Source organism: Zingiber officinale, chromosome 9B (genome assembly GCF_018446385.1).
Source record: "Zingiber officinale cultivar Zhangliang chromosome 9B, Zo_v1.1, whole genome shotgun sequence".
NCBI classification, from domain to species: Eukaryota; Viridiplantae; Streptophyta; class Magnoliopsida; order Zingiberales; family Zingiberaceae; genus Zingiber; species Zingiber officinale.
This window is the reverse complement of record NC_056003.1, coordinates 88469020-88541108: the sequence shown is the minus strand read 5'-3', so window position 1 is coordinate 88541108 and position 72089 is coordinate 88469020. Positions and strand designations below refer to the sequence as shown.

At 39.5% G+C, this 72089-nt stretch overlaps 2 protein-coding genes, 2 long non-coding RNA genes, 1 other non-coding gene and 1 pseudogene across 9 annotated transcripts; 5 read left to right on the top strand and 1 right to left on the bottom strand.

The window, feature by feature from the left end:
- Window positions 1–5274: 5274 nt before the first annotated feature.
- LOC122025953 lies at window positions 5275–5380 on the bottom strand. The gene has a single exon (XR_006123952.1). It is a non-coding gene; the product is annotated as a small nucleolar RNA R71 (small nucleolar RNA).
- Window positions 5381–43274: 37894 nt separating this feature from the next.
- LOC122025003 lies at window positions 43275–45390 on the top strand. Its single transcript, XR_006123571.1, has 4 exons — window positions 43275–43341; window positions 43533–43793; window positions 44353–44668; window positions 45299–45390. It is a non-coding gene; the product is annotated as an uncharacterized LOC122025003 (long non-coding RNA).
- A 291-nt stretch (window positions 45391–45681) lies between these two features.
- LOC122024543 lies at window positions 45682–48014 on the top strand. 5 transcript variants are annotated; one of them, XM_042583197.1, is made up of 7 exons: window positions 45682–45784; window positions 45879–45986; window positions 46383–46440; window positions 46522–46632; window positions 46922–47059; window positions 47386–47474; window positions 47593–48014. In XM_042583197.1, exons 2-6 carry the CDS (start codon window positions 45952–45954, stop codon window positions 47437–47439), a joined length of 396 nt encoding a protein of 131 aa, XP_042439131.1. In that variant the 5' UTR covers window positions 45682–45784; window positions 45879–45951; the 3' UTR covers window positions 47440–47474; window positions 47593–48014. The 5 variants fall into 5 exon arrangements, 3 of the variants coding, with proteins under 3 accessions (XP_042439131.1, XP_042439132.1, XP_042439130.1); XR_006123457.1 differs by lacking the exon at window positions 47386–47474 and having other exon boundaries at window positions 46903–47059; XM_042583198.1 differs by lacking the exon at window positions 47386–47474 and having other exon boundaries at window positions 47764–48014.
- Window positions 48015–49384: 1370 nt separating this feature from the next.
- LOC122024900 (serine racemase-like) lies at window positions 49385–50444 on the top strand. The gene is made up of 4 exons (XM_042583633.1): window positions 49385–49394; window positions 49693–49873; window positions 49968–50054; window positions 50162–50444. Exons 2-4 carry the CDS (start codon window positions 49698–49700, stop codon window positions 50409–50411), a joined length of 513 nt encoding a protein of 170 aa, XP_042439567.1. The 5' UTR covers window positions 49385–49394; window positions 49693–49697; the 3' UTR covers window positions 50412–50444.
- Window positions 50445–52174: 1730 nt separating this feature from the next.
- LOC122024846 lies at window positions 52175–53867 on the top strand. The gene is made up of 4 exons (XR_006123513.1): window positions 52175–52208; window positions 52324–52735; window positions 52866–52921; window positions 53812–53867. It is a non-coding gene; the product is annotated as an uncharacterized LOC122024846 (long non-coding RNA).
- A 4817-nt stretch (window positions 53868–58684) lies between these two features.
- On the top strand, window positions 58685–60191 carry LOC122022553 (annotated as a pseudogene).
- The last annotated feature ends 11898 nt before the right edge of the window (window positions 60192–72089 follow it).

Here is a 72089-nt window from a genome sequence, read left to right as displayed (position 1 = left end):
ATAAATAAATAAATAAGGGATATAAAAAATATTTTTTCAAATAGAAACTAGTAAGTTATCCTTTTGAGACTGAGTTAGGTTACTAAGAAAATAAATGCCATGTTTCTCATGATTTTGAGCACACCTTTGAGACCTTGGACAAACTAAGAAATATTAACCAAGTGTGTGGTAGAAAAAGTGTCTATCACCAAGAATGAAAAAAAATTCATTTGGATAACGACTTGACTATAATTAGGGATTGAAACTTAAAGAGTTTAGGTCATTTATTGTGCTATGCACAAGAACTTATGTTTAGGCCACACTTAGGTTTCTCTATGATCATGCTAACCAATGAAACTAGTTGATAGAGTTGGTTTAATTCAATAAAGATTATGATGCATTATATGAGCATATGAATCTAGATTATGACATTTTACTTGAGGACAAACAAAGGTTTAAGTCTGGGGGTGTGATGTACGTAGATTATATATACTTTATGCATGCTTTAATGTACATTCACTTGCTTTCTTTGTGTATGTTCTATGTAATTTCACCCCTCTTTATCATATTTTTAGCATAATTATTTCCTTTATCGAAGATATGCTCTTTGTTCATTTTTATGTTGATATGATGTATTTTTGGAGTGAAAATGATGTTATGTTTAGGAGAGATCAAAGAAGAAGAGCAGAGTCTGGTTCTATGTTTCCACACGATTGTGGCTCCACGCCCATGGGCAAGCAGCACATGACTGTGCCAAAAGGAACGACAGTGCCACTCCACTAGAGTGAAACCAAGCTTGGGCCGTGTGATTTCACATGGTTGTGCCAAATTTTCAGAGTCGAAGCAGAGTCAGGCCATGCCAAAAGGCACAACCATACTAAGTATCGAGAGCGTATTTAAGGGTTGGCTGTGCTAATTGTCACAACCTTGCCATTCCACCCGAGTGACTTCATACCATGGTCGTGCTAAAATGCCTGACCATGCCATTCCAGCAGAGCCATTTCAAGCCCTAGCCATGCCAAAAGGCACGACTGTGACATGAGTCGTGCCTAGGTGATGTGCGTAGATTATATACACTTACTTAGCATGTTTTGATATACATTCACATATTTTATGCATGCTTTTTCTATATACTTTCATACTCTTTATCTTACTTTCAGAATAATTACTCTCCTTTGTTCGGAGATCTGCTCTTGTGTATTTTCTATTTATAGGAGTCAAATTTGGAGAGGAAATGATGTTCGTGGTCGATCAAGGCAACAAGAGAAGGAAGACAACACTGGCCATGTGAGCCACACGACCATACCAAAGAAGTAAGGACGAAAATGACTTTGGTCGTGTGGTGCAGACAACCCGTGTATCTTCACCAGAGGAGGAGCATGACATGGTCGTGTGGATCCACACGGCTGTGTCACTCCAGCAGCATATCCAGAACATGGCCATGTAGATCTACATGGCCCAAGTAACACTTCCAGAGAGAAAGCAAGTCCAGGCCGTGTGTGCCACACGGCCGTGCAATATTTCCAGAGGCCAAGATTGGCTAGGCTGCGTGAGCCATACGACCATGTAAGCCATTCAGAGACAAAGCATGACATGGTCGTGTGAAGGCCACACGACCATGCAACCCTGGCTGAGAGCAAAACGGGTGAGGCCGTGTGAAGGCCACATGGCCGTGGCACGGGCCGTGTGGTGCTTGTACCCTGCTCTATATAAGGGGGTTTCTTCTTCTTTCAAAGCAAGGAAGGCTCTCCCCTTGGGGAGATCAAATTTGGGGTTGTTCTTCATCTTCTCCAGCCTTTATGCGATGATCCAAAGCCATCTCCATCTCCGTATCGACTCCAAAAGCTAAGGATTGGTCTTGAAGATCACTCATTGTCTCTAGATAAGTATTTCTATTCTCTTTTCTCGATTTGTATTGAAATGTTTGTCATCTCTTTATCTTTGTATTATAGAGTAGATTCATTGTTCTAGGACTAAGGGAGTATTTGTGATGTGATTCGATGTTAGATCTCATGGATATGTCAATTTCCTATCTAAATGATGTCGGTGTATTTTGTATCTATATGATCTTGTGTGGATTCTTGTGTTTGGACCTAATTATCATGTTTGATTGAATGTTTGTGATGCTTATGGATCTCATAGAGGAATACCCTAGATCGTATGACCGAGGGACGTCAGTGATAGACTGCCCTGCTAATGGACGTCTAGGGGGTTACCTTGAAAGGTGAAGCTAGTCTCTACAAGGAGGTGGGATAGTTAAATACGCTTAGTTCCTACACCTTTATTTGGATTGAATGGTGATGTGTTTCTATGTTGTATGACCGAGGGATGTTGGTGACAGGCTGTCCCGCAATGGACTTTATAGGGATCATAACTATTTAATCGCTAGAGGTGTAGATCAAAGTCCCTTGCCGGTTGTCTTCTGCAGGAGAAAGCCGACAACTTCCTACAAATGCATGTCAATTGAGGATATGAATTGGAGAACCATGATACATCAATGAATATCACAAAGAAACTGAATTACTAGAACACTCACAAAACCAAATACTTCATTTACCTTCTTATTTCTATTTCTAGTTGCTTACTTAGTATATTCCCTACTTCGTTAATTGTTTAGCTAATTCTACATAAGACGTCTCTTATGCTTATAACCATTCCCTGTAGGATCAATAATCTTTTATTCCTGACAATGAAATAGTGCACTTACGATTGCGTAATAAGTTTTTGGTGTCATTGTCGGGTACTGCGTCTATAACAATAGAGATAATCATTTGAGTTAGATTAAAATTTTCTTTTCTTTTCTATTACATAGTTGTAACTAGTTTTAAAAATTCTATTTTTGAAATATTACCTTGCATTTCTTATTAATTTTTTTTGTAGTTTTCCTTATTGTAATTCAAATTCTGCATTTTATATTTTCAGTATTTCAGTTTAGTTTATCTTTCAAGTAAAGAGAAAATTTTGAAGAAAAAAAAACTTGTGATCTTGTTCTTTGTATGTGAAGATCTAATTTTGCAGGAGATTTGTTACCTTTTGATCCAAAAATTGATAGAACCTTTTGTTCGGATGTATACTATAAGCCAAGCTTTTGTATGAACATCTGTTTTTGAGATATTTTGAAATGAGAATCACTTTAATCAAATGTTTGTATTTTATATTTATATATATGTTGATACAGTTGTCCATTTAATTTATATTGTAGATAACATGATATGTGGTGCCACACAGAAGATCATGTTATCGATTCCTTATAAATTATAAATAGTAGCTCACAACCAAGATGGGTTGGGACAAACCATTGGAACGGTTGTAGTATAATTTGGTATTAGTCTGTCTTGGCTATAAAATTACACTAGTACACTATATGTGTATTGAGCATGACCATTTAAGGCTATTCGATTTATACTTACTGCATAAAAGAACAGAATCTCTATTATTATGGATGTGCGTACTCTTAATCCCGATATAATAACACACCTATATACTTAGTATTTATTTCTTTAATTAATCAATGGGTAAGATTTATTCGTTAAATTAATAGGCCTGATAAGTTGGAAGATAATACCATTTATATGGTGTGTTGGTTATAAAAGGAAACTATGTCCTATTTATTTAGGTTAATGATGTCCCCTTGAGGAGCTCATAAGGATTATCATGTAAACCATGCAGGTGGACTTAGTCCGACATGATAATAAAGTTGAATGGTATTACTCTTGGAGTCAGATGTTAATTAAGTGAGTTGTCAGTAACTCATTTAATTAACTGACATACGATATCTTAAACACAGGGAGATTAACGTACTCATGATAAGTAGGAGCTCATATTATAATATGGGATTGGTGAGGTAGTTCAACAATGACCCTTTAGTGGTATGGGTTATTATTGATGAACTTGAGTTTGGTGTTCGAGTCAAAAACAGGAAGCTTAAGTCCATCAAGAGGCCAAAACCAATTCCTCCTCTCGGTCCCTATTGTAGCCTCTATAAAGCCTCACATCCACCCATCCATAACTTAGTTTGGTTTAACTTAACTTGATTTGGTTTAACTTAACTTGGTTTAGTTTAACTTAACTTAGTTTGGTTTAACATAGTTTGTTAAGATTTTTTCTAAACAAAATTTTGTTAATTTTTCTTTCCTTATAACCGATGGCAAGTCTATAAAAAGGAGTAGGATATGGCCCCTAAAATCTAACTTTCTATTTTCTCCACAACTCCCTTCTCTCCTTGTGGTTGTCGCTCCCTCTCTTCTCTAGCTAGGGTCGGCAGCACAAACTCTTTCTCCTCCTCCTAGGGTTGGCTCCCTTCCTAAAGCCTCCAAGGCCGACGACACTCTCCTCCTTGGTGGTCGGCACCCCACCTCCTCCTTGGTGGCCGGTGTCCCCTCATTCATTGGTGGTCGGCGGCTTGAAGAAGAAGAGGAAGAGAAGAAGAAGAGGAAGAGAAGGAAGAAGATTAGAAGGTGCATCATCCTAGAGACTCCTTTTGTGGCCGGCGGTTTGGAAGAGAAGAAAAGAAGGGTGGTGTTGTCTTGGTAGATTGTTGCCCACACGACATCCAAGAAGAGGAGAGGAATACGGCAGAAGATCAAAAGGTCTTTAGCTACGAAGAAAAGTACAACTAATTCTTTAATTCCTCTATGTAATTGGTTTTGTTTTCTTCGTATCGATTTTGGATATCAATTTTGAATACCAACACAAGAGGCCAATGATCTTGTACTTCGATCAAGGTGTGCTTTGATCATTCAAGAACTTGCTTGATTGATCAAACACATGTCTGATTGAACGTGCAGGTTGCTAGGAATAGTTCTGTACTTGTATAATTTTTGTACAAAAAATTTAAACAGAATGAAATTCCTATCGCCTTCACCTTTCCTAGAAGAAAAACCTCACAAAGATATCTAGAAGAACAAGAACACTCAAATATAACAAATAAACCACTGAAAGATTATGCAACACCGTATGTAAGAGGACTTCGTTCTAGCATCACAAAGCCATCTATTGAAGCCAATAATTTTGAAATAAAGCCTGCGATAATCACTATGGTACAATAGAATTAGTTTGGAGTCGGACCACATGAAGATCCTAACCAACATCTTGAACTTTTCTATGAAATTTGTGGTACAATGAAAATGAATGGTGTTCCAGAAGAAGAAACGGTGCTATTATTATTATTTGAATTTTCTTTGAGTGACAGAGCCAAAAAGTGGTTGAATTCTTTATATGCAAATAGTATATCCACTTGGGAATAATGTGAGCAACAATTTCTGGACAAATTCTATCCTCCAAGCAAAACTTCTCATATGAGAAATTTGATAGCAAGCTTCAGACAGTCAAACTCTGAATCATTATTTGAAGCATGAGATAGATACAACAATATGCTTAGACAATGCCCACAACATAGTCTGGAAAAATGGTTAGTTCTACATACGTTTTATAACGACATCAACTATCATACAAAGGTGTCTCTAGATTCTGTAGCCGGAGGGACACTTATGAACAAAAGCCTAGATGAAGCTGAGAACATTATTGAAAGTGTAGCAAAAAACCATCATCAATGGGCAACAGAAATGAGTGGAGGCTATTCATATACAAACCCAATTAAATCATCATGAAAATTTAATATAGATGCAATTACTTTGATATCTGCAAAACTGGATGCTCTTACAAAAATGTTGGAAAATATGGGAATAAATTCTAGCACGGTTAATGCCATAGTGTGTATTTATAAAACATGTGGAAGCACAGATCATGCTCAAGATTCATGCCCATTATGAGCCATCTTAGCACAAATTAATCAACTTGAGCAGTGTGATGTTATCATGAGCCACAATCAGAGACAGAATAATCCATATTCCAACATATACAACCCTGGTTGGAAGAATCATCCAAACTCCTCTTATTGTAATACTCAAGAACAAGGATCATCCACGAGGGCTAGACTAAGCTACCATCCTGGGCAAGAAAACATTCAACAATAACAACCTTCTCAAGGCTATCAATTTTCTAAATTGGAGAAAATGCTTGAAGAAGTCATTTCCAGTCAAAATGAATTGAAGCAAGAAATCAAGCTGTTAAATCATAGAATGGATAATTCAGAGAAACACCAAAAAATGCAAGATAGTCAAATTACCTAGATAGCTTCTTCATCTTCAAGAGTATCAGGACAATTTCTTAAAAAACCTGATGTCAATCTAATAGAACACTGCAATAGAATTAAGCTTAGGAGTGGATGGACCTTGGGAGATCCTCAAGTGACTGCTCCAAAAGGGATGAAAATTCAAGAAGAGCTCTCTCCTCTAACACTTAAACCAGTTCAAATTCAAGATGATGAGGAGAATAGTAATAAGGTTGAAGAGACTCTTCCACTTTACCCTGAAAGACAAGCAATCTCTTTTCCTCAAAGATTAGTCATGTTGAAGAAGGATGAAGAATTTGACAGATTTCTTGACAAGGTTAAAGATATTTGTGTTGAGGTCCCTCTAATTGATGTCATTCAACAACTGCTAAAGTTTGCTAAATTTCTGAAGGATATTATGTCCAACAAAAGAATTAAAGGAGAGATTGAGACTATAGCTCTAACTAGAGAATGTAGCGCTTTATTTGAAAAGAACACTTCCCCGAAACTCCATGACCCAGGAAGCTTTTATATTCCTTGCACTATAGGATCTGAATTTATAAAAAAAATTTTTGTGATTTGGGAGCAAGTGCTAGCCTCATTCCATACTCAATTTATAATAAGTTAGGTCTCAAAAACTTTAAATTTACTACTATGGCATTGCAATTAGCTTATCATACTTGCAGGTACCCTATGGGTATTGCTGAAGATGTACTAGTAGAAGTGGGTGGGAGCATAATTCCCATAGATTTCGTTGTGCTTGACATGGAAGAAGACCCAAAAATTTCAATAATACTGGGAAGACCTTTTCTTGCAACAGTTGGAGCTATAATCGACATGAAAAACCATAAATTTTCATTGGTAATCGATAAGGAAAGGTTGGAGTATGATCTATCTAATTCTTCTAACCATGTCTCTTCTTTCTTAGTGAGCATTTGCAGTGGGGCAGATGCTTATAAATTGGAGGATTGGGACTTCCATCCTCATGGGAGGCCGCCAGATGAGGAACATGATCCGACAAGTGTTGGGAGAAGGCCCCTAATAAAAAATGAGAAATACATCTACCCTCCGAGGGCAAGAATGAGGGAAGAAGAAGTACACTCAACCCTATGAGGGAAATCTATGTCTCCTTGGGTATAGCCGTGAAAACGGAGATGAGGTCGAGCTAATGACCTTAAACAAGCACTTCTTGGGAGGTAACCCAAGGGTTCCTTTAGTTAGATTCAATTTTAGCTTTAGTTTTCAATAGTTAATATTTTTAAATTGTTGTTGTTTTTGTTTTCAGGTTGTACATTGCTTCCATGAGATGGCCATGCTTATTTCATGGGCATGGAGGCATTGGAGAAGTTGGAAAGGAGGAAATTTAGTAATTCTGGACCTAACAGAGCCCGGCCGTGTACCATAAACGATCGTGTACCATACATGGCCGTGTGACACTTACAGTGGGAGAGAAGTAGTTGACCGTGTGACTCACTAACCGTGTGAGCTCACCCGAGAAGAAGAGGGTCAAGGCCATGTGATTTCACACGACCATGTGAAAATTCTAGAGAAGAAGAAAGAGGTCGTGTGACACACACGGCCGTGTGAGGCCATCAGAGGAGAAAATGAACTCGGCCGTGTGACACACACTGGCCGTGTGAACCTAACCGAGAAGGAGACACCACTACCCGTGTCTTTTAGCACAGCCATGTGGAGCATCTTGACTTGACCTCGTCTATAAGACATGGTCATGCCAAGGCCGTGTCGACCACACCCCCAAGCCGAATTTCTTCTCCAACCCTTTCTCATCTTCAACCATTCTTCTTAACCTCTCAGATCTAGATCTCTTACTCATTTTTCTCTATAAACCACATCTAGATTTAGATCTCAACTGTAATTCTCCTCTCTTACCTTCAAGATCTACAACTTCCTCTCCTAAGATCTTACTTCTCAATATCTATTTTCTCAAGATCTCACCTCTCCAATTAAACAACACTTTTCCCTCTCTGAACTTGACATCATGTCTAATTTTTTGAAGAAACTTTGAAAGGGAAGTGGTGGATCATGCCGAGAAATGGAACCATCAAGGGAAAAGGGCAAGGAGAAGGTCACAAAGGGCAAGGGAAAACGGAGGAAACACGACGAAGGTAATGATAATGAATTCAATATCATTTTTAGAAATGATGATCATAAAGCTAGATTTGATATTCTTGTCACAAGAAAGATTGTGTGTACACGATACATTAACCCAAATGTTTTGAATGTTTTATGAATTAGAGATGATATGGATTGGATGATTAGTTCTCTAGATTGGAATGATATTATGTATACACATCTTCCTACATATCCTCGAATTGTACTTGAATTCTTGAGCTCATTAGATGTCCACTATTCAAATGAAGATGATTATATAGGTAAAATTACCTTTAGATTAATGAATCAAGAATTTTAGTGGATATTTAGTGACTTCAACAGTTGTTTTGGTTTGTCTATTGGTGGCTCTCGCAGGTTTGCCCTTAAATTTAGTTAGAATAATTTTTGGAATTAAATTACTGGATTGAACCAACCTTATGAGCCCTCTAGAGCTAAAGCTTCCCAAATGCAAAACCCCATCTTTAGGTACTTACACCAAGTCATGAGTAAAACTATTTTTGGTAGAGGGGAAAGCGATGGGGTTGTTAGGAAAGTGGAACTTTATACTCTTTGGGCTATGTTACATAAGGTTGACTTGTTGGAGCAATCCCAATGGTCCGCGGGACCATGTGTTTTGGTGTTTGGGCAAAGGGTTTAAGTTAGGTTTACCCTTGTTATTTAATATGTGTACTTGAGTTGTGCAGGACTGCAGGTGACACATGTGACTCAGGTTGACGGCTTCGGGTCCGGTGAAGGATGGAGCATCCGACGGACCGTGGACAAGGCAGCAAGGACAAGGGCCGAGGGAAGCGACTTCGAGGCATACGCGAAGGATGGCATTGGGACGAGCCGCGGGCTTGGATGCATCCGAGGGACGAGAGCCAAAGGAAGTAGGCTTGAAGGCAAGAGGTCAAGGCTGCAAAGAAGAGTCAAGTGAGTCGTGAGGGTCCGAGTGCGAGTGAAATGTACTCGGGATGGGAAACCCTAAGTTTAGGGTTGTACCAGTCGACTGGTACTGGAGCTAGTCGACTGGTGGTGAGCACAGAAGCTTTCTGTGCCCGAAATGGCTGGGATCAGTCGACTGGTCATGGGACCAGTCGACTGGTAGATAACCGTTGGAGTGCCGTTGGACTGGCACCAGTCGACTGGTGCAAGGACCAGTCGACTGGTAACGGGCAAATCAGCAAGGCTGATTTCCCCAAGCTCTATAAGGAGGAGCTTGGTATGGCCGGTGAAGGCGAAAAAATTAGACTTGGTTAAAGCCTAATTAGTAGTCACAAGAGTTCGCAAGTGTTTGTGGAATCCAAGAGGTCTTGGTGTGTTGTGGTGAGGTTTCTCCACCCACAAGGAGCGACTTGAGATAGCCGGAGTTTCCGGGGGCTAATCCACCGAAGGATCGGGATCGTCCACCTTACGGACAGCCGTGGAGTAGGAGCATCATCTCCGAACCACGTTACATCGAACGTGTTAGCGGTTTGGTTTGCATTTCCTTTCTTTGTCTTGTATTTAGTTTAGTTTGTTAGTTTTTATTTGTATTCCGCTGCGCAAACTAACGTATTGTAGAGAATAAATCGATTTGGGGGTGCTGTCTATCCAACCCCCCTTCAAGTCGGCCACCGATCCCCCAACAAGTGGTATCAGAGTGAGGACGCTCTCCGTTGGACTAACCGCCGAGAAGAGCAAATACAAGAAGATGACCGGCTTGATTGAACCTCCAAAGTTTGAAAGAGGAAGCCTTGGGGACATCACCTATTGGATGATGAAGATGGAGATCTTCTTCGACACGGATTGGGACACCATGATGGTGGTAAATGAACCGTTCGAAGTCCCTAAAGACAAGAAAAGGAAGAAGCTCCGACCACGACATTGGACGGAGGAGCAAACCACACGATCGGAGGCAAATTCAAAGGTAATATCAATATTGATTGAAAATTTGCCTTCTAACGTGATAAGTTGTGTAGGTGAATACAAGAACGCCCACGAGTTGTGGAGCAAGGTAAAGAAAGTTCTAGGAGAAGAACTTTTGCCTACACATGATGAGATAGAGCCCAAGGAGTTGGATTTAATTGCTCAAGTTGAGGAGGAGCAAACGGAAGTTGAGCCATGCTCAACATCCGAGTTGGAGAAGGAAGATGAGGCATCATCTACATCCTCAAGAATTGAAGAAAACTCCAAGGCAAGTGAAGAAGAAGAAGAGGTCTTGGAAGTGGTCAATCTAGCAAGCACCTCCACCAAAGCAAAGTCAAAGGACCACATCATTTGCTTCGGGTGCAATGAGAAGGGACACTACAAGAGTAGGTGTTCAATGGGTAAAAAGAAGGTAAATCCTAAACTCATTCAAGTAAATTTAAACACTAACAAGGGTTGTAGGAATGAAGAAGCTCAAAGGAGGAGATTGCGCATTGTGTGCTTTATGTGTGGGGAGAAGGGACACTACCACACCAAATGCCCCAAGAAGGGGGAAATCAAGAAGCTTGCACATTTAAAGAAATGGGAGAAGAAGAGAAGCAAGAGTCAAGGGGGAGCTTCAAGGGTAAGGGAGGTATATCCTAATTTGAATTGTAATTCAAATTTTCATTCTTCCAAGCATGCTAGGAAAAATAATGATTATCATTATGTAGCAATGAAAAATTTTGGATTTAAATATCATGATAAGAATAGGGTTAATGTAGATCATAACCCTAGGAGACCTATACATGATAGACCTAGACACGTTAAATTCTCATTACCTAAGGAGAAGTAGGTAATGGAGACCCAAGGCATTAATCCCAAGAAGGGGAGACATATTCCTAGAAAGGGTAGGTCTAGGAATGTCCATGGTGGACATGTTGACTCTAGGGTTAGGAACCTAGAAAGGGAAAATCAAGCTTTGAAGTCAAAGCTTGATAATTTGGAGAAATTCCTTAAGAGATTCACTATTGGATCTAAGGGATTAAATATGGTGTTGGGTAGACAAAAATCCAACAATGATAGATCGGGCTTGGGATACCGATCTAGTCCCTCCAAGGTCAAAAGGAGACCATGTGCTAGGGTGGCACATGATAAGGGCAAGGGAGAGTCATCCAAGGCCAATAAAAAGAAATATGCTAGGGTTGCATATGATTATGGCAAGGATGATGTGTCCAAGGTCAAGAAGATAAGGAGATCTTCTAAGGGAAATCATTGTGGTTTGGTCACAATAGATGAGTCACCTAGGGAGGTGACTAAGGTAAAGAGCTCTAGGGGGAGCTCCAAGTGTCAATTTGGGACCCATAGCCAATGGATCTCAGGTGGGTTCTACTTGGGGGTCTAGAGGGGTCATGGAATGTGCCAAGTGGTTTGGAGACGGTCTTGAGTCTCAAACCTAGGGAATTGGCACACATGGGTTGTGTTCATGCTTGAAAATATGACATTAGGGTCATATTGCATGATAATTGGTTTTAGATGTATAGATGCCATATAAACCAATGCTAGGGATGCATTGTGGGTTGGTATGGGCAAATACATCAAGAGGAAGTCAAAACTAGGACTTTAGGTCAAGGTTCAATTGAACCATTTAGCTAGTTTTGGATTTTATGTCAATATTGGGATTGGTGATAGATACATTTTGTAATGTATTTTTCCCAAGTAGACAATGGTACAATAGACCTCTCCACAAAATTTAGGGATTTTTGGAGTTCTAGGGAATTTCTGGTGCATTTCTGAAGTTGGCTTGAAAAGGTTGATTTTTTCAGAAATAGGGTACCAGTCGACTGGTGCAGATACCAGTCGACTGGTAACAATGGTTTTGAGCACAGAATGGTTCTGTAAGCTCATTTTAACGAGGGCAGTCGACTGGCACTTGGGGCAGTCGACTGATACCAGTCTGAAACTGTTTTCAGTATTGGTTTGTGACCATGTCAACTCACTTAGATGTATGGGATCCAAGGGGGATTAATACATGAGTTTAGGGTCAGTTTGGATGATAAGTTTTCAACAATTGGGATATTGTTGGAGAACTTTTTGGATGTTAGGCAAAGGGGGAGAAGTAAGGTTTAAATTGGGAAAACCTTTAGTGCCTTTGCGTAGGGGGAGCCTTGGGATAGGTTCTTAAAAAGCCCTGTGATAAAATCCTAGCTCAATGGGGAGCGTATGTGTAGGGGGAGCCTTGTGATAGGTTCCAATGCATGTTTGCATGTTCATTCGGTGGTTGCTAAGTGTGTAGCCTTGGCAACGTAAGTCTATTCGGCGGTGTAAGTCCAAGTGTGTAGCCTTGGCATCGTAAGTCCATTGTTTTTAGCATGTTTATTTGCTATCTGTTTTCCCTAACTTAAACGTGTTGCCAAACACCAAAAAGGGGGAGATTGTTGGAGCAATCCCAATGGTCCGTGGGACCATGTGTTTTGGTGTTTGGGCAAAGGGTTTAAGTTAGGTTTACCCTTGTTATTTAATATGTGTACTTGAGTTGTGCAGGACTGCAGGTGACACATGTGACTCAGGTTGACGACTTCGGGTCCGGTGAAGGATGGAGCATCCGACGGACCGTGGACAAGGCAGCAAGGACAAGGGCCGAGGGAAGCGACTTCGAGGCATACGCGAAGGATGGCATTGGGACGAGCCGCGGGCTTGGATGCATCCGAGGGACGAGAGCCAAAGGAAGTAGGCTTGAAGGCAAGAGGTCAAGGCTGCAAAGAAGAGTCAAGTGAGTCGTGAGGGTCCGAGTGTGAGTGAAATGTACTCGGGATGAGAAACCCTAAGTTTAGGGTTGTACCAGTCGACTGGTGGTGAGCACAGAAGCTTTCTGTGCCCGAAATGGCTGGGATCAGTCTACTGGTCATGGGACCAGTCGACTGGTAGATAGCCGTTGGAGTGTCGTTGGACTGGCACCAGTCGACTGGTGCAAGGACTAGTCGACTGGTAACGGGCAAATCAGCAAGGCTGATTTCCCCAAGCTCTATAAGGAGGAGCTTGGTATGGCCAGCCAAGGCGACGAAATTAGACTTGGTTAAAGCCTAATTAGTAGTCACAAGAGTTCGCAAGTGTTTGTGGAATCCAAGAGGTCTTGGTGTGTTGTGGTGAGGTTTCTCCACCCACAAGGAGCGACTTGAGATAGCCGGAGTTTCCGGGGGCTAATCCACCGAAGGATCGGGATCGTCCACCTTACGGACAGCCGTGGAGTAGGAGCATCATCTCCGAACCACGTTACATCGAACGTGTTAGCGGTTTGGTTTGCATTTCCTTTCTTTGTCTTGTATTTAGTTTAGCTTGTTAGTTTTTATTTGTATTCCGCTGCGCAAACTAACGTATTGTAGAGAAGAAATCGATTTGGGGGTGCCGTCTATCCAACCCCCCTTCAAGTCGGCCACCGATCCCCCAACATGACTTTGATTCCATTTTTCATTTTTTGCAAAACCTAATGAGAGCCAGGAAGGCATTCTCAGGATTGATTGTCTTTGGTGGTTTGATTACCCAAATAGCTATAAATCTAGATTGTGATCTAGATGAGTTAGAAATCATCCATGGCAATAACATGATCGATATCGATGCATGTCTTGCCATGAAGATGATTTGCTGGGATGAGAATGGCTTTGCCTTTCCTAGGAAGGATGGTTTTCCATTACCCCTTCCTTGTCCCGAGCGGACCTCTGTTAGCAACCCCACTAATTGGGTGATCACTGATTTAGATCTCGAGAATGTCCCTTCCTTGTCTAGAGACACCGAGCCCCACCTTGATCCCTCATCATTTGGATACCCACAACCATCTGGACATCTAGAACCTGCTAGGCACTCTTTTGCCTATGGTATGGGTCACTCCAGATTTGATTTTTATGATTTCTGCACCTCTCCAGACTCTCTTCATGAGAAACAAGAGGCCCAATGAGTAATGTTGGAGGGCCGCTTCACTTTGTCAGATAACCAGTATAGAGAGTGTTTGTTAGAGCCCTAGAGCCAATCATTTGATGATTGTTGTATGGACTCGTTGTATCATATTCTAGTATATATATAAAGATATTTTTTATGGTTATTATACTTACTTGTATTGGTGCCAAATAACTAAGTATAATAGCATCCCTGAGTAGAAGATTCTTATCTATATCAATCGATTAGTTGAATCAATAGTGAGATGATATAGAGAACACTACTCTTAATCATTCCTAGTCAAGTATTAACATTCAGGGACAATGTTAATACGACGAGACTAGCATGTAGGTCAACTCGATGATTTGATCTCACAAGTCATGGATAAAGAGATATCAAGTTGACACATGAGTATGCATTGGAGAATGTATACTGAATGACCCGCCATGAGAAAATATCATGGATCGTTATATGAGTGTCATATACTTTCTCATGTGGCTATTAGTATGACTACTAGTCCTTGGACCTGAAGTCACCATAGTTCCCTATATAAGGAGTTACATACTTTGGCTTCGTCAAATGTCACCCGCAACTGGTGGACTATAAAGGCGATTATTGGATATGTAACAAATTATGCGGAGGGATGTGAGTGATGTAGATGGGATCTATCCCTCCTATATAACGGGAGTGACATTGTTATTCTTGATAGAGTGAGACCACTAAGTGCATGGTCATGACCAAATGAGTCAATATGAGATATTGAGTTTATTTGATTAGAGTGAGTCTACTTGGAGTTCAAGATTTAGATTGATTAGAGGATGACACAATCTATGCCTCAAATTGATCAATCTAGATGTCAAGGATAGAAAGATATTATCATATATTGTGAAGGGTCACAATTAGTAGTCACAAGGTGACGTTGGATCTCAACATTCTTGTAACTTGGGTAGTAATGATTCATTGCTAGATACCGCTCATTACTTATGCTTCTAAATGGGTTTAGGAGCACTGCCAACGTTACAAGAATCTATATGTTGGTGCAATTTCCAGTAGGTCAAGGTTGACCTAGTTGACCAAGCGTAAACCTTGGTCATGGTTTCGATGTTTGACAATACAGAAAGACATGTAGACATGGACAATGCAGGTGCAGTTGTCCATGCGGAGAGATACTGATCAGGGTCTGATCAGGTTGAATGAAGAAGAGTCAAGTAGGTCAAGGTTGACCGGATACTTGACTGGAAAGTCCTGGTGAGTGAAGCCAGGCAGACAGAAAAGTCCTGGTGAGTGAAGCCAGGCAGATTGGAAATCCTGGTGAGTGAAGCCAGGTGAAAACCCTAGTGAGTGAAGCTAGGTGAAAGTGAAAGTCCCGGTGAGTGAAGCCAGGCAGTGGGAAAGTCCTGGTGAGTGAAGCCAGGCAGTTGGTGAAAGTCCTGGTGAGTGAAGCCAGGCAGTTGGAAAGTCCTGGTGAGTGAAACCAGGCAAGGGAAATCCAGATGGGTCAAGGTTGACCAGACATCTGGTGAAAAGTCCAAGCAGAGAGCTTGGCACGGGAAAAGTCCAAGTATGGAGACTTGGCACGGAGAAGTCCAAGTATGGAAACTTGGCATGGGAAGTCGGAGAGGGCTCGGTAGCTCGTTCTCCGGACTAGGTCAGAGAGGGCTCGGTAGCTCGTTCTCTGGATCGGACGTGGAAGTCGGAGAGGGCTCGGTAGCTCGTTCTCCGGACTAGGTCAGAGAGGGCTCGGTAGCTCGTTCTCTAGACAGGCGTTAGGGTTTAGAGCTGGGAAGCTCTAACCTAGCCATTGGATCGGTCGGCAGACCGATCCAGTGATACTGTGGTTTCCTGATCGGTCTGGAGACCGATCAGAAAGCGATCAGTGTGCCTCTGTGAGCTTATTGATCGGTCTAGGGACCGATCAGCATGAAGCCTGATTGGTCCCCGGGACCGATCAGGGTACGCACAGAGAGTTCGGCAACTCTCTGTGAAGCATTCTGATCGGTCTAGGGACCGATCAGCATAGAGTCTGATCGGTCCCCATGACCGATCAGCAGCACCCTGGACCGATCAGGGTGGAGCCTGATCGGTCCAGGCCTAGCCGTTGTGACTCAACGGCTAGGCTATTTCGGGCTTCTGTGTTCTGGCCTTTTTGCCTTGCAGGTTCGCAGGTTGGCTCAGGATATCAGAGGTTATAAAAGGATTGAGAGGCACTACAGAACATCTTCTACTTCTTCCTCTTCTTCCTACTGACTGCTGAAGTATTTTCTGCTTGAGCTTTATTGAGCTCTTCTTCGCTGAAGCTTCGCGTGAGCTTCCCTCGGCTGGGACTTCAACTGGACAGTTGGTGCTGTGGTTGGATTCCCGTGAAGTTGCTGCTTCATCCAGTCGACAAGAAGGCAAGCTAGGGTTATTACATTTTTGTATTGTACTTAGTTTCCTGCTGTATTCTTGTACTCCTGTTTATCTTGCTGTTGCAAGACATTGTGGCGAGGTTTCTCCACCCAGAAGGAGTGATTATTAGCCGGGTTTCCGGGGTCTCATCCACCGACGGATTGATAGGCTTCGTCCACCTTACGGACACGCCGAGGAGTAGGAGTATATCTCCGAACCTCGTTACATCGACGCGTGTTGAGGTTTGATTTCTCCGCTTTCGTTTCTATTATTTTTATTTCCGCTGCGCTAACCTTGATTTGTAGAAAGAAACGCGAATTTGGGGGCGGCTATTCACACCCCCCCTCTCTAGCCTCAATCCATCGATCCTAACAAGTGGTATCAGAGCGAGGTCGCTCTTCGTTGGATCAACACCCGGGGGAGCACGAGCTAGAGAATGGAGTTATTTGGAGAAGACGTCACAATTCCACCTTTCTACGATCGCGACGACTTCACGTTTTGGAAGGTAAGAATGAAGTACTTTCTTATGACTAACCTTGAAAATTGGAGTTGTGTTCAATTAGGTTTCAAGCCTCCGATGGACAAGAAAGGAGAAACCCTAGAGAAGAAGGAGTGGACCAAGGAACAAGTCCACCAATCCCTAGTCAACGATGAGGTATTGAAAATTTTTGAATTTTCTTTACCTAATGATGTTTTGTGTAGGATAGGTGGATATAACGATGCCAAGGAGTTGTGGAACAACTTGGCAAAGTTCCATGAGGAGAACTCCACTTCAAGTCATGAAGAGGAGTCAAGTGAGCCAAGTAGCTCACTTCATGGAGGAATGGATTTAGAAGTTGAGGGCCACTCAACATCTAAAGAAGAAGAGGAGGAGAGTTCTTCTTCAAGTTCGGAGCAAGAAGAAGAAGCTTCTACCTCCGGAAGGGATGAAGGAGAGAGCGTTCATCCATCCTCAACTCTAGGTAACTCAAGCCATTTAGTTTCTAGCAAATTACACATAATGTGCTTTGAGTGTAGGGAATTTGGACATTACAAGAGTAAATGTCCAAAGAGGGTTAGAAAGACTCCACCGGCGCCAAAGGTCAAGGAAGCCGAAGTCCCAACACGCAAGGGCAAGGAGCACGTGGTGTGCTTCCAATGCAAGCGAAGGGGACACTATAGGAGTCAATGTCCGAGGGGGAGGCAACCTCACAAGGACAAGAGACCGAGCACGTCAATAGGGGGAGCGAAGGCAAACCCTAAGGTAACATTTAAGTCTCACTCTTGCAATAAGACACATGCTAGTAGTTTTGTTGCAATTGTTAATAATGATAAGCATGTTAACTTTAGGAACCAATATATGTGCTTAGGTGCTAAACATGTTAGCCTAGGTAAGGACAACACTAGAAATGTCAATCCTAGGATTAACTCATCTAAGGTTAGGGAGAACCTAGGTAGAAATCCCAAATCAACTAGACACATGCCTAGGAATACCTCAAAGAAAAATGATAAATTAAAGCTTGAGGTATTAGAGAAAGAAAATCAAGTCTTGAGGTCAAGACTTGACTCTCTAGAAAAGGCTCTTAAGGATTTGACTCTAGGGTCTAGGGGTCAAAAACCCAAGTCCAAGGACAAGAAAGGTTTGGGTCACAAACCTAAGTCCCAAGTAGTCAAGCCCAATTATCATAATGTTCCATTCGATTATGGAACAAAACCTAGGGTTAGGAAGAACAACACCAAAGTCACAAGGGGAGTCACCCCTAGAGTTGATCTTGATGAGTCCCAAATGACCAAGGCTTCAAAGCCTAGGAGGGTCATTAGGAGGGTTGCTAGGGAAGTCATCCCTAGTGAATATTTAGTGAACCCAATGAGCTCCAATAGGTATTGGGTTCCTAGGAGCGTGATTTCATCACGCTAGATTAGTTAGGGTGTGCCAACCTTACTTGAATAGGTAGTTAACCTAATCATGGCAAAAGGTGGCACTTTAGGATTTTTCAAGGTATAATCAAGCCTTGAAAATGAAATTAAGAATTATTCCTAAGGTGATTAGAATGTGCCAATCAAATTTGAGGAGTTGTCTAGAGTCAATCTAATTGGCACATAGTGATCTAAAAATCTTTGGTATAAGATGCTAGGTCTATTACACTTAGGAATATAGAATTTATGGAAAAATGATCGAAATTATCAAAAATGGCAACTAAGGCTAGAATTAGGTATTTTCTATACCTTTACATGTTATTTGCCATATATTGTTTGCCATATGCCATGTCATGACATCATATTTATTTTATGATCATTTAAAATGTCATGATAATGCTTAGGTTAGTTTAAATGTCATGCTTTATTTAAGTTTCACACTTTATGCCATGACATCATGACATTGGAACATGTTTCATTTATGATATCATTATATGCCATGTCATCATCTCTTCTCTTGCATTTAGGATCAATTAAATTGACTTAAGGATAAACCACACAATTTGATATGGAGATCAAGTTGTTGTTTTAGAAAATGCATGAGAACTTAACCTAAGATGACCTAAACCCATATCTCACATCAAAATTGACTTGAATGTGTTTGATACACCTTAGATGTGTGTGAGATATTAGGATGATGAGTTAGGATCAAGGTGCATGGTTCTTGTACCTAGATGAACCTAATTCTAAATGGGGGATCATAGGGAAAGCTTGTGTACAAGTCATGTACATTTAGTTCTAAGATTGTGATCCCAAATTAAAGGGTTTAAAATCATTTCAAAATTGATTTGAAAAACCTTGATGAAGCTTTTCTAGTAATAGCCTTCATCATTGAACAAGTTGGTACAAAGATGACTTAACTTTGAGCTATTTCAAAGTCTTTTGAACTTTGTATCAAGATTGAAAAATGGATAATATTTTCATAGAAAACTATTTTTCCATGATAGTATGTGGTATGAGGAATGTATCCTCAAAATTTCATAATTTTTTGAATTTTCTGTGATTTTCTAGAGATTTCTGAATTTTGGGAAGGAAAAATTCAGAAATCTATCCATCAGTGTCTGGATCGGTCACTGGACCAATCCAGGGCTTTCCTGATCGGTCACTGGACCGATCCAGAGGAAGCCTGATCGGTCCGGTGACCGATCAGGGCGTGCCAACTTGCTGAAATTCGACTGGTTGTCTGAAATTTCAGCTCGGGAAGTGGTGTTTTAGGTTTCTAAAGGTTTGGAACTCTCCAAGACATTGTTGGTGCAATGGTCAAGGGGGAGTTGACCTTTAGGGGGAGTTTTTACTCGTCGAAATTTTTGAGGATGAGTGATATGGGATTATCACTAAGTTGATTGTTGAATTTAGTTTCAAGGGGGAAATAGGGTTTCAATGAAAGGTATGGGACTTTCATTAGGAAGAAACTCTTGACCTTGATTTACTCCTTTTGATGTGTATCAAAAAGGGGGAGAGAATGTCTAGAGAATGTTCAAGGAAGAACATTGGAGTTAGTGGGAGAGTTTGTTGATCACAACAAATGAAGTTGTGAACAACGATAACTTACTCTTCAAGGGGAGAGTTTGTTGATGTGTGCCAATAGGGGGAGAATGAAGGGTTTAAGTTAGGCCTTCATTATCTAAGAAGGAGGTTGCCTTCTTAGAAGGAGAATGTAAAGTTGTAACTTATGCTTCATTACCTAGTGGCATGAAGAAAGTTGAGGCTATTGGATTAGCCTAACTTAAAGGTATTGTCAAACATCAAAAAGGGGGAGATTGTTGGAGCAATTTCCAGTAGGTCAAGGTTGACCTAGTTGACCAAGCGTAAACCTTGGTCATGGTTTCGATGTTTCACAATACAGAAAGACATGTAGACATGGACAATGCAGGTGCAGTTGTCCATGCGGAGAGATACTGATCAGGGTCTGATCAGGTTGAATAAAGAAGAGTCAAGTAGGTCAAGGTTGACCGGATACTTGACTAGAAAGTCCTGGTGAGTGAAGCCAGGCAGACGGAAAAGTCCTGGTGAGAGAAGCCAGGCAGATTGGAAATCCTGGTGAGTGAAGCCAGGTGAAAACCCTAGTGAGTGAAGCTAGGTGAAAGTGAAAGTCCCGGTGAGTGAAGCCAGGCAGTGGGAAAGTACTGGTGAGTGAAGCCAGGCAGTTGGTGAAAGTACTGGTGAGTGAAGCCAGGCAGTGGGAAAGTCCTGGTGAGTGAAGCCAGGCAGTTGTGAAAGTCCTGGTGAGTGAAGCCAGGCAGTTGGAAAGTCCTGGTGAGTGAAACCAGACAAGGGAAATCTAGATGGGTCAAGATTGACCAGACATCTGGTGAAAAGTCCAAGCAGAGAGCTTGGCACGGGAAAAGTCCAAGTATGGAGACTTGGCACGGAGAAGTCCAAGTATGGAAACTTGGCATGGGAAGTCGGAGAGGGCTCGGTAGCTCATTCACCGGACTACGTCAGAGAGGGCTCGGTAGCTCGTTCTCTGGACCGGACGTGGAAGTCGGAGAGGGCTCGGTAGCTCGTTCTCCGGACTAGGTCAGAGAGGGCTCGGTAGCTCGTTCTCTAGACTAGGCGTAAGGGTTTAGAGCTGGGAAGCTCTAACCTAGCCATTGGATCAGTCGGCAGACCGATCCAGTGATACTGTGGTTTCCTGATCGGTCTGGAGACCGATCAGAAAGCGATCAGTGTGCCTCTGTGAGCTTACTGATCGGTCTGGGGACCGATCAGCATGAAGCCTGATCGGTCCCCGGGACCGATCAGGGTACGCACAGAAAGTTGGGCAACTCTCTGTGAAGCATTCTGATCGGTCTAGGGACCGATCAGCATAGAGTCTGATCGGTCCCCATGACCGATCAGCAACACCCTGGACCGATCAGGGTGGAGCCTGATCGGTCCAGGCCTAGCCGTTGTGACTCAACGGCTAGGCTATTTCGGGCTTCTGTGTTCTGGCCTTTTTGCCTTGCAGGTTCGCAGGTTGGCTCAGGATATCAGAGGTTATAAAAGGATCGAGAGGCACTACAGAACATCTTCTACTTCTTCCTCTTCTTCCTACTGACTGCTGAAGTATTTTCTGCTTGAGCTTTATTGAGCTCTTCTTCGCTGAAGCTTCGCGTGAGCTTCCCTCGGCTGGGACTTCAACTGGACAGTTGGTGCTGTGGTTGGATTCCCGTGAAGTTGCTGCTTCATCCAGTCGACAAGAAGGCAAGCTAGGGTTATTACATTTTTATATTGTACTTAGTTTCCTGCTGTATTCTTGTACTCCTGTTTATCTTGCTGTTGCAAGACATTGTGGCGAGGTTTCTCCACCCAGAAGGAGTGATTATTAGCCGGGTTTCCGGGGTCTCATCCACCGACGGATTGATAGGCTTCGTCCACCTTACGGACACGCCGAGGAGTAGGAGTATATCTCCGAACCTCGTTACATCGACGCGTGTTGAGGTTTGATTTCTCCGCTTTCGTTTCTATTATTTTTATTTCCGCTGCGCTAACCTTGATTTGTAGAAAGAAACGCGAATTTGGGGGCAGCTATTCACACCCCCCCTCTCTAGCCGCAATCCATCGATCCTAACACTATAGGGTCACACACAAAGGGCAATTAGATGGAGATTAGGTTCATTTGATGAACCAAGAGGATTAGGTTCATGTGATGAACCAAATTGGATTAAGAGTAATCCAAATTAAACTAATTGAGTTAGACTCAATTTGATTCATGTGTTAAATGAGTCTAATTTAGACTTTGACTCATTGAACCAATTTAATTCAATGAATATAGATTCATTAAATTAAGTTGGCTTGAATCAAATGGTTAGATTTGATCAACCATGGGAGAATTTAAGTTAAATTTGACTTGACTTGAGAGGGAAGATGAAGAGTTAAGTTTGACTTGACCTTGACTTGACCAAATGCCATGTCATTGTGACTTGGCATAGGGTCGGCCAATGATGATGTGCCACATCATCAAAGGTTACATGAGTGTGTGCCACCTCATGAGGGAGACCAAGAGTTGTGACCCTTGGTATACCATGGAGATAAAAACTCCTCCAGTAAGTGGCCGGCCACTTAAGTGTGCATTTGGTGTGCTTGTGTAACTTCATCTTCTTCCTCCTCTCTTCTTGCTCTCCCTCTCATCCTCCTTGGCCGAAACCTCCTTGAGTGCTAGCACACTTAAGAGGTTTTTCTCCACCTAATTGTTCGTGTGGATACACATAGAGGGGTGTTCACTTGACACCCTTGAGATCCGACATCTTCTTGGACAAGCGGGATAAGCGAAGGGCTTCGCATCAAAGGTATAAACCTCTACCATGTAGATCTAGAGTAGATCTAGGTTAGAAAACATGTACATGAAATTTTATCTTCGCACGGATCCGGTGACATGGGACATCGGGGTTTCCGCAACGCAAAAAGCGGTTTTTGCGACTCGAAAGTCCCAACAGTGGTATCAGAGCCACGTGCGAAGCGTGTACGTGTTTTATTTTAGTTTTTATGAAAAACTACAGATCTGTAAGTTTCTATATATTTACTATTTTTATGTATTTTAAGGGTATTTTTCTCGTAGAAGTGAAGCAACAAGTGTTTGCTCACTTGTAGGCTTCGACTACCGAGAAACACCTTTCGAAACGGCAAGGTTTCACCCAAAATGTTTTGGGACAGCGGCTTAGGGAGCTGTAAGATCGTAGTAGGACACTTGTGAGACTCATTTAATGAGTAGGGGCGCTGCCCCTTACCCCGCAAGGGGAGTTGTCCCGCGATCGCGCCCAAAAATTGCTAAACGGGACCTCCGGGAACAAATGTTGTTATGTGTCTGCTCTTACTAAGAACATAATTTCAGTTTCTTGTTTGGACAAGAAAGGTTTTTCTTTTATAATAAAGAACAAATGTTGTTCAGTTTATTTAAATGATATGTTCTATTGTAGTGCACCTCTGATGAACGGACTCTACATTCTAGACTTAGAGAACCCCATCTATAACATAAATATCAAAAGGTTCAAATCAAATGAAATGAACCAAACCTATCTCTGGCACTGTCGCTTAGGTCATATAAATGACAAACGCTTATCCTAGCTTCATAAAGATGGTTTGCTGGGCTCATTTGATTTTGAATCATATGAGACATGCGAGTCATGCCTACTGGGCAAGATGACCAAGACTCCCTTTAGTGGACACAGTGAAAGAGCGACTGACTTGTTAGGACTTATACATAGTGATGTATGTGGCCCTTTCAATGTCGCTGCCAGGGGTGGTTATAGGTACTTCATTACATTTAATGATGACTTCAGTAGATATGGTTATGTGTATCTGATGACACATAAGTCAGAATCCTTTGAAAAGTTCAAAGCATTCAAGAATGAAGTACAAACCCAGCTTGGCAAGAGTATTAAGATACTTCGATCAGATCGAGGTGGTGAATACCTTAGCCATGAGTTTCATGACTATCTAGCTGAGTGTGAGATTCTATCTCAACTCACTCCTCCTGGAACACCACAGTGGAATGGTGTATCCGAAAGGGAGAATCGTACCCTATTAGATATGGTACGGTCTATGATGAGTTACACAGATCTTCCTACATCTCTTTCAGGCTATGCTCTGGACACAGCAGCCTTCATACTCAACCGTATTCTATCCAAGGCTGTGATAAAGACACCATATAGGATATGGACAAGGAGAGTTGCCCAGGTGTCTTTTATGAGGATTTGGGGTTGTGAGGCTTACGTTCGACATCAAGTGTTGGACAAACTGGGACCCAAATCCGATAAGTGCTATTTTATTGGATATCCCAAGGAAACAAAGGGATATTACTTCTACATTCCTAGTCAACACAAAGTAGTTGTGGCTAAGACTGGGGTTTTTCTAGAAAGGGACTTTGTTTCTAGAAAAACTAGTGGGAGTACGTTCAATCTTGAAGAAGTTCAGGATATGGACCATAGCACTGAAGCCTTGATGGAAGTTGAACTGGAACCACAGAGTGTTGTGGATGATGAGATTGTTCCACAAGGAGTTAAGGAACAACAACCAGTTCAAGTAGACATACCTCTTCGCAGGTCTGATAGGGTACGTCATCAACTTGAGAGATACTCATTTCTCTTGTCTGACCATGATGACACTATGCTCATTGAGAATAAGCCTACCTCCTATCAGGAGGCTGTGATGAGACCAGATTCTGAGAAATGGCTAGAGGCCATGAGATCTGAAATGGAATCCATGTACACAAACCAAGTATGGACTTTGGTTGATCCACCTGAAGGGGTAAAACCCATTGGGTGTAAGTGGTTCTTTAAGAGAAAGACTGACATGGATGTGTTAGTTAGAGCCCTAGAGCCAATCATTTGATGATTGTATTATAGACTCATTGTATCATATTCTTATATAAATAAAGGCAGTTTTGTTTTGGTTATTATAATTACTTGTATTGGTGCCAAATAAACTAAGTATAATAACATCCTTGAGTAGAGGGTTCTCACCTATATCAGTCGGTTAGTTGAATCGATAGTGAGATGATATAGGGAACACTACTCTAAATCATTCCTAGTCGAGTATTAACATTCAGGGACAATGTTAATGCAATAAGACTAGCATGTAGGTCAACTCGATGACTTGATCTCACAAGTCATGGATATAGAGATATCAAGTTGACACATGGGTATGCATTGGAGAATGTATACTAAATGACCCACCATGAGAAAGTATCATGGATCGTTATATGAGTGTCATATACTTTCTCATGTGGCTATTAGTATGACTACTAGTCCTTGGACCTGAAGTCACCATGTATCCCTACATAAGGAGTTATGTACTTTGGTTTCGTCAAACGTCACCTGTAACTGGGTGGACTATAAAGGCGATTACTGGGTATGTAACGAATTATGCAGAGGGATGTGAGTAATGTAGATGAGATCTATCCCTCCTATATGATGGGAGCGACATTGATATTCTTGATAGAGTGAGATCACGAAGTGCATGACCATGCCCAAATGAGTCAATATGAGATATTGAGCTCATTTGATTTAGTGAGTCTACTTGGAGTTCAAGATTTAGATTGGTCAGAGGATGACACGGTCTATGCCTCACATTGATCAATCTAGATGTCTAGGATAGAAGGACACTTGTCATATATTGTGAGGAGTCACAATTAGTAGTCACAAGGTGATGTTGGATCTCAACATTCTTGTAACTTGGGTAGTAATGATGTGTTGCTATATACCGCTCATTACTTATGCTCCTAAATGGTTTTAGGGGCATTGCTAATGTTACAAGAACCTATAGGGTCACACACCAAGGATAATTAGGTAGAGATTAGGTTCATATGATGAACCAAGAGGATTAGATTCATTTGATGAATCAAATTGGATTAAGAGTAATCTTAATTGGGCTAATTGAGTTGGACTCAAGTTGATTCATGTGTTCAATGAGTCTAATTTAGATTATGACTCATTGAATCAATTTAATTCGACCACCACCACCACAATAGAAAAGAGAGCAAAGGGAGAAGAGAGGGAGAGAGGGGCCGGCCACCAAGAGAGTCTCCAAGCCGAAAAATAAGAGTTGTATCCCATGAAGCCCCCTCACCCCTTCTTTTATATTACTTGCCCAAGGCAAATAAGGAAAAACTTTTTACAAAAAATAAAATCATCCAAGAGTTTTTCCTTTTTCCTTTTTATTTTTCCTTTTCTTTCCTCTTGATTGAATCAGTCACCAATTTTAATTTTGTGATGATTTTAATTAATTTTAATATGGCCGGCCACTTGCTTGGGCACCAAGCAAGGTGGCCGGCCACCTCATCAAGGGGAAAAAGGAAATATATTTTTTTATAAAATTTACAAGAAAACTCTTATAAAATTTTACAAGCTCTCTTTCCTAAAGTAGGAGTTAAAAAAGGAAAGTTCTAAAAATTAAAACCATATTTTAAAATTTAAAACTTCTCTTACAAAATTTCCTTTTTTAATATGATGATAGAAAATTTTAATTTTAAAACTTTTCTCCCTTTTTTCCTAAACCATGAGGATGGTTAAAAAAAGGAAAGTATTAAAAAAATTTTAAAACTCTCTATTAAAACATGTGGCCAAATTCAAATAATAAAAGTTTTTAAAATTAAAATCTCTCTTTTAAAACTTATAGTTTTCTACAAAGAGAAGATTTTAAAAATTTAAAAACAACCCTCCTTGTTTGAACATTGTGGCCGGCCCCTTCATGCTTGGTCACCAAGCAAAGGGTCAGCCCCTTTAAAGAGGATGTGGCCGGCCCTTGCTTGGTCACCAAGCATTGGACCGGCCCACTTCTTGGACACCAAGAAGAGCCTTACATTTGGATGGACTTGAGGCTATAATGAGGCTACAACAGGGACCTAGAGGAGAAATTGGTTTTGGCCTTCCGATGAGCTTGAGTATCCCGTGCTCGCCCCAAACACACAACTCAAGTTCATCGATAATAACTCATTCCACTAGAGAGTTATTACCGCACTACCGCACCAATCCCAAATTACATTATGAGCTCTTCTTATCATGAGTGTGTTAGTCTCCCTGTGTTTAAGATTATGAATGCTCACTAATTAAGTAAGTTACTGACAACTCACTTAGTTAATACCTAACTCCAAGAGTAGTACCACTCAACTTCATTGTCATATCGGACTAAGTCCATCTGCAGGGTTTAACATGACAATCCTTATGAGCTCCTCTTGGGGACATTCTCAACCTAGATAACTAGGACACAGATTCCTTCTATAATCAACAACACACACTATAAGTAATATCATTTCCCAACTTATCAGGCATATTGATTTATCGAGCTAAACCTCACCCTTTGATAAGTCAAAGAAATAAATATTAAATATATGTGCTTGTTTTTATATTAGTATTTAGAGCACACACTTCCATAATAACCAAGGTTTAGTTCTTTTACTAAGTCAGTACAAAAAGAACTTAACTAAATGGTCCTACTCAATACACTTAAAGTATATCAGTGTAATATATTAGTCAAGATAAACTAATACTTAATTACACTACGACTATTCTGATAGTTTGTTCCTTTCTATCTTAGTCACGAGCAACTGTTTATAATTTATAGAGAACCGACAACATGATCTTCTGAGTGTGACACCACACTCCATGTTATCTACTATATAAATTAATTGATCAATTACATTTAACAAATAAATGCAGATATTGACCAATGTGATTCTTTTATTAAATGTTTACAAAAGCTAGGCTTTTAGTATACACTCCAACAATCTCCCACTTATACAAAAAGTCTAAGCTGCCATATCTGTTGTCATACATCTGATTCCCATCCCCTCCACATACCGATCAAAAGCTCGCCGGAAGGGCCTTAGTGAAAGGATCTGCCAAGTAATCCGTTGATGCAATCATGGTGACGACAACTTCTCCTCGCTTGACGATGTCTCGTATCAGGTGGTACTTGCGCTCTATATGTTTACTTGCCTTATGGGCTCGTGGTTCCTTCAAGTTTGCAACTGCACCGCTATTATCACAATAAATTGTGATGATCTTGGGCAAACTAGGAATCACATCTAAGTCCATTAGAAAGTTCTTGAGCCATACAACTTCTTTGGCTGCCTCAGGAGCTGCCACATACTCTGTTTCCATGGTTGAATCCGAGACGCATTTCTGCTTAACACTCCTCCATGCAATGGCTCCACCTCCCAGAGTAAACACATAGTCTGATGTAGACTACCTATTATCCCTATCTGATTGGAAGTCTGAATCCGTGTAACTCACAGGGAGCAAATCGTCTGCTTGGTAGACTAGCACATAATCTCTAGTCCTTCTCAGGTACTTTAATATATGCTTCACAGCAGTCCAATGTCCTTGTCCAGGGTTACTCTGATATCTGCTAATCATGCCCACGGCAAAACAGATATCAGGTCTCGTACATAGCATTGCATACATAAGGCTTCCTACAACCGAAGCATAAGGAACTGCCTTCATGTCCTCTATCTCCTTTGATGTCTTAGGAGGCATCTCTTTAGATAAGGCTACTCCATGCCTAAAAGGTAAGAAACCTTTCTTGGAGTTCTGCATGTTAAAATGAGCAAAGATTGTATCTATATATAAAGCTTGGGATAACATTCTTTTCTTGCGATCCCTTATAACTTTGATCCCAAGAATGTGTGTACATTCTCCTAAGTCCTTCATATCAAATTGTTTGGACAATCATACCCTTACGTCTGATAATACCTTGACATTGTTGCCAATTAACAAAATATCATCTACGTATAGTACAAGAAATACCACCACGTTTTCGTTACACTTCTTGTATACACAAGACTCATCCGGACACTGAATAAATTCATATGACTGGATTACTTCGTTAAACCGGATGTTCCAAGATCTTGAAGCTTGCTTCAGTCCATAAATGGACCGATTAAGCTTGCACACTAGATGCTCTTTGCCCTTTTCAATGAACCCTTCTGGTTGCTTCATATGGATGTTTTCTTCAAGACTTCCATTAAGGAAAGTTGTCTTGACATTCATTTGCCAAATCTCATAATCCATATGAGCGGCAATGGATAAGAGTATCCGGATAGACTTAAGCATGACTACCGGTGAAAAAGTCTCCTCATAATCGATTCCCTCTTTCTGAGTATACCCTTTCGCAACAAGCTTTACTTTGAAGGTTTCTACCTTCCCATCTATCCCCCTTTTCCTTTTGTAGATCCACTTGCATCCAATGGTTTTTACACCATCAGGTGGTTCTACTAGCTCCCAAACCTTATTAGAGTACATAGACTCTATTTCAGAATTCATTGCCTTTTGCCAAGATACTACATCTATATCTTGGAGTACTTCATCATATGTCCGGGGATCAGGTTCATGTTTACCCGGGATCAAGTCCGAAGACTCTCCCAAAAACATGAATATCTCAGGTTGCCTTACAACTCTCCCACTACGATGAGGTACCGTCTGTGATTGTGTATCATGTGTGATACGTGTTGTAGTCTCTTGTGGTACTTCATCTTGTACTGTTGGTACTGAAGTAGACGTGTCCTCTCTATGTTCTTCTAGAACAATTTTGCTACTGGGCTTGTGATCCATTATATAGTTTTCTTCTAAAAACTGGACATTGGTGCTAACAATAACCTTCTGGTCTTTAGGACTATAAAATAAACCACCTTTCGTTCCTTTGGGATAACCCACAAACACACGAACTTCTGTACGAGATTCTAACTTATCAGCATCTGGTTTCAGCACATGTGTTGGACTACCCCAAATCCGAATATGTCTTAGACTAGGCTTTCGCCCATTCCACAATTCTGTGGGAGTAGAAGATACTGATTTAGAAGGTACTAAGTTCAGAATATGTGCTGCCGTTTCCAGAGCATATCTCCAAAACGAATTTGGTAATTCTGAATAACTCATCATCGATATAACCATCTCCATAAGAGTCCTATTCCTTCATTCTGCCACACCATTCTGTTGGGGTGTACCAGGTGCGGACAATTGGGATTGAATCCCGACCTCTGATAAGTAATTCCTAAACTCTCCTAAGAGGTATTCGCCACCACGATCAGACCGTAGTGTCTTGATACTTTTACCTAGACGTTTCTCCATATCTGTCTTGTACTCTTTGAACTTATCAAAGTACTCAGACTTGTGGCGCATCAGGTAAATGTATCCATATCTTGAATAATCGTCTATAAAAGAGACAAAATATTCAAAACCACCTCTATCCTGGATAGACATAGGACCACACAAATCAGAATGAACCAATTCTAACGCTTCTTTGGCTCTATACCCCTTGGCCTTAAAAGGTCTCTTGGTTATTTTACCTTCCAAGCAAGATTCACATGTTGGAAAGTTTTCCAACTCTAATGGACCCAAGAGTCCATCGGCTACAAGCCTTTGAATCCTACTTAAGTTAACATGACCAAGCCTTAGATGGCAAAGATGCGTTTGGTTCATTTCCGAAGGTTTTTTCTCTTATTAGAGTTAGAAGATGTGTTATTAATTTCTATATTTTGCTTTATGGGAGAGATTGGATTTAAAGTATATAAATTGTCAACCAATGCACCAAAACAGATAATCACTTTATTTCTCTTTATAACTACATTGTTACTAAAGGAAACTAAATATCCATCCAAATACAGTTTAGAAACTGAAATTAAATTCTTTCTAAAACTGGGTACATAAAGACAATTTCTTAAAACCAATTTTCTATTCCTATCAAATGATAAGTAGACATCTCCCACTGCAACAGCCGCCACCTTAGTAGCATTGCCCATGTAGACAGTTATCTCTCCTTCAGATAGTCGTCGGGTTTCTTGGAACCCCTACAAGGAATTGCAGACATGATCAGTGGCTCCCGTATCTACACACCAGGTGCTGGTAGATAACACCGCTAAGCATGTTTCAACAACTAGAGCATGAGATATACCTTTATTGTTCTGATTCCTACGAGGACAGTCCACCTTCCAATGTCCTGTCTGCTTGTAGATGAAGCACTTGCCCTTCGGCTTCTTCATTCTAGCTTTTTGTCCCTGAGGTTTATTCACTCTCTTTGCTGAAAAGACTTGTTTCTTCCTCTTCTTGTCTTTCGGTTTAGAAGTAGAACCATTTTCAGCATAGTGAATCTGAGAACTTTGACAAAATGTTCCTTCTGCTGCCTGTAGTTCTGTCAGAAGTTCCGCCAACGTATACTCTCTTTTGTTCATGTTATAGTTCAGGCGGAACTGCTCAAAACTTCTGGGTAGCGTTTGGAGAATTATATCGACCTGGGTTTCCCCATCGATTTCTCCTCCAAGGACTTGTATTTCATTCAGATAAGCCATCATTTTGAGGATATGATCCCTTACGGATGTCCCCTCAGACATGGTGGTTGTCATTAATTTTCTCATTGGCTCTTGCCTAGCGGTCCGACTCTGGTGCCCAAAGAGTTTGTTGAGATTGTTTATTATATCATAAGCTGTTGGTAAATCTTGATGCTGATGTTGCAATACATTCGACATTGATGCCAAAATGTAATACCGCTCCATCTCATCAGCTTTTACCCATTTCTTATGATACTCAATCTCCTCTGGGGTAGAGTCACCGTCAGGTGCATCAGGGCAAGCCTCAGTCAATACAAACTTATAGCTTTCAGCAATAAAGACAATGTCCAGGTTTCTTTTCCAATCTATGTAGTTGGATCCAGTAAGTTTGTTCTCTTTCAGTATAATGGCCAGTGGGTTGAAAGTCATCCTAAGAATCACAAAAATAACTTTGGTCAGGACTCTAAATTTAGAATAATATTGATTCCTCAAACAATACTATTTTAAATTAACCAACACCTCAAAACACCATGAATTTTGTATGCCGCGATTGTGTAAACGTATACAAATTTAACATTTGTAAAAGGAGGGTGTAACCCATTAATTTTATTATCTTGTCAACCTAACTTTTTGACAAATAAAATTAATAGTTGGTTTCTTTCGGTCACACAAATAATAGTAGTGACTCCGATGGGGAGGATACTATTAGACGTGCCTAAGTGTATACCATTACTTGACACTACGTCCATTAATAAGATTGTGTCCCTTCCGATGGGGAAGATAACACGCTCTTAATTAATTTCCTATAGTCATCCAAAATGGAAGTTTGATCTATTGATCCGCAAACAAAATCATCCGATATGGAGGAAGGCACTCAGAGCCAACGCACAAATTTGTTTGTATCACTTACAAACCAATAATGGAGACCGTGGAATTTACTAAAATAAATCCCTCTCCCACTTAGTTATTTAAAGTGAGGAATTTTAAACTATCCTAGCATACATCAAATGCATACACACACATCACAGTAAATAAAAGCAATAAATATGGAAATTATTTTTCAACTATTATGGCCTTTTTTTGTTACTGTCCTCCATGTGCTCCAACCCTAGCTGCTGCCATCTTTAGCCACCGCCATCAGGTCGAGTCTTCACATTCATCTTGCTTCTTATTCCGCTGCGCCTCTGGTGCTCCAAAAGTACCACGCCTCGCAAGAATCTGATCTGTGACAAAAATAGTATTTTACATATATCGATCCTATATTCCACGAGGGAATGTACATGTATTCTAGATTGAACAAAAAATAAAATTCTAAAAATAATACAGCTCCTGCTGTATTTGATACATACAATCATGCACACAAATAATGCCCTTGACATGTCCAAGGGTCCAATCACACACAACATCAATAAGCCATAATAGTTGGAGCCTGCAACCAAAGAGTTAGCACATCCTACTATTATCCTGCCTAAATTATGTATGACATGTGCATAACCTATTTGAATCCTAAAACACACAGAGGCAAACCCTAGCTCTGATACCAATTGTTGGTTAATCCTAGGAAAATGTATTGGTTCCACTGTATAAAATTTTTTGTACAAGTGTCGAACCTTTCCTTAAATAACCTATTGTGTTCTTTAGAAGTTAAATTAGGAATCGCAGACGGAACTTAACATCATTCATTCCAAATTTAACTTATCTGTTCTTAATGGTTTAGATTTGAATCACAAGCGGAACTTAACACTATTGATTCAAATCTACCTAAGTTATTAATTTCATTAAATATTAATTTTATTAAATATTAATTTTCAAAATTGGCTTCCAGGACTGCATGGCGAGGCACATGGCCTTCTTAGATATGGGAGCAACCACCACCGCCTAGGCAAAGCCTTTTAAGGAAAGCTAATATTTAATTTCCTTAAATAACTCTAGGTTAACCAAAAAGAACAATCAAATCACAAATTTGAAAAAGAAGAAAACACAATCTCGAAAAATAAATTCGATAAACTAGATCTAATTGCCTCTTGTATTTAGAATTCTTACAAAGAAAATAACTAGTATGATGTGGAAGAAAATTACTAGTTATGCCTTCTCTTTGTAAGATAATGATCTCAAGATCTTCTGCCGTATTCCTCGCCTCGCCTTGGACGTCATGTGGGCGACGATCCTCCAAGATGAACACCACCTAAAAGAGCTTCTCCTCCTTGCAATATTCAGCCACCACCACCACAATAGAAAAGAGAGCAAAGGGAGAAGAGAGGGAGAGAGGGGCCGGCCACCAAGAGAGTCTCCAAGTCAAAGAATAAGAGTTGTATCCCATGAAGCCCCCTCACCCCTTCTTTCATATTACTTGTCCAAGGCAAATAAGGAAAAACTTTTTACAAAAAATAAAATCATCCAAGAGTTTTTCCTTTTCCCTTTTTATTTTTTCCTTTTCTTTTATCTTGATTGAATCAATCACCAATTTTAATTTTGTGATGATTTTAATTAATTTTAATATGGCCGGCCACTTGCTTGGGCACCAAGCAAGGTGGTCGGCCACCTCATCAAGTGGAAAAAGGAAATATATTTTTTTTATAAAATTTTACAAGAAAACTCTTATAAAATTTTACAAGCTCTCTTTCCTAAAGTAGAAGTTAAAAAAGAAAAGTTCTAAAAATTAAAACCATGTTTTAAAATTTAAAACTTCTCTTATAAAATTTCCTTTTTTTAACATGATGATAGAAAATTTTAATTTTAAAACTTTTCTCCCTTTTTTCCTAAACCATGAGGATGGTTAAAAAAAGGAAAGTTTTAAAAATTTTTAAAACTCTCTATTAAAACATGTGACCAAATTCAAATAAGGAAAGTTTTTAAGGGTTTAGGGTTTAGGGTTTAGGGCCAAATTCAAACAGTCTCGTAGGGAAAATAGCAGATACTAAAGTGATATCATAGTAAATGTCCATACCTGAAACCATATCCTAGGCTAGTAAGGTCAGAAATAGTACAAACCTGCTACGGTACTGCTCATAACTACAAGAGCAGCATGTGAGGTATATACAAATCAACAGTAAGTAAGCCAATGTCTAAATACATACCTCAGGTAAACATCTCAACCTATGTGAGTATATTAGCATAAGTAAGCAACAGTAACATAAGTAAACCATAGCAACAAAAATAAACAACAACGGTATAAACTAGCAATAATAGTATAAGTAAGCAACAGCATTAGCAAATATAATAATAACAGCGTATGCACGGATGGTCACCCCACCCACCTCTCTGCACCACGACCCCTGTATGGCCGGGAGGCTGGATCGATGACAACTGTACCACCCAAAGACCGCCACTACTCTCGAGTGACCGGATGGACAGGTGCTGAATAGTTATCTAGCTACAAAGCGAAAGGGGGGGTCCCTGCTGCTCGAAACTCCAACTACCACTACCCATGAGTGGGCGAGTGCGGCATGACAAGACAAGTGGCATCTCCTCCAGCTACCACTACCCATGAGTGGCCGAGTGTGCGGCGCGGCCCGACGACACAGTCCCCCACAAGGAAGACGTGGTCGCCTGCATGCATGCAATAACATGATGCGAAAAATGCAACAGTCATCATTTATATATATATATATATATATATAAAACAGAAATCAGGTATGCTACATGAAGCCAGCATGCTCAATAAGAAACATGAATAGATAGCAGTCAAAGCAAGTAAACATGGTATCTGGTATCTATCTATCCATTATCTAATATCTAGTATCTGGTATCCAGTATCTACTAAATATCATGGATAGCAATGAGAGATTGTATAGATACAGAAACGAGTAGCTCAAAGATTGAGTGGAAGTATCAAACGCAGGAAAAATAAGAGTGGAGTCAAGATAGATACAGCAACTATCTGAACATAAAGCTCATTCACTAGGATCAAAATACTAAAGAGATAAAGCAAGAAGTACCCGCTTTTATCTGTCGGTCGTGACAAACTAATCCCACATCGAGACGGACATCTCAAATCCAAGTCCTGCAACAAATCATAGGATCACAACCCAAATCCCTCCATACAACAATTAGCTAACTCAAATCCAAATCCAATTAGGTACCCTTAATTGGATCCATCTTAAATCCTTCAAAATTCACTAATCACTAATTAGCTCACAACATCAATTTAATTATTCTGATAATACTCATGAACTCATCTAACTCAATCAATCAACTATCCAAACTACAACCAAAAATGAAATCAAATCTCATCATGTATCAACTGATTCCAAATCTGATATAAATCCAAATCAATCGATAATTAACCTAATAAACCAATCTCCTAACTGGAAATTCCGAATTCAATTAAGCTTACACCTAAACCTTACCTCTACATCGGCGTCAGAACAGTGGTGACCCCTCTGGTGAACGGACCGTAGTGGATCACAGCAGCTGAAGAGGGTGTCGGCTCCCATAATAATCAACAATGTCACCCCTCTCGATAGCCTTGGCTGCAACATCGTCGAGCTGACCTCAACCCAAGGGCGGCAACATCAAGCTGGAATCACTCTGTAAAAGGACCACCGCAACTCAATCAAGCTAGGGCTCGGCTAGGGTGGAGCCTACAATCAGCCAGCACCTCTGTCGACCTCCGGTCAGGACCACCGTCGAAGGAGGAGTGGCCAATGGCGATGAATGAAGGGTGATGCATAAAAGGAAACTCAACACTCTCACTCTAGGCTGGAAAAGAATCCTCTGCGATCAGATCTACGCTGGTGATGGATCCAAAGTGGCGATGAGATATGGCGATCGAGGAAGAGAAAGGAAATCGGCTCAAGGAGGGCTCGCGGCATCTGTCAGTAGCTGGAGAATTAACATCAAGCAGTGCATCGCGGCGACGCTCGGCGGTGGAATAGGGATCTAGGGCATGACACGAAGGGGTAACCGACGATGCTAATGCTTCGGCGTCAACCCACACCAGCCAATGGTGGCTCCTACCAGTGAGCGGCGGTGGATTTGTGTCGGCGATGGAAAGAAATCGAGTGGAAAGGGAAAACTCGGCGCCGAATTGGGAGAGGAAGGAGGAACGGGAAGTGAGGTGGTCGACGTGAGATTAGGGCATGGATGAGAATAGGTGAGGTTTTAAACTTAGGTTCAATCAATTAAACCCTAAGTTGGTTTCCTCAATCAACTCCCACTTTTGGGTATTTTAAACAGGCTTCCACTTAGCTTATAAATGATTCCCTTAACTACGCCAAACAGCCTCCGAAAAATTCTCAAAAAATTCCTAAAATTCCTAGAAAATCCAATAAGATTATTTATCAAATAACCTTATTATTATTTGGGTGCCATATTTTACATTCTCCCCCACTAATAAAAATTTGGTCCCCAAATTTACTGCTTAACACAGGGATCCTCATCCAAGTGTAACAACCAAACAACATACTCATATACCACTCCATTAAAGTATCCTAACAAATCTCCAACTATAAAAGGTGATTCTGTGGGTTATGAGCTCACCCTGCTTCCGCCACTCACCCACCCTTGTCTAACCAACGGTGGGTAAATCTATTTCATCTGAAATCCATAATCCCCTATCAACAAATCCTCAAACATCTGTATAGGGCACTCAAACTATCCATTTGTCTAAGGGTGAAAAGCTATATCACAACAAGGCTCAATACTCATAGCCTGCTGTAAACACTACTGGAACCACGATGTGCATCTCAAATCTCCATCTAATATAATACTCAGAGATATACCCTAAAGTCCAATGATCTCTCTACAGTATAACCTAGCTAATCGATCCAACGAATCCATCCTACGAATCAATAGCTAGGGAGCAAATTCGCCAACTCAACAATGATTACCCAAAACATCATATCCTCTACTAACCAAACCAACAGAGTAAATTAATGCCTACCAATCATGTCAACAAGGGTACATCAGTCCTCTACTAACTGAAACAACAAAAGTAGATCAATACTCTACTAAGCAAGTCAATCAGGATAAATCGGTCCTCTACTAACTGAAACGACATGATAGTTAGCAGATATCATCCACTAAACAACTAGTGATAACAGAAACTAATAATACTAGTGGTATGGTACAAGAAGTCCCATACGACTGTAATCCTTGATCTCTTGTAGGGTCAACCATGATCAATGATTGACCCAACACATGTGATGTATGCTATAAACAACTAGATAGATACTAACAAAAGAGTACTAATACCTAACATAACTATCAGAACAACTATGCGTGTACCAACAGAAATATAAGATAACCATATGCAAACATACCTCCTATAGTTTGGAGATTCTTGCCGCTGCCTGGTCCCAAAACTCGAAAAGTCACATCGAGAAAGCAAATCACGGAAAACCAAAAGAAAATAGGCCTTGTAAACCTATGGCTATGATACCAATAAATTGTCACGCCCCCGAAGGAGTACCTATCGAAAAATTTTGGCAGCATCTTCCCTGTACCAGTGACAATCTGAGGCATACATACAAAATACATCAGCCACATATGGCTGGAATATATTTACACAACCACACAGTTATATAATTATATTAATTAGCCCACACGGTGTACTAAAAACCAACACAGTGAAAAGCACAAATAATGATCACAAAACATAAACCAACTAACTGCGAGCCGACTCGTCTTGACACAATAATATCAAACCAAATACAAGATACACAAACACAAGAACAAGAAACAAAACCAAAACACAAACATAAATAATGTACGGTATACAAAAACCATAATATCATCCTCGAATGTGACGTGGGACTGGTGGACAGGCTCTCCAGGCATCTCCATAAATCCTTTACCTGCTACCTGGTGAAATTACCAGTTTACGGGGTGGTGAGTATAAAGACTCAGCAGGTAATAGACAGATAGTGTATGAGTATAGTAAAGAACTTGAGATACAAAGGTATACAGTCTCGTAGGGAAAATAGCAGATACTAAAGTGATATCATAGTACATGTCCATACCTGAAACCATATCCTAGGCTAGTAAGGTCAGGAATAGTACAGACTTGCTACGGTACTGCTCATAACTACAAGAGCAGCATGTGAGGTATATACAAATCAACAGTAAGTAAGCCAGTGTCTAAACACATACCTCAGGTATACATCTCAACCTATGTGAGTATATCAGCATAAGTAAGCAACAGTAACATAAGTAAGTCATAGCAGAAAAAAAAACAACAACGGTATAAACTAACAACAACGGCATAAGTAAGCAACAACATTAGCAGATATAATAATAACAGCATATGCACAGATGGTCACCCCGCCCACCTCTTTGCACCACGACCCCTGTATGGTTGGGAGGCCAAATCGATGACAATTGTACCACCCAAAGGCTGCCACTACTCTCGAGTGACTGGATGGATAGGTGCTGAGTAGCTATCTAGCTACAAAGCGAAAGGGGGGTCCCTGCTGCTCGCAACTCTAGCTACCACTACCCATGAGTGGGTGAGTGCGGCACGACAAGACAAGTGGCATCTCCTCTAGCTACCACTACCCATGAGTGGCCGAGTGTGCGGCACGACCCGACGACACAGTCCCCCATAAGGAAGACGTGGTCGCCTGCATGCATGCAATGACATGATGCAAAAAATGCAACAGTCATCATATATATATATATATATATAACAGAAATCAGGTATGCTACATGAAGCCAGCATGATCAATAAGAAACATGAATAGATAGCAGTCAAAGCAAGTAAACATGATATCTGGTATCTATCTATCCAGTATCTAATATCTAGTATCTGGTGTCCAGTATCTGCTAAATATCATGGATAGCAACGAGAGACTGTATAGATACAGAAACGAGTAGCTCAAAGATTGAGTGGAAGTATCAAACGCAGGAAAAATAAGAGTGGAGTCAAGATAGATACAGCAACTATCTGAACATAAAGCTCATGCACTAGGATCAAAATACTAAAGAGATAAAGCAAGAAGTACCTGCTTTTATCTGTCGGTCGTGACAAACTAATCCCACATTGAGACGGACATCTCGAATCCAAGTCCTGCAACAAATCATAGGATCACAACCCAAATCCCTCCATACAACAATTAGCTAACTCAAATCCAAATCCAATTAGGTACCCTTAATTGGATCCATCTTAAATCCTTCAAAATTCACTAATCACTAATTAGCTCACAACGTCAATTTAATGATTCTGATAATATACTCACGAACTCATCTAACTCAATCAATCATCTATCCAAACTACAACCAAAAATGAAATCAAATCTCATCATGTATCAACTGATTCCAAATCTGATAAAAATCCAAATCAATCGATAATTAACCTAATAAACCAATCTCCTAACTGGAAATTCTGAACAATTAAGCTTACACCTAAACCTTACCTCTACATCGGTGTTGGAACAGTGGCGACCCCTCTGGTGAACGGACCATAGTGGATCACAGCAGCTGACGAGGGTGTCGGCTCCCATAATAATCAATAATGTCACCCCTCTCGATAGCCTTGGCTGCAACATCGTTGAGCTGACCTCAACCCAAGGGCGGTAACATCAAGCTGGAATCACTCTGTAAAAGGACCACCGTAACTCAATCAAGCTAGGGCTCAGCTAGGGTGGAGCCTACAATCAGCCAGCACCTCTGTCGGCCTCCGGTCAAGACCACCGTCGAAGGAGGAGTGGCCAATGGCGACGAATGAAGGGTGATGCATAAAAGGAAACTCAACACTCTCGCACTAGGCTGGAAAAGAATCCTCTGCGATCGGATCTATGCCGGTGATGGATCCAAAGTGGCGGTGAGATCTGGCGATCGAGGAAGAGAAAGGAAATCGGCTCAAGGAGGGCTTGCGACATCCGTCAGTGGCTGGAAAATTGACATCAAGCAATGCATCGCGGTGATGCTCGGCGGTGAAATAGGGATCTAGGGCACGACACGAAGGGGTAACCGGCGATGCTAACGCTTCGGCGTCGACCCACACCAGCCAATGGTGGCTCCTACCAGTGAGCGGTGGTGGATTTACGTCGACGATGGAAATAAATCGAGTGGAAAGGGAAAACTAGACGCCGGATTGGGAGAGGAAGGAGGAACGGGAAGTGAGGTGGTCGGTGTGAGATTAGGGCACGGGTGAGAATAGGTGAGGTTTTAAACTTAGGTTCAATCAATTAAACCATAAGTTGGTTTCCTCAATCAACTCCCACTTTTGGGTATTTTAAATAGGCTTCCACTTAGCTTATAAATGATCCCCTTAAACTACGCCAAACGACCTCCGAAAAATTCCCAGAAAATTCCTAAAATTCCTAGAAACTGCAATAAGATTATTTATCAAATAACCTTATTATTATTTGGGTGTCGTATTTTACACCTGACACCTGGCTAAAATCCAACTAGGTCTGCAAGGCCCGACAGCTGGTGGGAAATCTATCTAGGTCCCGTCGATAGCTTATGCGAAGTCCAGATAGTTCCGTGAGGTCTGATATCTGGCAGGAAGTCCGATTGGGTCCGTGGGACCTGACAACCGACCGAAGTCTAATTGGGTCTACAAACCTGACAACTGGCAAAAAGACTTGGTGGGTCAGAGGCAAGTCGAGTGACTGCAAGTGGTAAGTAAAGGTAAGCAACTAGAGGAGAGATCTAATGAGGACGGGTTCCCCATTGAGGGAACTATTGGCGTCGGTCCAGCTTAGGTCTATTTGGAAAACCTAAGCTGAGACCTTAACTAGATCCTGGTCTCAGGGAAACAGGATCTAATTACTACTTATAATCTATTATGTTGTACTAATTCTATTTTATAGAGTAAAATATATTTTTTTAATTGTCTGGACTAATCTTTTCTTGCAGGTGGAAAGGATGAAGAAAAGGGGTTCGGGCGCCCGGAAGGAGTCAGGGTGGGTGCCTGGGGGCACCAAGATTAGGCTCACCTGGGCAGAGACATGGGCACCCAAGCGGTCTGGGCACCCGCACTCGGTCCAGGCTCCCGGACCCGAAAATTGATCTACAAGCTAATGTGGAGCGCATCGATTGGTTGAGCCACGTGGTCAGGCGTCTGGAGGGGTTCCAAGCACCCTGAATGGGCTTATTTAAAGGCCTTCAACCTAAAGCTTCAGAACAATAACTGCAATGACTTTCTCTTCCGCTCAGTACTCTGAAAAGGCTCCTATAATGCTGCTACCCTCCACCGACAACCGAACTTCAACTTTAATTAGTTTTTCATTATCAATAATTTTTATATACAATTCTTGTACTTGAAATTTGTAACTATTTTGAATTATTAGTGGATTGCCCAACAAAAGCACTTGATGAGTGTGGGCCTTAGAGTAGGAGTCGTTGAAGGCTCCGAACCAAGTAAAAACTTGATCGTGTTAGCATTGCTTCTTATTATTCAGCTGCTAATCTGTTTTAAAATCGAATTTTCGATGATCGCTATTCACCCCCACCCCCCTTTAGCATTCTTTCATATCCTACACCAAATCCCACTTGCCATTGAATGCCTCTTGTCTCCCTAAACCTAGGTTTCATTATTTTGACCTCTTAAACAAATTTTCTATTTTTTAAGGGACTTTTCTAATTTCTCAAGTTTTAACGTCAAAACTTGATTTTCGATCCTTAAATCCTTATATTTGAATTTTTTTTTCCCTTATTGCCTTAGATATTCTTACTTTTAGACATAAATCTAATTTCTTTAGATTTTTTGTCTAAATTGTTATCTACCTTTCCACCCTTCAATAAAGTTCTAGCATGAAATTACTTGTAATTTTCTTATGTTTTTCATGGTTCTTATTTTCATAATAAATAGTATTAAAATTATAGAAATTATTTCTAACATATTTTTTTATCATTATTTAAATAGATATTATAATTAATGGTACCTTAATTTTATTCTTGGAACCTCGCCCTTGATTTGAGCTTCCTCACATGTTAAGTTTTCCCTTTGGACATTGATTCTAGTAATGCCCTTTTTGATTGTACATGAAACACACAATATGCTCTTTGCCTTTGCATATACTAGATAAGGCCTCCTTTAGCTTCTCCTTGCCCTTGGGTACCACTTGGCCCTTCTTCTTGACCAATTTTGGATATTTGCTCTTATAGTGTCCATTCTTCCTACACTCAAAACAAATAATATGATTTTTATTTTTACAATTTGAAATTGAAATACCTTTGCTTATAGAGGTGATATATGGTTCTTCTTCTTTTGACCTAGAAGTAGAAGATTCTTCTTGCTCTGATTTCAATAATTGATGCTCCCCCTCAATCCTTGAGGTGAATGCTTCTTGAATTTCTTCTTCGATGTTGAATATCTTTCAACTCCTGAATCTTCTTCCTCTTGATCCAATAATTCTCCCTCTTTGGATTTGTCTTGATTTGGCAAAGTAGAGGGATCTTCATGAAGTTGTGCCAACTTGCTCAATAGCTCCTTGGCATCTTAATATTCTCCAATCTTACATAAGATGGTGTTCAATAATAAATTAACTAATAATTTGGTTACTTTCTCATTTGTCTCACATCTCTTAATTTGCTCCTCATTCTATTTCTTATTCTTGAGGAGCTTTCCCTTTGAATCTCTTGGAGCTTCAAAACCATCCATCAGAGCAAATCATTGCTCTATCTCCATCATGAAGTAGTTTTTGACCTTTGATTTCCAAAGATCGAAGCTTCTAATTCCGAATGGTGGAGAGGTACTCAAATATCATATCCGAATCCATCTCGACACTCCATTTTTGAACTTGAGATCTTTAATGATAATTTCTTGACTTGTAGAAATAAGAGCTTCAAGCTTCAAACTTCTTCTTCCTCCTCTAGCTCATTACCACTACAACAAAAACTGCAAACTACAACACCCCTACGACAACGGTTTTAAGATAAAGCGTTGCGTATTTACTCAAAGACAACGGTTTTTGCCAAAACCGTTGTCTTTGAACTCCCCATTAAATATAAAAGACAACGGTTTTGGCAAAACTGTTGTCATTGAGCAATATTTTTTTAAAACGACAACACTTTTTACAACGGTTTTATAAACCGTTGTCTTTATCCGCGTTTTTAGCGGCTACGACAACAGTTTTGATAAAAAGCGTTGTAATTGAATTTGGTCTTTTTTTCCCCTCGCGTGCAGTTTTGCTTTCCCTCTCTCTTTTCGGCGCCATGTTTTCCCCTTCGCATTCCCCACCCCTAGCCATTTTTCTTTCCCTCTCCTCATACAATCTCTTCACGCTATCCTGTCGACCGACTGTCCGCCTCCGCCTCCGCCTCCGCTGGATCTTCCTCTACGACGGTGCACTCTCCTCTCGTTTCTTTTTTTTTGTGGCCCAGTCGGAGATAAAAGTTTTACCTTGCCTCAATCGGACGCTTTCTCAGTTGCTTTCGTCTCTTTTTCCCCAATCAAATGGGAAAAAATGGTTCTTTTTTGTTGTGGTTGCGAGAGGTTGATTTGATGTGAAACCCTAGTCACTTCCGTAATGTTAGGTCAAAGAAGGGGAAGGGCATGAGATTGAATGGAGGAAGGGGAGAAGGCGGGGCGGGAGTAAGATGAGCGCCGCCGCGATCGCTCCTCCCATCGAGGATATCATGCCCTTGAGCCGCTCCTCGCCGTGCGATGGATGAGACGTAGGGTTCCGTCGGAACCACAACCAGCTTGTCCCTCAGGTTGGGGCAGGCGATCTTCTCCTCCGCCGCCCTACTCCTCATGTCCGTCGGCGTCAGGTTCTACAGCTATACCGCTTTCTGGTACGTTCCTAATCCCTCTCCTCCTCTTCGATTAGAACGGATTTATTTCGTTTATGGTGTTGATGTTGTTCCACACGCATAGACATTTTTTGGTATGGATTTTAATGCTGTAGCTTGTTTTTCTCATGCATGTGTAGTGAAACTTTGACTTTGTGCTCTGGTTTGTGGAAAATTGTGTACTTTGACCCGTTTCTGTTGTTTATTAGTTTGATTTTTCGGCCACGATAAATTAAAAAGAAAAGGGATAGATTAGAAGGAAATCATTTAATTATTTTTTTAGAGAGAATGATTTGAGTTTTGAAGGCGAATGCTCATATTCATGTCTTCAGATATCCGTCTTTCCTCATTATTTGGCAAAGAAAATAATAAAAAATTGATCCATCTGTTCCACATCCAACTTTTGACTTGTCTACACAAAAGAACATAAAAGAACTACTGATTTCATCTTTCTTTTGCCATATTCGTGGATCAGAGTAAAATTTACTGGTGATATTTTAGCTTTGGGTTGAGTATCTTAAGTGCACTGCCGTGTAACCCTTATGGGGACTACTCTCTGTAGCTGATAACGCGGCACCTGCCGAGGAGCTCCAGCATCGTGAGCCTACGGGAGGCGTGCGAGGATGACGGAGTTGTGCATTTGATCATGGAGCTGTGTGAGGGCGGGGAGCTCTTTGACCGCATTGTGGCGAGGGGCCACTAGTCAGAGCGCGCGGCAGCTGTGGTCATGAAGACCATTGTTGAGGTCGTGCAACTCTGCCATTGCCATGGGGTGATCCATCGAGACCTCGAGCCAGAGAATTTCTTGTTTTCAAACAAGAAGGAGAACTCACCCTTGAAGGCAATTGACTTTGGGTTGTCAATATTCTTCCAGCCTGGTGAGAGCATTTCTTGATCCACATTAAAATTGCTTACTTTATTGTAGTTTTTCAAATGCTATAGCGGTGGATATTTGTCTGGAATATACCAAAGAGATTGTCCAAATAAAATACATAGTTCCATGACTATTCAATTCAGTGCATATTTTCATGATGGTTAATTTGCAATTTTCATGTTTATTTATACTTTATTTATCTCTATGCTATTTTATGTTTTATGTGGTTTCCCATTTTTGATGTGTTTGTGTCAAAAAATGGCTCAAGGATACACTAAGATGTAGATCAAGGTCGTTCGTTAGACCGGGAGCATGAAATGAGTGTTTGTATAGCTTTTCCAAAGAGAGAGTTTGTGGCTGCGCACCTTGGGATGCCATTAGATAAAGCCCATAGTTTGTCAATTGAAGATCTCAAAGAAAAAAAAATCTTCCTAGTTATTATTGATTATTGATCTTTTTGAAAAAATTTCTCCATAACATAATGATTAGTTACCATATGAATGCATACTAATGATCTTCATTCTTGTTGAGCCTCATTAATGATCACTTCCATTCAATAACCTAACTTGGAGTTTAGTTTTACCATAAGAACGTGCTCTATTTATTTATTTTTCTCTTTTTACCACAATTCTAGGTGAAAGATTTTCTGAGATAGTTGGAAGCCCTTATTACATGGCTCCATAAGTTTTTAAATGGAATTATGGACCAGAACTTGATATATCAAGTGCTGGAGTTATACTCTATATCTTACTGTGTGGAGTTCCCCTATTTTGGGCTGGTAAGCTTTCTATCAATAAATCCATTTTGCACGCTTCATTATTTGTTCTACCACTTTTTGCAAATAAGTTACTTATTGTCTACTGTAAGCTTTCCATGAATAAATATATTATTTATTAGTTCTATCACTTTTTGCTAATAAGTTACTTATTGTCTATTAATTAATACACTTTTTGTATTTCTTCATATACATTTTCTATCTAACAAGAGTTATGATTTCTTAATTGCAGAAATTGCATAGGGAGTTGCACAAGCAATTCTTGTTGTACGAAGGAGCTTGAAATTGTTCAATTCGAACAAGGAAAGAAAAGGAAAAAAGAAGCCTACGTGGAAAGTTGTAAAGGTTTGTATATTATATACACACATATGTCTACTTGTGATTAATTAAAAAAATATTTAAATATGCATTATTCATTGACAATTTTTTGTTAACATAGGGTCCTCGACAACCTAATGCGAAACAATGTGAGTTTTATGTGATGAAATTTATGAGAGAAATTATTGAAGGAAATGCTACCAGCGAGAAGGATTCACTTAGCTCAATGGTAATATTTGACATATTAGTTCCTATTTTTAGACCATTAAGTCTAACTCCCTCACTATTGAAGTATAAATACAGGTGCACATGGTAGTTTCTTATGTCACTTTCTATAAAAGGTTTAAAGGTGATTGATATGGTTGGTTAAATTGCTTGTATTGCATAAATTTTATTTCTTACAGACTATAAGTTTGTATTGAATAAGTTTTTTTTAAGGGTTTGAAAATTGTCATCTTGTGATTGCTCTATTTTGACGCGTGGAGGCATGTTCTTCTTTGGACAATCGATAATTTTGATGAATGTTGTGCTATTCATGTTTCCAGTTATAAGAGTTATCTTAAATTTTTTATATCATTATTTCTCTAGTTTCCTTACCGAAATGTTATCTTGTGAAACTCTTCAGTGATGCTTTATTGAAAGAAATTAAGGCGACGGTAGTTCGACATCCAGATACTTTGACTGTAAGTGGCTCAGCTTATTGTCCTTTTTCAAACACTTAGTTTCTTGATGATTTCTGAGCCGAGTAAAATCATTGGTATAAGATGGAAACTATAAAAGAAGGCAATAAGGGCTATGCTGCAGAGATTTTGGTTGTCACATACAATCAACATACGGAGGATGTAGATGACCAATCAAAGTTTAGGATACTTCTGGTAAGTAGTATGAATTTACATCTGACAGATATTTACATGGTGAAGTAATAATAGCATCAAGTTGTGCTAAATAAGAGGTACAAAACTTGGATATCCAAAGTAATTATGGTACTTTCTTTGCATCTAACTCATTTTCAAAGTGAAGAGTTTATCTAAAATTTAAATATTCTAAAAGTGAAAAAAAACTTAAAGTCATTCAAGTTGTATGATATCCTTTGCATGATGTTTAATGCAATTTTGTCAGATTTTAATGGTTCATATTCGTGACAGAACATTCCTTGTATTCCAGAGCTTTGGACAGCATGGGAGAGAACTTATTACCTCTGAGGTAGCTTGGCAACTACTTTCTGTTTTAGCCAAAGAATGTAATATGCAAAGAGTGGATCTTATGTTCATCCACAAACTGCTGGATAACCTTGTCATAAAGGTAACATAAAACAAGAACTTGAAAGAAAATCTTTTGATAGATCATACAAATACTAAATCCTGAAATCACCAGTCATTTGTTAGTTTTACACTTTTCTTAGATAAATTGTTTTTAGATCATTGTAATTTCAAGTCATACCAGAACTCTGAACTGGATGATATGCATTAGTCACTTGAAAATATCTTTCATTTTATCCCTCTCATTTTAAAATCAGTTCTGAATTCTGCTTTTCTTTAGTTCCTGTATCTACTGTTGGTTTTTATTACATTAGTTCCTATTTTTAGACCATTAAGCCTAACTCCCTCACTATTGAAGTATAAATGCAGGTGCACATGGTAGTTTCTTATGTCACTTTCTATAAAAGGTTTAAAAGTGATTGATATGGTGCACATGGAAGTTACCAAGACAACTCTAAGTTGGTTAAATTGCTTGTATTGCATAAGTTTCTATTGCATAAGTTTTATTTCCTAGAGATTATAAGTTTGTATTGCATAATTTTGTATTGAATAAGTTTTTTCTCTTTCGTTTTACAGACATTGAGTGTTGTCCTGGAATTTTGGAAATTCTTCTCTCATGTCCAGATATTAGAGCTATGTGAAATATTTATTTTCTGTTTACAGTTCATGCAGTACTTACTACAATTATCTTTTTTCTTATATTTTATATTTTTCTTTGATAAGTTTTGTCTAATTTTTCTCTTATAGGTACGTAACTCGGGCAATTCGTGAGGCTTGAGATTTTTGATGCAAGGAGTGAGCTTTGTTAGGTTCCATCTTGCCTTGCTAATGTGTAAAAGTCATATGAAAAACAGTAATGGAAAGCATGTGATTTATGGTTTAATACTACTAAGTTTGATGAGTACAACTCATTTTTTATATTTTAGCTGTCATATTTTGGATTTAGTTTTGTATTGGTGGTTTACTTATATTAAATAAAGATTGGTTGTTTGGTATTATCATATTACATCATGAACATTAAAGACAATGATTAAAACTGTTGTAAAAAGTGCGTAACCACAACGGATTTTTTTTTGTAAAAAATGATAAAAGACAACGGTTTTATCCGTTGTAAAACATATTAAAATTATATACCACACCATTCATATCTGTTGTAAAAAGAGTCTACCACAACGGTTTATATCTGTTGTAAAAAGAATCTACCACAACGGTTTATATCTGTTGTCGAAATTATCTTCCACAACGGTTTTAAAACGTTGTCGTATCCTTCGTAAATAAAATTTGAGCATATAAACAACAACGGATAAAAACCGTTGTCGAATGTCTATAAAGACAACGGATTTAAAACCGTTGTCGTAGGGCACTACTTTCTACAACACCCTCAGTTACAACGGTTTTTTGACCCTACGACAACGGATATTATCCGTTGTCGTTTGCAGTTTTTGTTGTAGTGTACTCTCTCTACGATTAGTCCAATGAAGAGTGACCTCACTCTGATACCACTTTTTAGGGCACTTTGGGAGCTAGAGGTGGGATGATTAGCTTGAATCACTTCGTGGATGAATTATTGCAGTGGAAAACTTGAAGTAATGCTAACACCCTTGATTTCACTTGGTATCTACCTCCTTGAGGTGACTAATCCAAGGGTCCACTCTCCTCACTCACAGTACACACTACAACAAAAACCCTCATAGACATCAGTGGAACAACAACGGTTTTAAGCAAAAACCAATGTCTTTGAGTATTTTACACCGGTTTTTTCAAAAACCGGTGTCTATGAGCGTAGATTTTAGCTCATAGACATCGGTTTTTTAGGCGATGTCTATGAGCGCATTTTTTTTCGTTAATAGACACCGATTTTAACTGCGGTTTTTAAAATCCGGTGTTAATGAACCAAAATAAAATATTTTAATATTCCCACAGCCAAAATTTGCTCCCTCCAAACCTAAATCTATATCGCGCCCCTTCCTCACGCGACCATCTCTCTCGTCTAAACCTAAACCTAAACCTCCGACCATCTCTCTCAACCTCATCTGCCTCTTCTCCTTCCTAGATCGACGCCCTTGCTTCTCCGTCCACGTTGTGAAACCTCGGCCACGTTGCTCGCAGTCTCGCTTGTTGTTTTTGTTGGTCCAGTCCGCGGAAGAAGAAAAAAAAAAGCCGCGTCGCATCAAAAAAAGCACCGTCCGTGAGCGAGCTCCTCTCCGCGAGCCCTAGCCACCTTCCTCTCCGCGAGCCACCGCCCTCTCCACGAGCGAGCTCCTCTTCGCGACCAGCCACCTTCCTCGCCGCGAGCCACTGCACCTTCCTCGCCGTGAAACCTCCTCCGCCGCTGGACTTCACGCCGGAGAACCACGATCGTTGTTTATCTCTTAGAGGTCGACTGCTCCTCTCTCTTTTCTATGTTCTCCATTTCGTCTCTCAATTTTTGTTATATCAGCTCCGGATCAATTTGGTAGGCAGGTTACTTGTGGAAATGCCTGAATGAGATTTTTTTTTTGGTTACATGCTTTTCTACGGTAGATTTCTGTCATCGTTGACTAGTTTTTTTGTGTGTGGATTAGGATTTCTCACCACTTGTTTAAATTCATCGGTATAGTTGGAAAAAGTGCAATTTTTACCATTAACTATATAGATACGTGCAAAACATACTGAAGCATTTGTTGCTGTGGATAGGTCTAATGGACAATGGGAAACAAGTGAAAAACGATAACTATGCTGCTGATATTGCTTCCATAAGGGAGGCGAGAGTCCGTATTGCTCCATATATTCATGAAACTCCAGTGCTTACCTCGAAGTCTTTAGATTCTATAGCTTCCAAACGGTTGTATTTCAAGTGTGAATGCTTTCAAAAAGGGTAGAGATCCTATCTTGAATAAGGCAATTATCTCGAACAATTTATGAAGAATCAGAATATTTAGTAGTTAGCAACTTTATCAATTTTATTTCAGAGGAGCCTTTAAGATTAGGGGAGCTTCAAATGCTATATTCTCCCTTTCTGATGATCAAGCTGCCAAAGGCGTTTTGACACACAGCAGGTTATCTCCATATAATTTCAAACAATAATGTGATTTATTTTTAGTATGCCTTTGTTTTTTGTTATTCTTGTTTTTTCTTAGGTCGGTAATATAGTTTTTTATTGCAGTGGTAACCATGCTGCAGCAGTGGCTTTGGCTGCAAAGCTCCGTGGAATCCCAGCATATGTTGTCATACCGAAAAATGCTCCAAAATGCAAGGTTGAGAATGTCAGGCGGTATGGTGGTCAAATCTTCTGGAGTGAATCAACGATCCAATCAAGAGAGAGTATTACTGAGAAAGTTCAGCAAGATACTGGTGCAATTTTGGTTCATCCTTTCAACAATAGATTCACCATCAGGTTTTGTATTTGTCATTGACCACTTGATCTAATCTCCATTGTAACTTTGGTGTCACATTTTGTACATTGTATTTTGTACTTTGTACATGGTAAAAAGTCAAACTCTTTGACTACCTCCTTAATGTCTCCTATTACTGATCTTTCAAGCCCCGTTGTGTCCATTACTATTACTATGAAGAAATTGAAAGGAAAGAACTACGCTTTGCGTGCTGCAATAGTTTGAGTTTGGTTTGTGGTTCATGATGTAATCGGCGATCTCTTCCAATTAAGATAAGACATTGGGATAGTTACTCACATTGGTTGACTTTAGATTTTTGAGTTGACTGTAGTATTTTATAAATCACTTCAATTGTCAAGGTCATTTAGAATAGTTCTGACAAGGTCTTCACTATTATGTGCCTTCATATTGTTTGCTCTGAGTTAAAGCTAGTGAATGCTCAGATTTTGGGAGCCCCTTCCATTCTACTCCCGTCAGATGTGTAGATGCGGAGGATGTTGGCATTTACCATAGTGGCACAAGTTGGTGTTGTCCTAGATCAAATAATTCGGGGGAACTATTGACTAACACCATCAAACATATTTAAATTGATTATAATTGAATTATAATATGCTTCATTTCTGTGTTACTAGTATGTTCCAATTTACCTCTAGAAGTTTGTGAACTTTGTTTGATTATTTATTGTCTGCTATCTATATATTGTATTGCCATTTCTTTTTGGAGAAGTGTGCTTCAATTTTTTTCCCCCTGATGAAATCATCATTGTATTTGTACCTCCCTATATGCATTCCTGAACAAATGGTTTAGAATTTAAGCTTGTGCTATCTGTAAATATTCAGTTTTTTGCTGCTAAATTGTGTTCGAAGTTAACACTTTTATCATGTGTATTTCTATACACAGGAAAAACATAATCAGGAATTTCACTGGTAGCTAAGATCTGTTATTTTGACAATGAGGTTAGTACTAGTAATGCGTGATATTTACCTTTTCTTTTGTCTTGGCCTTGCTAGATGTTGTCTGTTTAAACAAAATTTCAAAAAATTGTTTTCGTAAATTAGTTGACGCTATTGCAACTGGCCTGAAAATTCACAAATTCCATAGTTCAGGACCTTTTAGCTTTTCTTTGGGAGTTATCAGTAACATCAAGAAATTAAATGAAGCGAAAGCGGTTTCTTTACGAGTTATCAGTCATGTTTCACGAGGAAGCATGGTTTTATAAATTCTCAGTTTATATCTTAAAGATTAATCATTTTTCAGTTTCTGGAATGTCTGGGGCTGCAAGTGAGAAATTGTCCTGATAATTTCATACTTCAGATCCTTGAATGGCTTATCTTTTTCATTTCAAAGGAATTATGCTACTCCATCTTGTCCTGCATTAGCATCATTTTCTCATATGACTGACAGTTACATCTGCTTTGACTTCGTTGTCAGTGGTTTATCAAGAGGCAAAAGAGAACTCTTTTTGAAGTTCTTGAGAAGGTGAAAGCCGGTAAAACCAGAAAGTTCATACCTAAATTGGAGCACTCTTTCGACGTGCATGGTATCCGGAATAGATGAATTACTGTAACTCTGTGATCCATTGTGGTTTTCGCAGAGTTGATGATTCTCGGCTTCATCTCCTTGCTGTTGACATTTAGTCAGGACCAGATCGCGAAAATCTGCGTGCCAAAGGCAGTTGCAGATTCTATGCTGCCATGTCGCCCTGATGCAGAGTCAACTGGCAGAAATAAAAGGCGGCTGCTCACGCTGGTGCTGACGGAGTCACACCTGAAGCGCAGGATTTTAGCTGCTGGTGATTCAGTGGTTGAATGCCCCCCAGTGAGTAAGTAGTGCACAGCAACTTCCAATTCTCTGATTGTTTGGTTGAAAATAATCTATTGTAAACAAAATCTAAGAAGCTTTCACTAAAATGTTCAGTTGCGATCACTTGTAGGAAAAGGAGCAACTGATTACTGCCACAGGCTTGCACCAGTTGCACATTCTGATCTTCTTTTTGGCTGAGTTTCATGTGGTAAATAGTGCTCTTATAATGGTCCTTGGAAGAGCAAAGGTGAATCTGCAGTGACAGAGTAGTGGATTACATTATGTATCATTCTGAATAATTCCATAGCATTGCCTGAGGATGATTTAGTTTAGCTGTTGCAGTATCCACTTTGCATTGATAATCTTCTCTTGGGCAGATACACAGATGGAAGGACTGGGAAACGGATACGACATCGGCTGAGTATGCCTTCACGACTGGTATATATATGTTCACTATTCTTTGTTTTTTTGTCCCAGATTTGCATCCTTGGATCCTAGTTTGAGTGGTAAAAGTGCAGAACCAGTATATCGTGATGCAAAAGGTTTGAGTTCTCTGACACAGCATTGAATTTGAAATTTTTTCATGTACATTTGGAAGCCCAGATTCTACCGGTTTTGTAGTTTTATATTTGCATGTTTCTGACTGCTGAGTGACTGAATTATTTTCTGCAGGGAAAGCTATTTCAAAGGAAGAGCTACTGAAACCAAAGGAGGAAGAGAAACCAAAGGTATTTTTCACACACTTCATCTTTGATTTGGTGGTCATGTTTACCATACGTGTCAGTTAATTCCCAAGAGCTATATTTTTTTGTTTCACTTTTATTGTTAGCTATATGAGCACAACATGCTATGCTTTTGATTTATTATTACAGCTATTTATCAGAAAGGAGAATTATTGGTACACTTTTGATTGTTTAATTATAGGCTCTCTTAGTTGGAAGCAAGTGTAGTGTTGATTGTGTAGGAGTGATTTGTAACCCTTATTATTATTTATTAGTTTTTGCACAATTTTTTATGTTGGATCCATTGCTGTCTAGTTGATTTTTATTTGCTCTTTTTGTTTCTTTAAGTTCACTTCCATTTGCAATCTCTTCATATATTAGTGACTAATGGTTGGTTGCTGTTCCTGGATTTGTTATAGCGCTATTGGTTGTTTCTACTAAAGAAAGTTAACTTTTATCAGGAATATTCTTCTGTGATCTTCCTACACAATTGGGAGACTTTGTAAAACCAAAGTAACTAATTTATTAGGTTGAAATGATAGATAGATGAGTGATCTCAGTCTTGGCATGACTAACATTTTTTTTTTATGTTCAAAACCTTTCATTTTGTTTTGTATGGTTCTCTCTAAGAGCATGGACCTAGTTATCTTTTGACAGCTGAATATGATTCTTTTACTTCATTTGTAACTGCAAATTCAACTTTCTGATACCTTGTGAATCACTGAAGATCCTTATTGCAAGAATTGAAGTAAGCATTGATGTGGTTGAGATAAACGATGAATAGGTCTCTTTTTAAGCATTCAAATTAGTCATCTTGTTACCTGGTGCTCTTACTACTTTTTCAACTATGATTTTTGGTCTTGATTTACTAATATATTATTTATGTGTTTTTAAAGTTTACAAATCTCAAGTACTCCAGAGTTGAAATTGATGAAGTGCGGTTCGAGTGTGCTGAATGCATGCTAGATTACATTTGAGACAGTTGTACCTTGATGTGTTAACAGAATGTTATACTTTGATTTTGATATCTATTAGCTAGCTTTTGATGTAAAAAGAATGTTTGGGTATTTTATGGATATTGTTGTAAGAAGATTATTTATATAATTTGTGAATATTTGTGTATTTTATGGATATTATTGAATGAAGAATATTTGTACAATTTGTGAATATTTGTGTATTTTTTTTTGTTATTGTCGGTTTTAAAATCAAATCTGTGCTGTTAAAAAATATACATATTACATCGGTTTTCCACCGATGTAAAATCGGTGTTATAAAGTAATATTACATCGATCATTTACCGCTGCCAAAACTGGTGTTATTAACATACAATATTACATCGGTTTTACACCGTTGATGAAACGGTGTCGTTAAGTGATACTACACCGGTTAATAATCGATTCGAAGACCGGTGTCGTTAAGTGATACTACACCGGTTTTAACCCGATGTCTAAAATGGCAGACTTTTAACATCGGCTTCATAGACATCGGTCGAAAATCAAATAGACACCGGTGGAAAACCGATGTCTATGTGCGATTTTGTTGTAGTGACACTATGAAAATCTCCTTATAGGAGGCGTAGAAATCTCATACAAGCAAATACAAGAAATACAACAAAAACAAAGAAATGAATACAACAATGAACGACATTTTCTCTTGATATCTTGTTGCTGTGGATTGCCTCTTGATACTCTTGTCTCTAAGAAGCTTTATGAACTGGTGATGAAGAGAGGAGAAGAAGAGTTATTGATTTGAATCTTTGAACGCCTTTGTATCCCACGGATTAGGATTCCTAATCGATTGGTCTAACCCCCAATTGATTGTCATGTTAGATCTAAGAAAATTCAATTGTCCAAATCTCGCAACAACTCTTCTTCTCTCAATCGATTACGAGGCTTCTTAATTGATCACCTAATCGATTCAAAAGCCCACTGTTCGCTCGTGAACTTCTCCCAATCGATCACTTGATTAATTCACATGGCTCAATCGATCATCTGATCGGAAAAGCCCACTATTTGTCACAAGCTTCTCCTAATCGATTGGGCACTTTCCCAATCGATTTAGCACAGTAAAATTGTGCTTCGTGAAAAACTCAACTTCAATCGATTACCCAATCGATTGAAGAGGGATGAATTGATTATTCAATCGATTTAGCTCCTCTATGTTCTCATGAAATTTGCCTCAATCGATTGACTTCCAACTGAATCAATTACTCGATCGATTCACCGCGTCTCCTCATGACAACACTCCCAATCAATCCACTGATCAATTGAACTTGGGCCAATCGATTACCTAATTGATTGATCCAACCCTAACTCACTTAATCAGAGTTTACAGTTCCCTTGCCCAACATCCGGTCAACTATGACATATAGAAACTTCTTCACCAAATGTCCAGTCATCTTTTGACCCACTTGGACTTTTTATCTCGTGTCAACTTTCCACTGGACTTCCGATCACTAAATGTAGTCCTCCTTAACCCACTTAAAATTTTCTTTTGCTTAACCACAGTTAGGACTTTCCTTTGCCAACGTGCAGTCCTCCTTAACTTGCTTGAACTTTCTTTTGCCAAGGTGTAGTCCTCCTTGATCCACTTGGACTTTCCTTTGCATAATTGCAGTTAAAACTTTCCTTTATGAACATGCGGTCCTCCTTGACCCACTTGAATTTTCCTTTACCTAACCAACGTACAATCCTCCTTGACCCACTTGGACTTTCCATTGCCTAACCGCAGTTAGGACTTATCTTTGCTTTACCGTCAAGTTAGGACTTTGTCTTTACCTAACTTCCAATTAGGACTTTCCCTTATCTAACTTTCAGTTAGGACTTTACTCGTATCTAATCCACAAGTTAGGACTTTGTTAGTCAAGTATCAGATCCTCCAAGTTCTACTTAACTTTTCTCTCACTGCAAGAAAATCCTTATTCAACAACACTTAAAAGACAACAGTTTTATGCCAAACTATTCTCTTTTACTCTTTTACAATGGTTTTAATAAAAATTGTTGTCTTTGAGGGGTTGTTTGGAGGCTACGACAACATTTTTTATAAATTATTGTTTATGTGTGCCTTTTTGGGGCTGCCATTTATATTTTAATGAGGCACATTTGGAGAAATAGGAAGAAAGAAGTATAGGCAAGGGTAGGGCTGTAAACAAGCCGAGCCAAGCCGAGCTTTGGGGTCTTCAAGCTTGTTTGATAAGGTAACCGAGCTGAGCTTAAAATGAACCAAGCTTTTGAAATGAGCGTTCAAGCTTGGCTTGGTTTTTTTTTATGAGCTTGAGCTTGGTTCATTTAGATATTATCAAGCTATTAATTCAAGCTTAACTTGAGCTTGGTTCGAGCTTAGTTCATTTAGATATTATCGTGCTCTCAATTTAAGCATGTTTGATTGTTTGAAATTTTTAGTTGTTTGATTGGTTATTGAACTTGATAATTTAAATTTATTTATTTATTTTATTGTTTATTTAGCATATTTAAAAGAGTTTTATTAATAAATATGGTTTATGAACATTGTTCACGAACGTTGTTCACGAACGTTAACAAGTTGAACACATATGTGTTCAAACTTGTTTGTTTAGCTTAACAAGCTATTCAAGCTTGTTTGTTTAATCAATTTTGTGTATATTGAATGAACATAAACAAGTTCTTACCAAGCCAAACACCAAGTTTGTTCACGAACGCTTGGTTCATTTACAACCCTATTGGGGCTACGACAACGAGTTTTTGGAGGCTACGACAACGGTTTGGAAACTGTTGTCTATGTGCACTTTTTTGGGGATACGATAATAGATTTTTGGGGCTATAACAACGGTTTTGAAAATCATTGTTTGTGTGCACTTTTTTTGCAATTGTGTTTTTCTTTCACTCCCTCCCTGAAATATTTTTGCCGCTGTGTTTTCCTTGCCTTCTCGAACCCTAAAGCCTTTTTCTTTCCCTCTCCCATATGATCTCTTCATACTATCAAAACCTGCATCTGCATCCAACCCCTCTCTAATGAACCCTTCTCCATGATCCTCTCCTCCTAACTCCTCTCTGTCTAACCCCTCTATGTCGAATCCCTCTACCGTTGAACATCTCTACTGATCCTGCTAAACATCTCCACCGAACCACCCATCTTCGTTCCCTCTTCGAAGCAGGATGAATCCACAGTTACACTGATATACCTCAGGTATGGCTAGAAAAGGTCTCTCTTTATATTTGATATGGTTTCTGCAGCTGTGGTCCTCAAGGTTCTGTATAAATCGAAGCACCAAAGTTGTACTAGGGGCTCCGAATATGGTAATCTCGACTGTGAGAAGAAGATCATCCTCAACTTGGCAATTCCTAGTGGATCAGTGGTGAAGCCCCATCTGTTCTTTTCACTTTCCTCTTCATAATTCCTTTGTCACATTTCTCGTGATGAACCCTAATTTGTGATTGTCGGCTAGGACACTCTTCGTCTTGTTTCAGGTAACTCCAAAGTTTTCGAAGACAGATTATGGGTGGACTTTACTTGTTTCTTGATTCATCTTTTGGGCAAAGATTGCATTTTTTCTTTTTTAATCTTAGGGTTTACAAGGTCATGGAGGAAGTCATCTTAGATATCGACGATGGTGCATCCTCCTATACTCTCCCTAGCTCTGCCTCCAAGACTGGGCAAGTCCTCAACATCCAGTCTCACACCGTCCAGTTGATCTGGAATATCTTCTCTGCTATGTCTTTGTTTTATTTTTATTTTTCTTATTTTCACATCTCTAATTGTTTCAGTAAGCTTTGCACATGAATATGAAAATTGATTAGTGATACTTGGTCATACTTTGGGAATAACCATCGGTTATTGCCTTTAATGTTGGTGACTAGGTTCAAATAATATTGCCTAAGCCAGTCACGGTATATTGAATGGAAGTGGACCATTACCATTGTACATGTACTTTCATCATAAATGTTGGAGACTGAATGCATCCCCATAGGTGTGATACTTTAGACACTATACATTTGGGCTTTATATTATGTTCTGATTTGAACTCGTATATAGTTTGTAATTAAAACTCTCAATGCATACGGTAGGATTTTGTTTTTGTCTCCATTCTCCATTGCATGTATCTCTAATATTCTTGCAGACAGTATCCTACATTTCCTTTTCAATCGCTGTGGTGAAAATTTTTTTTGTTTGGTGAGTGGGGGACCGAGACATGCTACTGTGAGGTTGCCATTTTTCAGGTCATTTAATTGACTTGTATGTGTTTCATTCACTAGAACTCCCTATTAACTACTCCGATAGGGGGGTGCTTGATTAATTTACCATTTTTGAATGGGTCTTCATTTCTATTTGGCTGCTGATAACCCATGTTAGGATTTAATAAGTATCTTGACCTTCTAGTTGAGATATTAGAAATCAACGTAGTCATTACTTTCTATCACTAGTGGTTACATCATGGCATGCTATTATTTCCTAAGAAAAACTATGTACTAGTCTATTATATCATAAGATTGTTGAAGAATCCTCTCTAGCTTGATTGGTTGGGTGTGACAAAATCACCTAGCCAAATTATCTTGCACATTCTTTGCAAAATTGATACATGTCCATCTATTCACTCTCCCACCATTTACCATTCTCTACAAATTTTAGAACAAGATATGAAGTAACAAGACGAGCTTAAATCATCCAAATTACAATCAATGCTCTTACACATGCATCAGAAATATATATATATATATATATATATATATATATATATATATATATATATATATATATATATATTTATTTATTTATTTATTTATTTATGCTCAAATGTGCCAGATATCAGGAATGGTATGGCTACAACATTTTTACTATAGCATATGATTTACTACATGCAACTTAATTCTTAATTATCTTATTTAAAGAAGAGCCACATAGATCATTATTTTTATCTACATGTTTTGTAGGAATTTTCTCTAGATCATGTGCTTCATCCTCTAAGTGCTCGGCCTGATCATGTTGAAAGAGCGCTTTTAGCATGCTATCATGATGCAATGAGCATACTCCAACCTCAGGGAAAGGAACTCGATTTGCTCATTGTAATATTGTCTGATAATGATGGTTCTCTTTATGGTATGATGTCTTTCTTGCACTTGATCTTGTTCGACACAACTTGATATTTTTGTTTGTTGACAAATATCAGTTGGCTGAACCTTTTAGCTTTAATTTTTTCCCCTTTCCTTGTTCGCTTTATTATTATATGTCATGGTTATTACAGGTGATCTAAAGCGGATATGTGAGACTGGACTTGGTTTAGTTTCACAATGTTGTTTGACAAAGCATGTTTTTAGGATGAGTAAATAGTACCTTACCAATGTTGGCCTGTAGATCAATGTAAAAGTGAGTACGTGGAAGGAGGATCTATTTTTCTTGTTCTGCTTTATGTTAATGAGGCTTGATTCATAGGTTGGAGGAAGGGACACAATTCTTGTCGATGCATTGTCAAGGTGCATTTCTCTTGTTAGCGATCGACCAACTATAATATTTGGTGCTGACATAACACATCCTCATCCTTGGGAAGATTCTAGCCCTTCTATCGCAGCTGTAAGTAATTTTTTCAATCTTCATTTCTTGCTCTATGTATAGTTGCCTTGATGTATCCTTACTATCTTGATTATATTTGGTTTATCAAGTTGTTGCATCTCAAGACTAGCCCGAGGTGACAAAATATGCTGGATTGGTCTGTGCTCAGACCCATCAAGAATTAATTCAAGATCTATTTAAGGTCTAGCAGGATCCTCAACGAGGAACTCTTACTAGTGCATGATAAAGTATGAAATACAATCTAAAACCAGTTATAAATAGAATGTTGGTTTTCTTTTCTAATTTACCTAGCTGAGTAGAACATCTTCCATGCAATATCCAGGGAGCTACTTATTTCCTTCAAAAAGTCTACTGGACAAAAGCCTCAACGAATTATATTCTACAAGTATGAATCTTTGGAAATCTTAAAAAAAAACTTGATAGTTTAGATTAATATAGCAAGTTGTAAATTCAGGGATGGAGTGAGAGCGACTCAATTCTATCAAGTTCTACTATATGAATTGGATGTGATCAGAAAAGTAAATTTTCCTATCATTTGCACTACGATTCTTGTTTTAGTATTTTTGTACTCAACACTCCATTTGTGTTTCAGGCCTGTGCCTCTCTAGAACCAAACTATCAACCTCCAGTGAATTTTGTGGTGGTCCAAAAATGTCATCACACTAGACTATTTGCTAACAATCACGGTGACCACCAATCTATTGATAAGAGTGGAAATATATTGCCGGGTTAGTTTAGTTGATAGCATGGATACATCATTTTTAGGACAATTCTATTTTGTATATTTTTTTCAAATCTAGTTTTTGTTGGACCTCGTGGTTGTTTTGATATGATCAACCAAGTTAGGTTAGGTCCTATTTGATTTTGATCCCTGTGTCTAAGTGTGCAAGAGCTTAGCAGCGCAGGAAGTCGAGTGGAAGACGCAGCTAGCGAGAAAGATGGCACGAGAAGGAAGCCGATGGGCTCGGTGCGTCCGAAGGACGAGAGAGCTGCGGAAGAGTACACCGGTGGACTAGAAGAATGTCCGCGATGTTCGAGGGAAGAGAAGCGGGGGCGGAAGCCTGCTGAAGGAGAAGGCCAAAAATTAGGTTCGGGTGAGCCCTATTTCGGTTGACCGTAATCACCCAAACTATCAGGACTTCGGAAGAAGAAAAGAAGTCAAAAGGAGCTGGAAAAGTAAGCTGAAGGCACCCTCAACGAAGCGTTGGAGGCACCTCGGCTGCCTATAGGTATGAGGGCGCCGTCATCACCTTGAGGGCACCCTCCACATTGTCCAGGGCACCCTCAAGGCCATTGAGGGCGCCCTTGACCTAGTCTACTTGATTGTTTCATAGTTGGATAAAGTTTTATCCGATGCCTCGGCTTGGAGGCACCCTCAACCCCTTTGGAGGCGCCCTCAAGACTTGAGATAGAATTTCCAAGAGTTATATAAAGGCCCCTGGAGCTAGGAAATAATGATTCAACTTGGTATTCAATTTCCTAGCAACTCTTAAGCTCTTTAAGCGTGTAAAAGGCTTATCTGCCTTCAGAGAAGAAGATTCTTAGTGGGATGTTCAACCGTCTTGGATTAGCAACCATCTAGATTGTAACCAAGTCAAATTGCTGAATCTTCTTTATTTCTTTTCTATTATTTGATTTTATTTTACTATTGTTATTTTAGAGTTGAAAGAATGAGGAAGGTATATTTTATTCTACAGGCAATTCACCCCTCCCCTCTTGCCGGCCCTGCTGCACCAACAAGTGGTATCAAAGCCAGACCGCCTCAGAAGGATTGACCGTCGACTTAAAATCAAGATCAAGATGATGGCCGGTGCAAGTATTCATCCCCCAAAATTTAACGGAGACTTCACTACATGGAAACACCGAATGAAGGTATTCTTCAAAATAGAATTTGATATTCTTTTAGTTATAAAATATGATTTTGCAGTCCCTAAAGAGAAGGAAGAATACAACTGGACGAAGAAGGAACAAGCTAATTTTATGGCCAACGGAAAGGTAGAGTTCCATTTGCTCAGCGTTCTGCCACCCCAGGAGGTAAGTCAGATCGAAAGCTACGACTCCGCCAAAGACCTCTGGGAAAAATTCCTAGAGCTCCATGAAGGAACCTCAGAAGCGAAGTTAGCAAGGCACGACATCCTCCGGACTCAGCTTAAAAATCTCCGTATGAACAATGGCGAGAAGGTAGTGCAACTCCAAGCAAGAATCAATGAGCTAATAACTCAACTGAACAACCTCGGAGAATCAGTAACAAACCGAGACTCGATCCGGTATGCGCTCAACGCCTTCCCAAGAACTCCAGAATGGGCATCCTTAGTAGATGCATACTACATCTCTAAGGACTTTAAGGTAAGTACGCTAGAAAATTTATTTTCTACATTTGAACTTCACGAGTCTTGAATTGCAAAACCTAAATAAATAGAGAAGTCAAATCTTAATGTTACCCTACAAGCCGAGATGGGCGATCTCGACTCCAAAGCATCAATTGATGAAACTAAAGCAGCACTATTGGTAAGGAAGTTATATAAGTTTATTAAGACTAATAAATTTAGATCGCAATCGTGAAAGCATCAACGCAACAGAAGGACGGTCCGATACTACAACTGCAATAAGGAAGGGCATAACAAAGATGACTGTCCAAAATTGAAGAAAAGGGACAAGGAGAAGTCCCAAAGACCGACGTTCTTTAAACGCAAGAGTCTAAAGGCTACATGGGATGAATCATCTGTAAGGGATCGATGGCCTACTAGAAGGGGGTTGGATAGCTAGGTCACCCCCAAATCGATTGCTTCTCCTACAAAGTTAGTGCACAAGCGGAAATACAACTAACTAATGAAAACAATAAAGAAAGAATACCAAATCGCTAACCAGCTCGATGTAACGTGGTTTGGAGATTGTTGCTCCTACTCCACGATGTGACCTTGAGGTGGACGAACCCTTGATCCTTCGGTGGATCAATCCCCGGTAATCTCTGGCTAGAGCTTTCTCCTTCTTGGTGGTGAAAACCTCTCACAAAGGATCTCTTCCTCTTTACAATGATGAACTTTAGGTTTGGGAGGAAGATAGTAGACTTGGAAGCTTTGGGCAAAGACTAGGAGTTCTTCAATAAGCATGAGTAACCTCCTTCAAGCCCCAAAGCTTCCTATAAATAAGAGGAGAGAGTTGATCATCATATCAACTCATCTCGGCACCAGTCGACTAGCAAAACCATCAGTCGACTGGTGCTACCATTGGAGGTAGCCAACGGCTACTTCACAGCACCAACGATTTGTCAACGGTCATTTACCAATCGACTGGTAGTTATACCAGTCGACTGGTAAAACTACCAGTCGACTGGTAGCTGCTGGCTGAGCAAACAGAGTGCTTCTGTTTGCTCACAGTCAACTGCACCAGTCAACTACACCAGTCAACTGCCCCAGTCGATTGTACCAGTTGACTGCACCAGTCGACTGGTCCATACATACTCACACTCATCCTCTTCAGAGTCTCCCTTGAAGCCCTCTTCCTTTGGCCTTCGTCTCTCAGACGCACCCGAGCCTGCGGCTCCTCTCCATGCCATCGTTCATATTGCCTTGAAGTCCACTTCCCTCGGCTCCACTTTGTTGCTCCTCGTTCGGCGGTCCCTCGGATGTTTTTCACATCATCCTTCACCAACTCAAGGATCCGAGTCCTAGGATGAGCTTCCCAAGCTTAGTTGCACCAAGCTCCTCATGTGTGTTTTACCAAGTCCTGCAAGACTCAAAAACACATATCAAACACATATGAAAGTCTAACTTAAACTCTTTGACACACACATCAAAACCATGATCGTACCGATCAAACTTGGGTCGATTGCACCAACAATCTCCCCCTTTTGATGTGTGGCAATATGTTTAAGTTAGGCATAAATAATAACATGAAAATTAAAAGTAATATGTAAACATGAAGCATAATACCCAAGCTCCCCTTAACATATGCTCTCGCCCTTAATTTTCAAGTTTTGCACACAATTAGGTTTTTAACTTAAACCTTCCCATTTATTCCCCCTTTGACACCATCAAAAATTGTACCAAACAAGTACACATAACAATGTATCATTGTAGACTTAAACATATCCAAAACCAGCTCTTGAAGGTGCTGGAAAATAGCTACCAGTCGACTGCCAACTGTCACAGTCGACTAGCACAAACTCAATTCGAATTTCAGCATTCTGAAGCCAACTTTAGAAATGCATAAAAGATTCTAGAAAATTTAAAAAATCATGAAATTTTGAACACATGTTTCTTCTAATGTTCTTTAACAAGGAAAAAATATGTTTCCATGAAAATTCATCATATTTTGGATGTTTTGATAAAAACTCAAACACCTTTAAAATCACTCAAGTTTGTATCAATTTAAACATTTGTTTTGAATTCATAAGTTTCAAAATAACTATACCACAGTAAATAAAACATAGAATTATTTTCAAAACATTTAAAATGTCCAACTATTATGGCAAAAGGCGATTCGCTCGCCCCCAGCGCCTCCGCCAACTCGTTCCTGGGCCAACACGGAGGAGGTAAATCACGGGGGCTACTAGCCCAGACAATGACTAGTGCATAGAGGAGGGCAGGAACCTGGCTACTAGTCAGGATTTGATCCCCATACCTCATTGTGGCAACACCCCATGCACTAGCCACTAGTCCATCCCGAGGGAACTAAACTAAGGTAGGGTAAACTTTTTAACGTGACTGGGTCCACCGCTTCATGGCCCCATACCCCAGAAACCCCCGAAGGGATTTTTGGGGAGCCTCAGTACCATGTATCTGACGAATAAAGAGTTGATAAGAGGGCTTGAACTCGGCATCTCAGTCAACATTACCCTAAATTGGGGAAGATGTCCAATTATTCCAAGTATTGTGGCAAAAGGCGAATACGCTTGCCCCCAGCGCCCCCGCCAACCCGTCCCAGGGCCAACATGGAGGAGGTAATCACGGGTGGCTACTAGCCTTTGGAATAGTGATTAGCACATAAGGGAGGTATTTACCTCGACTTTGCCGAGATTCGAACTCTAGACCTCATTGTGTGATCCAAGTATGATCTATGGGTAAGATGTCCATTAATTAAACATTTGCTTTCCCCATAGTTGGCGTATGATCACTAAAATTGATACATTTCATAACTCATCAAAATTCCATAAGCATAAGTGAATTATTTGTATCATCCTATCATCTCACATTTATGGTTAGAAAATAATGCAAGTCATTGTGAGATAAAGATAACCTCTACTTAGCCCTCTTGATCATGAATTTCTATCAATGCTAAGTACTCCCCCTTAAAGTCTCAAGTCAACCATAACAAATTGGAATTATGATTTCCATGGTTGACTTGACCTAAAATCCTCTAACCCTTGAGGATTGATTTTGGTACCCAATAGAGGTTCTTCTTAATTGGGTTTACCAAATATTCCTTAGGAATCCATTTCCTATCTATGGTCTTTGTCTTGGGTTGCCCCCTAGCGATTAGACAATGATAGACTTTTCCATTGTTGGATTCCTTATACCCTAAACCCTTTTAGTTGAAACTTGCCATTTGGCTCCCAATTATCATGTTTAGGGTTTTGGATCCAATTTAAAATTTTCGAATGGCATTGGTAAGGTATTCTACCTTTTCCCTTAAAGTCATATTTTCCTCTTCTAAACATGAGTCACTTGAACCAGAAAAAGAAGCATGCAAATTATTGTCCTTAGAACACATGGATTCTAATTTTTCTTCAAGGCAAATGATATTATGTTTCAAGGATTTATTTTTCCGTTTTGCCTTGAACAAATCCTCATTTGTACTATTAATAATCTTAATTAAAACATGGGGAGGAAGATTATATACCTCACTTACCGAGAAGTCCGAATATGAAGTTTGACCTCCCCCTTCACTTGGGATCCCTTCTTCATCTTCACTTGAGCTCCTTCCTTCTTCTCTTTCAGATGAGGTGGAGCCAATGTCATCAACTCCCATTAATGCAAAGTGGGAGATATGATGTTCTTCTTCCTCTGATGATAATGGATCATCCCATGTAGCCTTTAGGTTTTTAACCTTCTTCCCCTTTTCTTTTGACTTCTTCTTCTCTTCCTTTTTCTTTTCTTCTTTCTTCTTCTAGAGAGGATAATCATCCCTCATGTGTCCTTCTCCCTGGCAATTATAGCAAATGACCTTCCTATTTCTACTCTTGCCCCTTGAACTTCTCCTAGCATGTTATTTGTTAGTAGAAAAAGATTTAAATGCTTTTCTCATCTTCCTTACCATATATGCCTCTTGATTGCTATCCATTAAGGCACTTGACTCCTCGGAATCGGAAGATGATGGAGATGGAGCTTTCTTCTTCTTCCCCTTTCCTTTGTTTGCCACAAGGGCTACTCCTCTTGATCTTTCTCCATCTAGCCCTTCAACTCGTGTCTCATGAAGCTCAATCGTTGAAAAGAATTCATCTAGAGAGCTCTTCTCTAGGTCCTTTGAAATGTAGAATGAGTCTACAATTGAGCTCCATGTTGAGTTTCTTAGGAAAGCATTGATGACTTTCATTATGATGTCTCGGTTTGTAAGTGTCTCTCTTACACTTGTTAGTCTATTTAAAATTTCTTTAATTCTAGAATGCAAAATTGATACCTTTTCTCTTTTTTCAAGCTTAATATTGGTGAGTTGAGTTCGAAGGAGGTCTCTTCTTGCTAATTTTTCTTTTGAAGTCCTTGGCGCTTGTGTAGTTTCCAATCCTAGTCACTTCTTGTTGGGGAAGAACATTTAGTAGGTGATGCATTGCCTTTGAGTTTGCTAAATGCTCTTCCTTTTGCTTCTTGGTCCATCTTGTTATATCGATTGTCTCATTGCGTTCATCCTTAGATGCTTCAAAACCACTTCTCGTGATTAGCATTATATCAAAATCAGTATCGAAAAATACCTCCATTCTTTTCATCCACCAAGAGAAATCTCCTTCAAATTTGGGTGGATGAATGATTGAGCCGGCCATTTAATGATGTTGCTCTTCTTGGCGATTAGTCCGATGGAGAGCAACCTTGCTCTGATACCACTTGTAAGGGATCGGTGGCCGGCTAGAATGGGGGTTGGATAGCTAGGTCAACCCCAAATCGATTGCTTCTCCTACAAAATTAATGCTCAAGTAGAAATACAACTAACTAATGAAAACAATAAAGAAAGAATATAAAATCGCTAACAAGCTCGATGTAACGTGGTTCGGAGATTGCTTGCTCCTACTCCACGACGTGTCCTTGAGGTAGATGAACCCTTAATCCTTCGGTGGATCAATCCCCGGCAATCTCCGGCTAGAGCTTTCTCCTTCTCAGTGGAGCAAACCTCCCACAAAGGATCTCTTCCTCTTTACAATGATGAAGTTTAGGTTTGGGAGAAAGAGAGTAGACTTGGAAGCTTTGGGCAAAGACTAGGAGTTCTTTAATAAGCATGAGTAACCTCCTTCAAGCCCCAAAGCTTCCTATAAATAAAAGGAGAGAGTTGATCATCATATCAACTCATCTCGGCACCAGTCGACTGGCAAAACCATTAGTCGACTGGTACTACCGTTGGAGGTAGCCAATAGCTACTTCGCAGCACCAACGGTTTGCCAACGGTCATTTACCAGTCTACTGGTAAAACTATCAGTCGATTGGTAGCTGCTGACTGAGCGAATAGAATGCTTCCATTCACTCTTAGTCAACTGCACCAATCGATTGCACCAGTCGACTGGTCCATACATACTCACACTCATCCTCTTCAGAGTCGCCCTTGAAGCCCTCTTCCTTTGGCTTTCATCCCTCAGATGCACCCAAGCCCGCAGCTCCTCTCCGTCCCATCCTTCACGTTGCCTTGAAGTCCACTTCCCTCAACTCCACTCCATTGCTCCTCGTCCGATAGTCCCTCGGATGTCTTTCACATCATCCTTCACCGACTCAAGGATCCAAGCCCTAGGATGAGCTTCCCAAGCTTAACTGCACCAAGCTTCTCATGTGTGTTTTTACCAAGTCTTGCAAGACTCAAACACACATATCAAACACATATGAAAGTCTAACTTAAACTCTTTGATACACACATCAAAACCATGATCGTACCGATTAAACTTGGGTCGATTGCACCAACATCATCATCCTCCGAATCTGAAGTCGAAGCATTCTCGGGATTAGCATTGATGGTCAACCATCAAATTAAAGAAGAAACCAGCTCAGAGATGAGCATAGATGAAAGGGGAGAATTAGAAGAAGAAAGCTACGATGAAGGGGGGGGCATCAGAAATTGAGATAAGTAAGGTACGTGCTCTATCTCCCAAGCAGTCCTTTCAGTTCATCAAAGTTCTTACAAAAGACTTAGTAAAATCAGAAAAAGAAATTATTGATTTAAAAAATTATTAGATAATTTACAAATAGAAAATGATAATTTGAAATTGTAAATTAACAATTTGAAAACAAATGCATGTTTAAAACCTAATGACTTTCAAAAATCAAAACTTAGAGTTTATGGAAAATTAAATTGGTACATTAGAAAACACCAGGGATAACTTAGAAAAGTTCCCAATGTTATGTACCTCCTAAATACTTGATTAATCAGTAGGAAGGAACCTATATTGGGTTTCAAAATCTATTCTAGATTAAATTTTTGCAAGTTAGTACTTTTACCAAGAAAATTTAAACTGTTAATTTCTTTATGAGGCTTTGTCTAAGAAAGTAGTTGTTGCTCCAATAACCAAGAAGGCCTAGTGCCTCGCCACTGCTTGAAAGCCAAAATATTGAAATAAAATATTTAATTAACTTACTGATAAAGCATGAAAATAGAAATTAGATAATGCTTTAACAAGTTTTTGGAAAATTAAATTAGTACATTAGAAAACATCAGGGACAATTTAGAAAAGTTTCCAAAAGTAATGTACCTCCTAAATGTTGGATCAAAAAGAATTTAGATATCTCCATAATGGCATGATATTGTCCACTTTGGGCCTTAGCCCTCATGGCTTTGCTCTTGGGCTCTCCCCAAAAGGTCTCATGCCAATGGAGATATCTTTTCTCTTATAAACTCATGATCTTTCCCATGTGTTTTCAATATGGGACTATGTTTGCAACCTTGCAACCCCAATAATCCCCCCTCAAACAAAGGACCACAAGCTTCCCATGTCCGATCCTCGACCCACCAGGTCTTCCTACCCCTCGGTCCACCCGACCTACTAGGACTTCCTATTTGGTGTCTGGTCCTCTTGATCCGAACATAGGAGCCCCACTTTCTTTATTCTAGGTAAATATTATACCCACATGGCTCAATCAGACCATAGCTCTTGTGCACAGTCGGCGATTAAAACTTCTAGCAGTCCAGGCTCTGATGCTAATTGTTGGATCAAAAGGAATTTAGATATCTCCATAATGGTATGATATTGTCCACTTTGGGCCTAGACCCTCATGTCTTTGCTCTTGGGCTCTCCCCAAAAGGCCTCATACCAATAGAGATATCTTTTCTCTTATAAACCCATGATCTTTCCTATGTGTTTTCAATGTGGGACTATATTTGCAACCTTGCAATCCCAACACTAAATACCTGATTAATCCAGTAGAAAGGAACCTATACTGGGTTCTAAAATATGTTCTACATTAAATTTTTGCAAGTTAGCGCTTTCAGCAAGAAAAATTAAACAGTTAACTTCTTTATGAGGTTTTGTCTAAGAAAGTGGTTGTTACTCCAATACCAAGAAGGTCTAGTGCCTCGCCACTGCTTGGAAGCCAAAATATTGAAATAAAATATTTAATTAACTTACTGATAAAATATGAAAATAGAAATTAGATAATGCTTTAACAAGTTTTTTTAACATTTTTTTAAAAAATATTTTGTTTAAATTGGTACTACATTTTTACTGTGATCAAAGGGGGAGAGTGTTAGAGTGTATACTAAAAGCTTAGCTTTTGTAAACATTTATTGAAATAAAGAATCACTTTTGGTCAAAAATATCTACATTTATGTTAAGTGTAGTTGTTCAATTAATTTATATCGTAGATAACATGGTGTGTGGTGTCACACACAGAAGATCATGTTATCAGTTCTTTATAAATTATAAACAGTTGCTCGCGACTAAGACGGAAAGGAACAAACTGTTGGAATAGTCGTAGTGTAATTAGGTATTACTTTATCTTGACTAATAAGTTACACTAGTACACTCTAAGTGTATTGAGTAGGAACAATTAAGGCAAGTTTTTTTATACTGACTTAATAAAAGAACAAGTCCTTAGTTATTATGGAAGTGTGTGCTCTTGATCCTAATATAATAACACGCACATATATTTAATATTTATTTCTTTTACTTATCAAAGGGTGAGATTTAGCTTGATAAATCAATAAGCCTGATAAGTTGAGAAATGATATTACTTATAGTGTATGTTGTTGATTATAGAAGGAAACTGTGTCCTAATAATCTAGGTTGAGAATGTCCCCAAGAGGAGCTCATAAGAATTGTCATGTTAAACCCTGCAGGTGGACTTAGTCTGACATGACGATAAAGTTGAGTGGTACTACTCTCGGAGATAGATGTTAATTAAATGAGTTGTCAGTGACTCATTAAATTAATGGACATTCGATATCTTAAACACAGGGAGACTAGCACACTCATGATAAGAAGGAGCTCATAATATAATTTGGGATTGGTGCGGTAGTGTAACAATAACTCTCTAGTGGAATGAGTTATTGTTGATGAACTTGAGTTGTGTGTTCGGGGCGAACATGGGATACTCAAGCTCGTCGGAAGGCCAAAACCAATTTCACCTCTAGGTCCCTGTCATAGCCTCATTAAAGCCTCAAGTCCATCCAAATAAAAGCTCATCTTGGTGTTCAAGAAGGGGGCCGGCCCAAGGCTTGGTGACCAAGCCAAGGGTCGGCCACCATCTCCTTAAGAGGGCCGGCCCTTTTGCTTGGTGACCAAGCAAGTAGGGGCCGACCATAATAAATTTAAATAGGAGGGGTGTTTTGAATTTTTAAAATCTTCTCTTTGTAGAAAACTACAAGTTTAAAAGAAGGATTTTAAATTTACAAAACTTTCCTTATTTGAATTAGTCCACATGGTTTAAAAGAGAGTTTCAAAAGTTTTAAAACTTTCCTTATTTAACCATCCTCATGGTTTTTTAAAAGAGAGTTTGAAATTTAAAACTTTCCTTTTTGTAACCATGTTAAAAAAGGAAATTTTAGAAGAGAAGTTTTAAATTTTAAAACATGGTTTTAATTTTTAAAACTTTCCTTTTTTAACATCCACAATAGGAAAGAGAGCTTGTAAAATTTTATAAGAGGATTTCTTCTTTTATAAAATTTTATAAAAATTATTTTTCTCCTTAATGATGTGGTCGGCCACCCTTGCTTGGTGCCCAAGCAAGGGGCCAGCCATTAAGATCCATGATTGATGATTGAACAATCAAGAGGAAAGAAAAGGAAAAATAAAAAGGAAAAAGGAAAAACAAGAGAAAGACTTTAAAAAGTCTTTCCTTATTTGCCTTGGGCAAGTAATATAAAAGAAGGGGAAGAGAGGCATCATAACACAACAATTCTTATTCTCTTGTTGGTGCTCCTCTTGTGGCCGGCCCTCTCCCCTCTTCCTTTCCCCTTGCTCTCTTTTCCTTGGTGGTGGTGGTGGCCGGATTTTAGAGAAGGAGGAAGAAGGCTTTGGGTGGTGTTCATCTTGGAGGATCGTCGCCCACACGACGTCCAAGGCAAGGCGAGGAATTCGACAGAAGATCTCAAGGTTATTAGCTTACAAAGAAGAGGTATAACTAGTAATTTTCTTCCGCATCATACTAGTTATTTTTTTGTTTGTAAGAATTCCAAACACAAGAGGCATTAGATTCTAGTTTTTCAAATTTGTTATTCGAGTTTGTGTTTTCTTTTGATTTTTGAATTTGTGATTCGATTGTTCTTTTTGGTTAAACCTAGAGTTATATAAGAAAATTAAATATTAGCTTTCCTAAAAAGGCTTTGTCTAGGCGGAGGTGGATGCTCCCATACCCAAGAAGGTCATGTGCCTCACCATGCAGTCCTGGAAGCCAATTTTAAAAATTAATATTTAATTGAATTTATAACATAGGTGGATTTGGATCAATAGTGTTAAGTTCCGCTTGTGATCCAAGTCTAAACCATTAAGAATAGATAAGTTAAATTTGGAATCAATAATGTTAAGTTCCATTTACGATTCCTAATTTAACTTCTAAAGAACACAATAGGTTGTTTAGGAAAGGTTTGACACTTGTACAAAATTTTTGTACAGTGGAACCGGTACGATCTTCCTAGGACCAACCAACAATTGGTATCAGAGCTAGGGTTTGCCTCTGTGTGTTTAGAATTCAAATTAATTATGCACATGTCATACATAATTTAGGCAGGATAATGGTAGGATATGCTAACTTTTTAGTTGCAGGCTCCAACTATTATGGCTTATAGATGTTGTGTGTGATTGGACCCTTGGACATGTTAAGGGCATTATTTTGTGTGTGCATGATTGTATGTAACTAATACAGCAGGAGCTGTATTAGCCTTAGGATTTTAGAATTTTATTTTCGATCTAGATTACATGTACATTCCCTCGTGGAATATAGGATCGATATATGTAAAATTCTATTTTTGTCGCGAATCGGATGCTTGCGAGGCGTGGTACTTTTGG

Coding starts and splice junctions, on each gene's coding strand:
- LOC122024900 (XM_042583633.1), top strand. CDS start 49,698: ATGGACAATGGGAAACAAGTGAAAAACGATAACTATGCTGCTGATATT. Junction 49,874..49,967: donor TGTGAATGCTTTCAAAAAGG/GTAGAGATCCTA, acceptor ATTTTATTTCAG/AGGAGCCTTTAAGATTAGGG. Junction 50,055..50,161: donor GGCGTTTTGACACACAGCAG/GTTATCTCCATA, acceptor TTTTTATTGCAG/TGGTAACCATGCTGCAGCAG.
- LOC122024543 (XM_042583196.1), top strand. CDS start 45,952: ATGCTACCAGCGAGAAGGATTCACTTAGCTCAATG. Junction 46,441..46,521: donor GACATCCAGATACTTTGACT/GTAAGTGGCTCA, acceptor CATTGGTATAAG/ATGGAAACTATAAAAGAAGG. Junction 47,060..47,592: donor TGGATAACCTTGTCATAAAG/GTAACATAAAAC, acceptor TTCGTTTTACAG/ACATTGAGTGTTGTCCTGGA.